Source organism: Rhincodon typus, chromosome 45 (assembly GCF_021869965.1).
Source record: "Rhincodon typus isolate 14 chromosome 45, sRhiTyp1.1, whole genome shotgun sequence".
Taxonomy (NCBI): Eukaryota; Metazoa; Chordata; class Chondrichthyes; order Orectolobiformes; family Rhincodontidae; genus Rhincodon; species Rhincodon typus.
In genome coordinates this window covers 4,463,946-4,536,034 of record NC_063376.1, presented here as the reverse complement: position 1 = coordinate 4,536,034, position 72,089 = coordinate 4,463,946, and the positions used below count along the sequence as shown (strand labels likewise).

Sequence of the window (72,089 nt, the reverse complement as noted above, 5' to 3'; positions counted from 1 at the left end):
TTTATAAACCTCTATGAGGTCACTACTCAGCCTCTGATCCTCCAGGGAAAATAGCCGCAGCCCATTCGGACTCTCCTATTGGATCAAATTCTCCAACCCTAGCAATATCCTCGAAAATCTTTTCTGCACCCTTTCCAATTTTATAATAGGTCAATATAGTGTGGAGCTAGAGGAACACAGCAGGTCAGGCAGCATCAGAGGAGCAGTAAAGTCGATGTGTCGGGTTTACACCCTTCATCAGGACTCAATTTTATAACATCCTTCCAAAGCATGGTGACCAGAACTGTAGACAGTATTCCAAAAGTGGCCTCACCAATGTCCTGCAAAGCTGCAACATGACCTCCCAACTTCTACACTCAGGGCTCTGACCAATGAAGGCAAGCGTACCAAGCACTTCACAACGTTGTCTACCTGTGATGCCAATTTCAAGGAAATATGTACCTATACCCCGAGGTATCTGCTCAGCAACACTCCCCAGGACCTTGCCGTTAAGTGTATAAGTCCTGCCCTGGTTTGTCTTAACAAAATGCAACATGTCACATTTATCTAAATTAAACTCCATCTGCCACTCCTCTGCCCATTGGCCCAGCTGATCAAGATTCCATTGTACTCTTAGATAATCTTCTTCACTGTCTACTATACCACATATTTTGGTGTCATCCACAAACTTACCAACCATGCTTCCTATATTCTCATCCAAATCGAGAAACAGACCAGGAGCAGGTCATTCAACCCTACTAGTCCCTGCTGGTCTTTATATTCCGCTTGAACCTCTTTTCCCATCTAAATCCTTTGATGATAATTCTCATTTCCCTTGCCCCGTAAAATGACAATTTAACTACCACCCACACCACCCCCGAAAACTTCCTGAATGCTTCGATAATGCTTGTCTCAACTTGGCAGACCTCCATCAAATTTCCTCCCAAACTTAACCCGAGCTTTTCCGATCGTTCAGTGAGCTTGAAATCCTTCAGCCCACTTCCCTAAGTCTCCCTTGAGTGTAACCCCTGGAACGGGACACGATTTCCTGAAGTATCCGAAGAGGAAATTGCCAGGAAGGATAGAAGTGCCAAGCTAGGCGCAGAGTGAGTTAGCCGACTACTCAACGGCAGTGAAAAGATAATCATTAAAAGAAAAAAAACCGCATGATTTCCGAGCTCGGCCGAACGGGGAGGCAAACTATGCCTATCTCTGTGCAACAGCACCAGTGAGTCATCGGCTCGGCAGTTGCAAGCTTAGCTGCAGAAATATAACAGTAAACACTTGTCTAAAAAGGATTGATGTTAGTCAGCCGTGACTGTCGTTGCTTTCAAGGTGATGTGGGGGATTCAGCTGGCTATGTTTCAGAACACCAGCTTTTTTCACGCTTGAGCCAGTTTTGATAGAGTCATCGAATAGACCAAAAGAGGGGGTGGGGTTTGCCATTCGGTCCATTATGTTCGATCTGGCTGTTTTCAAAAAGCAATCTACTGGATTCCACTGCTGCCCAATTCTCTCATCCTAAGATAAAAGTAGAGAGGATGTTTCCACTGGCAGGTGAAGCTTGAACAAGAGGGCATAGCCTCAAGATTAGAGGGAGCAGATTTAGGACTGAATTGAAAAGGAACTTCTTCACCCAGAGGGTTGTTAATCTATGGAATTCCTTGCCCAGTGAAGTAGTTGACGCTACTTCAGTAAACGTTTTTAAAGAAAAGGTAGATTTTTTTTGAACAATAAAGGAATTAAGGGATACGGTGAGAACGCGGGTAAGTGGATCTGAGTCCACGAAAAGATCAGCCATGATCTTATTGAATGGCAGAACAGGCTCGAAGGGCCGGACGGCCTACTCCTGCTCCTAGCTCTTATGTTCTTATGTTCTTTCAGAGACTTTGAGGAGGACGTGTGAGGTGATGCATTTTGAGAAATCAAATGCAAGAGGGAACTATGCAGTACATGGCCAGACCCTTGCAAACATTGATATAGAACATAGAACAGTACGGCACAGAAGCGGGCCCTTCGGCCCACGATGTTGTGCGAAACATGACGCCAAATTAAACTAACCCGTTCTGCCCATCCTTAGTCCATATCCCTCCATTCCTTGCATATTCATGTGCTTATCTAAAAAACCCTTAAACTCCCCTATCGTATCTGCCTCCACCACCATCCCCGGCCGAGCTTTCCAGACTCCAATCACTCTCTGTGTGAAAAAGACTCGGCCTCACATCTCTTTTGAATTTACCCCCTCTTACCTTAAATGCACGCCCCCTGGAATACTGTACAGAGGGATCTTGGGGTGCAAGTCCATAGCTCCCTGAAAAGGGCAATACAAGTAGATAAGGTGGTAAAGAAGGCTTGCCTTCATTGGTCGGGGTATTGAGTATAAAAGTTGGCAAGTTATGCTGCAGTGTGTAAGACTTTGGTCAAGCCACATTTGGCGTACTGTGTGCAGTTCTGGTCACCACACTATGGGAAGGATGTGGAGGCTTTGGAGAGGGTGCAAAAGAGATCTACCAGGATGTTGCCTGGATTGGATTGTACTAACCATAAGGAGAGGTTGGACAAACTTGGACTGTTTTCGCCAGAGCGTTGGAGGCTGAGGGACAACCTTATAGAAATACATAATATTATGGTGGGCATGGATAGGGTGAATAGTCAGAGTGTCTTATCCGAGGGTGAAAATATCAAATACTAGGGGGCACAGATTGAAGGTGACAGGGGGAAAGTTTAAAGGAGATGTGCGAGGCAACTTTTTTTACACAGAAGGTGGTAGGTGCTTAGAACATGCTGCCAGGGGAGATGGTAGAAGCAGATATGAAAGCAATGTTTAAGAGGCATTTAAACAGACACATGAACAGGCAGGGAATATGGGGATTAGGACCATGTGCAGGCAGAGATATGATGGGCCAAAGGGCCTATTCCTGTGCTCTACTGTTCTACATTCTATGACAAAGATGCTTGGTTTCCCTCCTTCATGATCTGATGCAATTTTGCCCGCAGGCCCTTGGATACTACCACAGTTGGTCATGTTCAATGCATTCTTTAGGTTAATCCTTCCAGAACCAAAAATGACAAATCCCTTTTGTTTCCTATTTAGATCTCACTTTGAGTAACTTGTGGCCTGTTCTGGATTGGAAAGATTTCCTCTACCTATGAGTGACTAAAGTCTAACTCCAAAAGTTCAAAACTCTTCAGGTGCATTGTAGTTCTTCAAATGGTGAGGAGTAGGAGAGACCAAGACCCAGGGGCGACAGCCTCAAAGTGAATGGATGAACTTCAGCCAGAGGGTGGTGAGTCTGTGGAACACATTGACACAGAGGGCTGTGGAGGCCAAGTCATTCTCTTTAAGACAGAGATAGATTCTTGAATAGTAAGGGGGATCATGGATTACTGGGAGAAGGCAAGAGAATGGGGTTGAGAAACATGTCAGCCATGATCAAATGAGAATTGATGGGCCGAATGGCCTAATTTTGCTCCTATATCTTATGGTCTAGGGACAGCCCTCTCCTGTACAGACTATTCCAATTCATCATCTCTTAAATGAGACTCCTAATGTCTCTGTTAGTTAATGTTACCACCTCAACATCAAAACCATTAACCTATTGGTCCACACTCCCTGAATTCTTTCACTCACTGTCACCCTCAGCTGCGTCTTAATTTGAAAGCTTCAGTGGTTACTGGCTGTCACTCTCACCCCCTGACGCAGAGCACGTGTGTATTTAACCACCCCCTTACAAAATAAGGAGTCCATTCAGCCTTGTGCTCGCCCTGGCTCTTCAAATAGGCATCATGAATTAGTGCAGAGGGAGCTCAAATAGCAACCTATACATTCAGTGTTGAGGGCGTGCTGCTCTATCACCTCCCACATCTTATGGAACAGGGTATTTCAGGGTTTGACAGGGTGGATGATAAGGGGTCAGGGGTTGGGGGGAGGGTGTGGACTTTAGAACTAGCGAACACAACTTGAAAGTGACAAAATAAATCAGACGTAAGGAGAAATCCTTTATCTCACAGGGTCATTTCTGCTTAGAATTCTCCTGTCCCTGTGAGGGAAGGCTGAAATAACATTCACGCCACACAAATGCCACGCTCTGACCATCACCAGTAAGAGACAATCTAACCACCGCCCCTTGACATTCAATGTGTTGCCACCACTGAATCCCCACACTATCAGCATCCTGGCTGTTACCATTGACTAGAAACTCAACTGGACTCGCTACATAAACGGAGTGGCTACAAGAGCAGGTCAGAGGCTGGGAATTCTGGGGTGAGTAACTCACCTCCTGACTCCCTGTCCACCACTGACAAGGCACAAGCCAGGAGTGTGAGGGAATACTCCCCACTTGCCCTGGATGGGGGCAGCTCCAACAACACCCAAGAAGCTCAATACCATCCAGGACAAAGCAGCCCCTGCTTGATTGGCACCACATCCACAAACATCCACTCCCTCTACCAACGATGCTCAGTCGCAGCAATGTGTGCTATCTGCAAGATGCACTGCAGAAAATCGCCTAAGATTCTTAGACAGCACCTTCCAAACCTACAACCACTTCCAAGAAGAAGGACAAGGGCAGCAGAGACATGGGAACAACACCATCTTCAAGTTCCCCTCTGAGCCACTCACCATCCTGACTTGGAAATATATCACCATTTCTTCAAAATCCTGGAATACCCTCCCTAAATATCAATGCACAGGAGGTGGACTGCAGTAGTTCAAGAACGCAGCTTCTCAAGGGCAACTAGGGACGGGCAATAAATGATGGGGCCAGCGAGCAACACTGACATCTCACCAATGAATGAAATAAAAATGTATTCAAAGCTGAGGTAGATAGAATTTAGACCAACGAGGGAATCAGAGGTTTAGAGTTGAGACCAGACGAGGGGGAGGCCATGGCCTAGTGGTATTATCACTGGACTGTTAATCCAGAGACCCAGGTGATGTTCTGGGGATCCAGGTTCAAATCCCACCATGGAATTTGAATTTAATAATTATCTGGAATTAAGAATCTAATGATGACCATGAATCCATTGTCAATTTTCAGAATGAACCATCTGGTTCACTAATACCTTTTAGGGAAGATAACTGTCATCCTTTCTTGGTCTGGCCTACATGTGACCCCAGACACACAGCAATGTAGTTGACTCCTAACTGTGCTCTGGGCAATTAGGGATGGGCAATAATTGCTGCCTGGTCAGCGACGCCTTCATCCCGTGAAGGAATAAAATAAACAAACAGAAAGCAGGTAGAGGCCAAAGTCAGATCAGCCCCAATCTTACTGAATTACAGAGCACCATTGGAGAAGCTGAATGACCTACCCCTGTTTCTATGTGATGTGATTTAGTGTCAATCAATGTCCCCACTGGGGTGGCACAGTGAATCACAGCACCAGGGACCTGGGTTCGATTCCAGCCTTGAGCAACTGCCTGTGTGGAGTTTGCACGTTCTCCTCGTATCTGTGTGGGTTTCCTCCTGGTGCTCTGGTTTCCTCCCACAGTCCAAAGATGTGCAGGTTAGGTCGATTGACCATGCTAAATTATCCATAGTGTGCAGGCCAGGTAGATTAGCCATGGGAAATTCAGATTTACAGGGATAGGATGTGGGTCTGTGTGGAATGCTCTTCAGAGGGTCGGTGTGGACTTGATGGACGGAGTGGCCTGCTTCCACATTGTAGGGATACTATGTATCTGCTTCTTACGAAGGTCATGAAAAACCCCATAAAGAACTTGCTGAAGAATGGGAGAGTTTGTGTAGGTGAGACATATTGCAGCCTTGGTGATGAGGAAGTGAAGGTTTAAAATGTTGCCTGTAGCCACAGGCAATCTAATCATTTAAAACTAATTTCCTTGAAAAAATTGTTCATCTTAAATCCATAATTGGAATGTGTCAGCCATTGCTTGAATCACACAGTGACCTTTATGGAGAATATCATAAACAGTATGTTCATGCACAGACTTGTATTAACCTTTGCACAGAACGAGAGTTCAAGAGAGAGGGGGGTAGAGAGAGAGAGAGAGAGAGACAGAGAATGAGAGAGTGTGTGAGAGAGAGAGAGAAAGAGAGAGATCACTGTTTTCCTGGAATATAAACAGCACAAGGCTGGAGTGAAACAAATGGACACATGCACTCTCAAACACATGTTCACACAATTATTCACACACTCACTCTTGCACACACACAGTCTCACACACTCACTCACACACACGTGCACACTCAGACACAGATTCTCTCACATGCTCTCTCTCAACACACACACTCAGACAAACACTCTCTCACACACACCATCATACACACAGACATACACACTCTCACACAGGCACTCTAGCGCATACAATCTTTCACACTCACACATGTATACACATACTTTCTCAGACTCTCTCATGCATACATTCATGCACACACTCTCACACATGCACATTCTCTCACACACTCATTCTCACAGGTACACATGCTCCCTCACACACATTCACTCACTCTCTCTTACACACAAACTCACACAATCTCACACATGTGCACTCACACACGTTCTCATAAATACACACACACACACACTCTCATATGCACATTCTCTCTCACACACACATGCTCATACTCTCACGCACACACACTCTCACACTCATAGACACACATTCTCACACTCACAGACAGACATACACATGCAGACACATTCTCACACTCACAGACACACAGACACACTCTCATACGCACAGACAGACACACACACTGACAGACACACACATAGATATACTCTTACACACTCACTCTCCAACACAAATATACACACCCTCAGACTCACACACACTCTCACGCACAGACACACACCCTCACACACACTCATACTCACGCGCTTTCACATACAGCGTTATGAGTGAATTAGACTGATTTCAGATACAGGGTCTTGGGACTGGAGCAGACAGTAGACACAGGGTCTAAGGACAACAGATAAACAAGAGCTGCAACTGTTTAACAGAGCACAGGCAGACTCTGCTGGCACTGGGAAGAGAGACCCTCTCTCTTCAGGCCAGGGGAGTCAGACAGACATGAGGCATCAGGGTGAAGGCTTTGATGGGGGGCAGGGCCAATGGTGTGGACTGGTGGGGAATGCTGGTTAGGCAGAGCCCAGAGCTAGCTCACATATACCTAAAGTGAGACAAGCCCAGACATAAATGATGCAGCAGAGATCTGATAAGGGAGAACACAAGCTTGACTGTATTTTAATTTGAAAGGTCTCCATGCATGGGTCCATGACTCATTGTTTGCAGCTCTGATAAATAGGATAAAGGAACACAGGGAAGAAAAACACCTAACCCTATCTCAGAGATAGTAGGACCTGCCGATGCTGGAGAATCTGAGATAACAAGGTGTAGAGCTGGAAGAGCACAGCAGGCCAAGCAGCATCAGAGGAGCAGGAAAGCTGACATTTTGGGTCCAGACCCGAAACATCAGCTTTCCTGCTCCTCTTCATGCTTGGCCTGCTGTGTTCATCCAGCTCTACACCTTGTTATCTTAGAACAAAAACAGAAGTTGCTGGAAAAGTTCTGGGGAAGGGTCACCGGACCCAAAACGTTAACTCCGATTTTTTTTTTCTTCACAGATGCTGCCAGACCTGTAGAGCTTTTCCAGCAATTCCTGTTTTTGTTCCTGATTTACAGCATCCACAGTTCTTTCGGTTTTTAAAGGAACAGAGGGAACAGGTACTCTGACAGTGAGACCCAACCCTTTTTCCTGTACCTGGTGTGTCAGTCAATTTATTTATTCATTTCAGCACCATATCTCATGTTTCACAGCACCAGGGACCTGGGTTTGATTCTACCCTCGGGTGGCTGTCTGCGTGGAGTTTGTATGTTCTCCTCATGTCTGTATGGGTGTGCTCTGGTTTCCTCCCGCAGTCCAAAGATATGCAGGTGAGGTAGATTGGCTGTGCTAAATTGCCCATAGTGTCCAGGGATGTGTAGGCTAGGTGGATTAACTATGGGAAAGGCAGGGTTACATGGATTGGGTGGGATGGTCTTTGGAGGGTCAGCATAGTCTTGAATGGCCTGTTTCCACATTGTAGGGATTCTATATTATTATTGTTGCATGTACCGTGATACAGTGAAAAATATAGTTTTGCGTGCTATCCAGGCAGATCATCCCTTACATAAGTACATTAGGATAATCGAGCTGAATCCAGAATATAGTGTTACAGCTACAGGGAAGGTGCAGACCTTTTAAACAGGTTCCAGTATTCACAATGGGTCTCCAGGAAAGTGTTATCATGTTCCCACAGAAGTCATGGTGCAGCTACTTCAAGCAAGTCTTGCGACAGCTTGATGGGATATTGGTAAGCCTGTGTTTGGAGGGCTCTGTACAGTTTAGTCCTCACTACCAAAGGAGGATGCACTGCATTGGAGGCATATCAGACCAAGCATGCTAGCCTGATCCCTGGGATGAAGGGGTGTGCCGCTCGCCTGATGAGGCGAGGTTGAGCAGTCTGGGCCCATATTCATCGGAGTTTTGAAGAACGAGAGGTGATCTTATTGAAGCATAGAGTCATACAGCACAGAAACAGACCCAACATATCCGTGCCGACCAGAAATCCTAAACTAAACTTGTCCCATTTGCCAGCATTTGGCCCATATCCCTCTAAATCCTTCCTATTTGTGTACCCATCCAGATGCCTTTTAAATGTTGTAATTGTACCAGCCTAAACCACTTCCTCTGGCAGCTCATTCCCTACACGCACCACCCTCTGTGTGAAAAAGTTGCCCCTTTGCTCCCTTTTAAATCTTTCCCCTCTCAACTTAAACTATGCCCTCTAGTTTTGAACTCCCTTTCCCTTGGAAAAAGACCTTGGCGATTCACCCTATCTATACCCCTCATGACTTTACAAACCTCTTTAAGGTCAGCCCTCAGCCTCCAATGCTCCAGGAAAAAACAAACTCCCAGCTGGATTCAGCATGCCCTTTTAACTCAAACCTTCCAGTCTCAGCAACATCATTGTAATTTTCTTTTCTCTCTGTCCCTTTCTGGTTGAACAACATCCTACCTATGGCAAGGAGACCAGAATTGTATGCATTATTCCAAATGTGGTCTTACCAATGTCCTTTACAGCCATAACATGACATCCCAACTCCTGGACTCAGTGCTCTGACCAATGAAGGCAAGCTTGCCAAATGCCTTCTTCACCAGTGTCTACCTGCAATGCCACGTTCAACCAACTAACCTTCTGGGCGATATTTTCAGGGTAGACACTAAGAGGTGGTGGACATTGGTGGTGATGTTGGTGGTGGGGTAGTAAGGGGGATGGGGTTTGGATATAGAATGAGGAGAGGCAGATCACCAGCAGTATTGGCTCAGGGTTGGCATGGTTTGTGGATGTGGGGACCTATAGATCTCTCCCTCATTGAAAAATCTTAGACCTCCACCCCGACTGGGGTGGGGACAGGGTAGCAAAGTAAATGAGAAAGCTATCGCGCAGCTAAAGTGATCTCCCAGTCAATGTCAACTTTGGCTCTGCGATTGTGGTTGGCTCTTGACGTTTTGAACGATTTTGTTTTTTAGCAGAGATGAAATCTACGACTTGTGCCCTGTCAGTTTCAAGGTAATTGAAGAAAAAAAACAAACAAAAGATTGCTCCTCGTGTGACGTGAAGGAGTGTCAGTTTATTTTGTAAAGGCTGGATACATTGAGAGGTGACCGAAAGAGCTTGTGCATTGAGGTGTGTTAGAAATTCTCCTCCTCCTTTTCTCTCTCGTTCTTTATTTCGATTGATATTGTGAAGACTTTTCAATATCCCCCCACGTAGAAACACTGACGCACAACCAGACTTGCAGTGGGTGACTCACCAGCCTCAGGAGAATGTGTCTTTCCCAAATATAACCTGCGCTGATAGCTCTTGAATATAGATGAGGTCTGTAACATTTCTCCCCAACAACCCCCACCCCCACCATCAAATCCCCAGCTCAATTCCACTTCGTTCTCTTTCCACCCCAGCCCCCAGAAAATGAAAATCTACTCAAATGTCATGACTTCTTCATAGCTGACGACCCCTTGTCCTGGACGATCAGGTGTAATTGTCTATCTCACTCTGGCACTCAGCCACACCAGTACAGATTATGCAGTCCCTTGCTATGTGTTGTTTGTGATCAGCACCAAGTTTCCTCTGCGTAATGTTTTACCTCTCAGTTCTCTTCCCCCGTTCTCTTTATCAATCTCTCTCTCTTCAAACTTCTCTCTCATTCTTTCAAGTTCTGTTCTTTTCAATTTTTCCCTCTTTTTCTCTTCCCCGTTTCTCTCTATCAATCTCTCTCTCTAAACTCACTCTTTCGTTCTCTGTTCATCTGAATTTCTCTCTTTCTTCCCTCTTTCTCCTTATAAATTCGCTTGTTTTCTTTCTGTTCTGCATTTCTCTTTCTTTTTTCTCTTCCCCACTCACTTCATCAATCACTCTCTAAATTCACTGTTTCTTTCTCTTTCTGTTCATCTGAATTTCTCTCTCTTTTTCTCTTCCCCATTCTTTCTCAATCTCTCGCTAAATTCCTCCTCCCTCATTATCTCGCATTCTGTTCATCTGAAATTTTCTCTTTTTTTCTGTTCCCCACTCCTCTTTATTAATCTCTCTCTGTCCAACCGAATTTATCTCTCTGCTCTCTCCCCTCTCACTCGTTATCAACCTCTCTCTCTCTTTTTCAGTTCTTTCTCTCGTAAATTCATCTGAATTTCCATTCCTCTGTTCTCTCCCCTTCACCCGTTGTCAACTCCTCCCTCTCTCTTTCAACTCTTCCTGTTTCAATTCAATTCAATTCAATTCTTTCCTTTTGTATGTGTCGGTATGTTTTTTTTCTCTAACTCGTCTCTCTCCCTTTATCAATCCATCTCTCTTCGAGATCTTCCACTTTATGCACATCTAAATTTCTCACTCTCTCTCTCCTATCTCCTCTTTTTTTAAATCAGACACTCTTTCGCAGGTCTCCCTGAATGACATTTTCTGTCTCTGCATCGTTAAGGTCTTTAGAGCAAAGGGTATACCTGATTGATCTGTATCAGTTGCCAAGGAGCCTGAATAGATTGAATGGAAGGATAATAGAATCATACAGGACAGAAGGGGCCCTTCAGCCCATCAAGTCTGCACCAAACCAAACATAGCTTCCTGAGCGGGGATGCCAATAATTGGCAGGAGGAGCAGAGATTGAAATTAGATGAATTTGGCAGAAATTGTTTCACCCAGAGAGTGGCGAGGTTCTGGAACTCACTGTCAAAAAGATTGGTCAAGAAGAAACCCATTTTGCATCGTAAAAGTATTTGGATATGCACTTACGGGCTAAGAGCTGGGAAATGGGATCAGGCAGCAGAGGTCTAAATAGGTTGAATGGCTTCCTTCTGTCAATTTTCCATGATTCTACACCTGAAGCCCCATACCAGAGGCTCGAGCACACAATCCAGGATGACACTCCAGATATTGCGCTGAGGGAGTTCAGTTCTCCGTTTTGTAAAGAAGATGTCAAAAGGACATCATCGGAGTTTGCACATTCTCCCGGTGTCTGCATGGGTTTTCTCCGGGTGCTCTGGTTTCCTCCCACGGTCCCAAGATATGCAACTTGGTGAATTAGCCATGCTAAATTGCCCATAATGTCCAGGGATGTGTAGGCTAGGTGGATTAGCCATGGGAAATACAGGGTTACAGGGATAGGGTTGGGGGTGGGGGCGGGAATGGGTGGGATGCTCTTCAGAAGATCGGTGTGGACTCGATGGGCTGAGTGTTTCCCCACTGTACGGATTCTATGATTCTTTGATCTGGGAGGATGTATCTATCAGGGTGAAGCTGAAATAGATGACACACTGTCAAATTTTCTCCTTGTGGCAGTGCCTCAACCAATCAGAACAGGTTTGAATTCAAACAAAATTCGGGCAGTTAAACATTCCCTGGTGCAATCTTCATGGCAACACCTACACCAATCAGAGTCCACTTGCCAACCAATCGGCACCTTCTACCCATGCAGTAGGAATTGCTATTCCCGTTCTGTTTTGGCATTCTTGCCATTCAGTCCTGATGAGAGCAAAATGATACGTTTCAATGGATGTGCCCTCTTTCAGCGATACTTGGGTACATTCTACCGTGTGACAATCTATTCGGAAACATTAAACCGATTGGCAATTTTTTTCTCTAGAAGGCAGCCTGATAGGGGTCTTCAAAATTACATCAGAGCTTGCTAGTGTAGATGTAGGGGAGTTGTTTCTACAGAAAGACAGGGATCAGGAGATCATAACTATCCTTTCATGGGATGTGGGCAAAGACTGGCAAAGCCTATATTTGTTGCCTGTTCCTAATTGCCCCTCAAATTGAGTGTCTAGCATATCAGAGGGCAGTTAAGAGGGCCCACATTACTGCGGTCTGGAGTCACGGGTAGGGTAAAGCTGGCAGATTTCCTTCCAACAGTGAACCTGATGGGTTTTTATGGCAACCAGTAATGGCGGCCATGGCCACCATTGCCGAGCCAAGTGTCATATTCCAGATTTTATTCATTGAATTTAACTTTTACCAGTTGTGGTAGGATTTGAACTCGTGACCCCTGAGCACTAGCCTGGAGTTGAGAGCCCAATGACATTACCATTACACCAACATCTTCCCCATCAATATTTCCAGTAAGGAATTTGTCATCAGTAAGGGTGAAGGGGGAAAGGCACAAAAGCGGAACTGGGGATTATCAGATCAGCCATTGAACAGTAGAATAGATTTGATGGGCTGAATGGCCTTACTTATGCTCTTGTGTCTTCTGGCTTTCCCCAGAGAGAGACGACAACTTGGGTTTTGCTTCAGCAGGTAGTGGCAGAGGTGAATGACATGGATTTGTTTAAGAGGAAGCTGGATAAAAGTCCACAGGGGTTGGGTGGTGAGAGCAGTGGGGCAAAAGGGAATGTTGATGGGGTGCGGGTGGGAGATGAAGCGTGGGATTGCATGGTCAGGCTGCACAGAATGGCCTGTTGGTGTATAATGTTTTGTAGCTCCTCTGTAAACAAGTATGGCTCCATCTCATCCCAGTGGACATCTACTTCCCTAGAAGCAGAACTGGTGACGATTGATGGGGGTGGATGTGGCTCACAGCTGACTCTGGAGCTTGCTCAGCTCTCAATGCCAACATTGAGGTGCCCATGCTAGGAGTGGGTACAAACTGGGGTGGGATCCCGGCTGATGTTACCTCTGAGGTTGGGAGGGAGGCAGGGGTGTCTAACTGTTGAATGTAGAGCAGACACAGACTAGAATTGGTGCTCCAACCTGAACAGAAGAAACTCTTTATTGGATGCAAGTTAATGATGTATCCCTGTATGTGAATTGCTTTGAGATGTTACTGAAGATCATGGTATTGTGAGAGATGATCTTCACTGTCTCATAGGCTCTGTGCAAACTCTGATGATGTCCTTTTGATGTCTTCTTTACATTGAAAATTTGTATTGAAAATTCCTGTCAAATGCTGTCAGGATTTTATGTATCCCCTTGTGGGAAGAACTAAGGGACATAGTTTAAAAATAAAGGCATTTTCCATTGAAGACAGAGATGAGGAGATCTTTCTGTTTCTCTGAGCCGGTCTGGGGCCTGTGGAACTCTCTTGTTTAGAGGGCCACTGTGCTGTTGAACAATTTTAATGCAGATTCAGAACTGACAAGAGAATCCAAAAGGGTAAGCAGGGAAGTGGAATTGAAGCCAGAATCAGATCAATGTTGAGCCTATTGAGAGGCCTAGGCTCGAGAGCCCGAATGGCCTGTCCTCGCTCCTATTTCATGTGCGTCTCAAAGTGTGGAATGCTCAGGAATCATCAGCCACCCAAAAGTTTAGCTTAGCTTCCGTCTTAGGTGGGAAAGGCACATTGATGAGGAGAGTCGTGATACAGACCGTTAGACCTGGAGTCCGAACAACACAAAGAAAGATGGAGTTACATTAATGAAGTGCCTCTAACATCCCAAAGGTGCTTCCCAAGAGTGTCAGCAGGCCAAATAAACGCGGCACCCAACAACATAAGGAGATCATTTGAACAGATGAAGGCTGACTCACTCAAAGTAGGGACGTTTAACAGTGTGTCTTAATTGACGAGTGGGGTGGACAGTTTGAGGGAGGGAATTTCAGAGCGTGGGGCCCAGGCAGCTGAAGGCACGGCCACCAATGTTGGAGAAAGTTAAATATGAAACGTGCAGGAAACCGGGGCTGGAGGAGCATAGAAAACTCATTGGGACACAGGGCTAGAGGATAAGGTCGGTCATGAAAGGATTTGTTATGAAAGATGCGACTTTGGAATTCAAAGTATCATTCAACCGTGAGCCAAGGTAAGACAGCTAAGACAGGGATGTGACGGAGGAAGAGGACTGTTGAGAGAAATTGGGATTGTTCTGCTCAGAGAGAAGGCAGCTGAGAGGAGATTCGATAGATGTGGTCAACATCAGGAGTGGGCTGAATAAAGTAGATAGGGAGAAGATCATAAAATTAAAAAAAAGAACATAGATTTAAAGTCTTTTTTTTATTCATTTATGGGATTTGGAAGTCATTGGCCAGACCAGCATTTATTGCCCATCCTTAATTGCCCAGAGGGCAGTTAAGAGTCAACCACATTGCTGTGGAAGTGGAGTCACATGTAGGCCAGACCAAGTAAAGATGGCAGTTTCCTTCCCTAAAGGACAACAGCGAACCAGATGGGTTTTTCCGACATTTGCAATGGATTCATGGTCATCATTAGCCCCTCCGTTCCAGATTTTTTAAGAAATTGAATTCAAATTCCACCTATCTCCCACGTCAAGAGACGAAGCTTGGTCCCCAGAATAGTCACAGGGTCTGTGAGTTAACAGTCTAGTGATAATATCAGCTCTTCAAGTGGTAGGTGTCCCTGTCTCTGAGTCAGGAGGTTTTGGGTTCAAGTCCCACCTGCTCCAGGGGTGTGTAATAACATCTCTAATCAGGTTGATCAGAAAATAATCTACAACGTCATGAGAAATGGTGATAACGTCACTGGTTCATTGGTTGCTGTAAAAGCCCACCTGTCTCCCTAATACTTTCTAGAGAAGCGAATCTTGTCCTCGTCCATCCAGACCTGCAGCCAATGGGATTGACTCAGAAACATTGGGCAACTCATTCAGTTCAAGGGCAACGAGGGATGGGCAACAAATTTTGCCAGCGATGCCTGCGCAACATTTTGTTTTTAAACTAACAGTACAACCATGGTGTTAAAGTTTTGCTTGAATTTAATTCCTGCCTCTTCCATTTCTGAAGCCATCCAACCAACCTCTTGCAGAGTCATTGAGTCATACAGCACGGAGACAGACCCTTCGGTCCAACCAGTCCCTGCCGACCATAATCCCAAACTAACCTAGTCCCATCTGCCTGTTCCTGGCCCATATCCCTCTAAACCTTTCCTATTCATGTACTCATCCAAATGTCTTTAAACATGGTAAGTGTACCTGCATCCACCACTTCCTCTGGCAGTTCATTCCACACATGATCCACCATCTGTGCAAAAAACGTTGCTCATTGTGTCTGTTTTAAGTCTTTCTCCTCTCACCTTAAAATAATGCCCCCCACCCAGTCTTGAAATCCCCCACCCTAGGTAAAAGGCACCTACCATTCACCTGATATATACACCTCACGATCTTATAAACCTCTATAAGGTCACCCCTCGACACTCCAGTGAGAAAAATTTCCAGCCTCTCCTCCTTAAAATCAAACCCTCCATTCCTGGCAAATGTCATCTGAACCCTCTCCAGCTTAATAATATCCTTTCTGTAACAGGGTGACCGGAGCTGGACATCTATAAGTGCATGCAAATCCATATGGGAATGGGGGGAGCCAACATTTTTTAGCTATTCTGCCACGGAATGTAATAGTCAGCGTAAGAATGAGAGTCACTTTACTGTGTCCTTGGCGCTGAGATGAATTAAACAGCCTGAAATGTATTCCCCGTAGTCAAATAATTGAATACTGCATTAAATATAGGTATCTGATGGTCACTAATGCTCAAAAAATATTAGTGCAGGGACCAACAATTTGTTACAATTTGAAAGGCGCTGGGACACTGTGGTACAGTTGCCGTGAATTTATTTTCAAAGCTATTTTCTCTCTAGAGCACTCAACAGAGATGAATAATGAAGGAGAACAAAGACCGAGGCGAATTTCAAGGGAGTTTCATCTCCAGTTTCAATGAGAATGAGAAAAACTCCTTCAACTGCAAAGCGACATTGAATTATCATACATTAATTATAATTTTATCATTTGATGTTGCCCAGTCGCCTCAGGGAGCTAGAGGGTAGAGCTCTTTCTCACTGAAACTCAGGAAATGGAAGGAGGAGTAGGCCATTCAGCCTTCGAGCCTGCCCTGCTGTTCAATAAGATCATGGCTGATCATCCCCTGTTCCAGCTTTCTCCCCATATCCTTGAGCCCTAAGAACTTTACCCAACTCTTTCCTGAAAACATTCAATGTTTGGTCTCAACTACTCTCTGGCAGAGAATTCCACAGGCTCCGCACTCTCTGAGCCAAGACATTTCTCCACATCCAAGTCCTTCCCTGTCTCCTTAGACTGTGACCCCCTAATTCAGGACGTCCCAGTCATCAGGAACATTTACACTGCATTTACACTGTCTAGTCCTGTTAAAATCTTATAGATTTCTATGAGATTCCTCCCCAACCCCCCACCCATTCTTCTAACCTCCAGTGAATATAATCCTTACTGATCCAGTCTCTCTTCATACGTCAGTCCTGCCATCCCAGGATTCAGTCTGGTAATACACCACTGCACTCCCTCTGTAGCTAGAACATCATTCCTCAGCTAAGGAGAACATAAATGCACATAATACTCCCGGTGCAGTCTCCCAAGGCCCTGTAGAATTGCAACATGATATTCCTGCTCCTGTACTCCAATCCTCTCGCTATGAAGACCGATGTAGCATTTACCTTCTTCACTGCCTGCTGCACCTGCAATGCTTACTTTCAGCTTTACTTTCTCTAACTGATCTCAACTCCCCACTGAGCCATTTCCTCACAGGAATTGTCACTAAACTGGAACCATCTCCACATTAGGCCCATCTCTGAGCTGGGGCCATCTCCACACTGGGACCGTCAGCTCACTGGGGCTGCCACTGCACTGGGGCCGTCTCTGCACTGGGCCTCTTTCCGCACCAGGACTGTCTCCACACTGGGGCCATCTCTGCACTGGGGCCATTTCCGCACCAGGACTGTCTCTACACTGGGGCTGTCTCTGCACTGGGCCTCTTTCCGCACCAGGACTGTCTCCACACTGGGGTCGTCTCTACACTGGGGCCATTTCTGTACTAGGACCATCTCCACACTGGGGCTGTCTCCTTACGAGGCGTGTTTCCTCACAGGGAGTTTCCCTGAACTAGCGTTGTCTCCACATTAGGGCCATCATCGCACTGGGGCTGAGTCCGACTTGGGGCCATCTCCACACTGGAGCTGACTCTGTGCTGGGGGTGTCTCCTCACAGGGTGTGTCTCTACACTGTAGGCAACTCTGTGTTGGGACCATCTCTGTGCAGGGGCTGCCTGCTCAGAGGGAGTGTCTCAACACTGGAGCCATCTCTTCAGCAGGACTGTGCTGAGGCTGTCTCTGTGCGGGGGCTGTCTCCGAGCTGGCACCATCTCCATGCTGAGACCACCCTCTCAGTGAAGCTGCCTCCTCACAGATTCCGACTTATTGCTGCTATTCCCTGTTTGTTCAGTGTGATCATGCCCCGTCACAGAGCAAGATCCATCTGCACCTTGAGAGTCACTGCAAACACATGTAACCTGCAATACCGAAAGCCAGTTAGCCACTATTCCCATTGAAATTGACTCCCCGACCCCTCTCTATAACCTCCTTTGAGTGTCCCAGTCTCTGTTGGGCTGTGATGTAGAACGTTCATTCCCCAACCCATTGATCTACCACCGATGCTCAGTAGCAGCAGTATGTACCATCCATAAGATGCACTGCAGAAACTCACCCAAGATCCTCAGACAGCACCTTCCAAACCCATAACCTCTTCCATATAGAAGGACAAGGGCAGCAGATACATGGTAACATCACCACCTGCAGATTCCCCTTCGAGCCACTTACCATCCTGACATGGAAATATATTGGCTGTTCTTTCACTCTCACTGTGTCAAAATCCTGGAATTCCCTCCCTAACAATGTGGGTCAACCCACAGCGGGTGGGCTGCAGTGGTTCAAGAAGGCAGCTCACCCCCACCTTCTCAAGGGACAACTAGGGACGGGCAATAAATGTTAGCAGAGCCAGAGATGCCCACATCCCACAAAAGTGAATTTGAAGATAACACCACTGGTGGCGTGATTGCTTAGTGGTTAGCACCGCTGCCTCGCAGTGCCAGGGATGCCAGGTCGATTCCACCCTCGGGCGACTGTCTGTGTGAAGTTTGCACATTGTCCCCGTGTCTGTGTGGGTTCCCACTGGGTGCTCCAGTTTCCTCCCACAATCCAAAGGTGTGCATGTTAGGTGGATTGGCCATGCTAAATTGTCCATAGTGTCCAGGGATGTATAGATTAGACGGGTTATAGGGGGATGGGTCTGGGTGGGATGCTCTGAGGGTCGGTGTGGACTTGTTGGGCTGAAGGGCCTGTTTCCACACTGTAGGGATTCTATGATCTATGTGCAGGTTTGGGTGGATTAGCCATGCTAAATTTCTCACAGTGTGTAGGCTGGGTGGGTTAGCCATGTGAAATGGGACAAGGTTAGGTGGGTGGCTGGGATGCTTTTCAGAGAGTCCAGTGTGGACATGTAGAACTGAATGGCCTGTTTCCACACTTGTAGGGATTCTATGATGATGACCAATCAATTTACATTTGCTCCAACCCAGGCTAGCTCTTCCAGTTCATTTGAGTTGAGAAAAATTAACCCAAGCCAGCCATCCAACTTCTTAAATGAGATGGCAGTCAGCCAGTAAAACTCCAAGCTGCCTTTCCTTGAGGCAATCACATCCGTGTCTATTTACAAATGAGTTTTAGAGACAATATACTTCGCTGGCATTCAATTTATTACTGCAAGGTTGCAGTACCAATAAAGGAATGTCAGACACCATCACTGGGAGGACAACGGATGGATTAGACCCACAAGGCAGCACCAAATACTCATTAACATGGGAGAGAGAAAACAAGTTTGTGATTTTCTCTTATGTCACCAAGTGCAGCTAAGTGTAGTGTTAAATACAGAGTCTCACTGTCTCTCTACACTGTCCCCCCATCAAACATTCCCAGGACAGGGATGACATGGGGTTAGATACAGAGTAAAGCTCCCTCTACATTGTCCCCCCATCAAACATTCCCAGGACAGGGATGGCATGAGGTTAGATACAGAGTAAAGCTCCCTCTACACTGTCCCCCCATCAAACATTCCCAGGACAGGGATGGCATGGGGTTAGATACAGAGTAAAGCTCTCTCTACACTGTCCCCCCATCAAACATTCCCAGGACAGGGACAGCATGGGGTTAGGGACAGAGTAAAGCTCCCTCTACAATGTCCCCCCACCCCCATCAACCACACCCAGGACAGGGACAGCACGGGGTTAGGGACAGAATCTCCACTCTCCAATCTCATTACATGGTCCCAACTCGCCTCAGAGCTGGTTTGTGAAATCTTCAGCTAGATCTTTGCCACATGTTGGACCACCCATTCAGTGAATGGCCACATTCTCTTCTGTTTCACTCTTCAGCAGCAGAATGGAACTGGTGGGCTAGCCCTTTCAAAGACCTTGATGGGCTCAATGGCTTCTGCGTGATCCAGTGGGATGCTTGGTGGCTGAAAATTGAGGGGGAGCCTGCAGGCTTTGCTCCAACACACGTCCCGACAAGGTGATGGACTGGAGAAAGCAAAGATCCATCTAGTTCCTTCACGTCCTCTCTCTCAAGACAAATCAACTGTCCAACACCAATCTGACTGACAAGTGACTCCAGACTCACAGCAATGTGCCTGACTCTTAACTGCCCTCTGAAATGGGCCAGGAGGCCACTCAATTCATGGGGCAATTAGGGATGAACAATAACTGTGGACCCAGCCTCCATACAATGAATGAATAAGCATTGGAACCAGCTTCTTCTTTGTTGTTTTGGAGATACTTTGAAGGAGAAGCCTGCTCTGCTGTAGTCCTCTCCTTCCCGACATTCAGTCCTCTGTTTCTTCCAGTTGAGATTATGTAATCAAGTTCTCCAATTCATACCATGCTATTTTTTGCTACACACCTTCAGAGTTTGCCAACAAATTTGCTCATCTATCTCTTTCTCACTGTTTGGAGTTCTCTAAAAGTGTCACTGCCTTGCAACTGCTCCCCTTCTGTTGCCTAACTCAAGCCAAGCAGAATCTGTCCACAGCCAGTTAGTGGATCTTTTGTTATTTTTGCTCGGATTTTTTTTAGAGCATTTCTTCTCCGAAAATGTTTGCACTTTCACCTCTGCATCAGAAAAGACTGTGCTCCAGGACCTGAGCACCAATGACAGGTCTGGTTTTAGTAGCGCATCCAGTAGCATTGCCAAGTGTTAAGCACTGACAAAGAGAGTATGGAGGCATGGGCAGAATGGATGACATGTTTAGGAGTCTGCTCCCAGGCCTGATGAAGGTGGCTGTAAATAGGTCCAGGTTTTTTGGGGTGTGGGTGGGGAGGGTCAGTGGGAAGGGTACAGTCAACAAACTCCAAATGCTTGCCTCTGCTTCCATGCTTATACCTATGTTCATAGAATCATAGAATCCCTACAGTGTGGAAACAGGCCCTTTGGCCCAACAAGTCCACACCAACCTTTGGAGCATCCCACCCAGACCCATCCCCCTATAACCCACACACCCCTGAACACTGCAGGCAATTCAGCACAGCCAATCCACCTAGCCTGCACATCTTTAGACTGTGGGAGGTAACCAGAGCACCTGGAGGAAACCCACGTAGACACGGGGAGAACGTGCAAACTCCACACAGACAGTTGCCTGAGACTGGAATTGAACCCAGGTCCCTGGCGCTGTGAGGCTGAAAACCTGCATTTCCCATGGCTAACCCACATAGCCTGCACACTATGGGCAATTTAGCACAGCCAACCCACCTAACCTGCACATCTTTGGACTGTGGGAGGAAACCAGAGCACCCAGAGGAAATCCACAGAGACATGGGGGGAAAACATGCAAATTCCACACAGACAGTCATTTGAGGATGGAATTGAACCCAAGTCCCTGATGCTGTGAGGCAGCAGTGCTAACATTATGCCAATAAAGTGAATGGCAGTTTTTGTCCCTCGGGTGGGGGAATTCAAACCTAGGGGACATATTTTTAAGGTGAGAGGAGAAAGATTTAAAAAGAACATAAAGGGCAACCTTTTTACACAGAGAGTGATTCATGTGCGGAATGAACTGCCAGAGGAAGCGGTGAAAGTAGGTACATCTGCAACATTTTACAACTGTGCTCCATGACTCTATAATACTGTCAAGTTATTGCTGCCGTAATATTCCTATCTATCTACCCTGAAATAATTTATTTTCAACCGAAGACTCCATTTAATATGCGGGACCCAGTCTGTTGAAAGTAATGGAATATTTCTTTAATGATCTGAAATTTATCGTAGTTGAGTTTATAGGCTGGCAGTAAGTTTTTACTTGGCAGGTTTTTTTTATTCATTCACAGAATGTGAGCATTGCTGGCTAGGACAGCTTTTATCGCCCATCCCTAATTACCCAGAGGACAGTTAAGAGGCAACCACATTGTTATGGGTCTCGAGTCACATGTAGGGCAGACCAGATAAAGATGGCAATTTCCTTCCCTAAAGGGCATTAGTGAACCAGGTGGGTTTTTCCAACAAACGACAATAGTTTCATGGTCATTATTAGATGCTTAATTCCAGATTTTTTTATTATTGAATTCAGATTCCACCATCTTCCAGGTTCCCAGAACATTACCTGGGGTCTCAGAATTAACAGTCCAGCGATAATACCACTAAGCCATTGCCTTCCCTAACTGAGGGCGAGTGATAGTAGGAGTTTTAACAGTTTCTGCTGCATTCCCCAACCACTTTCTCTCCCATATTATTTCCAAAAAAGTCTACAGAAGTCAGTGGCCTCCTGCCCAAAAGACATGGGCATGGACATGCTGCATGTCTATTTATATCAATGGCTCACAAAGCCCAATATTCAACGAGTCAATGTATGAATCACCCAGCTTTTATGGATACAGATGGTAATTAGTACACAGAAATGTACCTACTTGTAAATCCATTCTTAATTCATGTTCACACAGTGAACCTATGTATTCCTCATAAAAACCGAAAGAACTGCGGATGCTATAAACGAACAGTTCTGAGGAAGGGTCACCAGACCCGAAACTTTAACTCTGATTTTTTCTTCACAGATGCTGCCAGACCTGCTGAGCTTTCCCAGCAACTTCTGTTTTTGTTCCTATGTATTCCTCACAAAGGGAATATTGTATGCTCATATCATTGTTGCACAATTGCTTTCAAACTTAAACCACGCCCAAGCCCAAACACCGACCCTCTGCCTTCTGTTACGAAATAAGGTGAATAGACAAGGTCTTTTCCTTAGGGTAGGGGATTCCAAAACCAGAGGGTTTAAGGTGAGAGTAGAAAGATTTAAAAGGGACCTGAGGGGCAACTTTCTCATGCAGAGGGTAGTACATGTATGGGATGAACTGTTAGAGGAAGTGTTGGAGACTGGTACAACTGCAACATTTAAAAGACATTTGGACAGGTACATGAATAAGAATGGTTTAGAGGGATATGGGCCAAATGCAGGCAAATGGGACTCATTAGGTTTAGGATACTTGGCTGGTCCAGACGAGTTGGACTGAAGGGTGTGTCTGTTGCCATGCTGTATGACTCAAAGAATCTTTCAGTGTCTGCCTGATATTTGTATCCCCAAGTTCCAGCCTCCCTCAAAGAGCAGAGACATTGTTTGCTTGTTGACCTTATCATAATCAAGAGACCTCTGTCAGGTCACAGAGACATAGAGTCATAGAGATGTAGAGTCACGGTGTCACAGGGCCATAAAGTCATAGAGTCGTAGAATCATGAGACCTTCAGTCATAGAGACATGGAGTCATAGGGACACAGAGTCATTGAGACATAGAGACAGAGTCACAGTGTTATAGGGTCATAGAGTCATAGAGGTGTAGAGACACAGAGACCTAGATTTGTAGAGACATCGAGTCATAGGGACACAGAGTCATTGAGACATAGAGACAGTCACAGTGTTATAGGGTCATAGAGTCATAGAGATGTAGAGACACAGAGACCTAGATTTGTAGAGACATCGAGTCATAGGGACACAGAGTCATAGAGACATAGAGACAGAGTCACAGTGCCATAGGGTCATAGAATCACAGAGTCATAGAGTTATAGAGTCATTGAGACATGGATACATACAGACACAGAGACATAGAGACATAGAGTCACAGGGTCATAAAGTTATAGTCATAGAGTCATAGAGCTATAGAGACACGGATACATAGAGACACAGGGACATAGAGTCATAGAGACATAGTTAGGAGAATGCCCGGCTTAAGGATTTGGAAGGGGAGCCTTGGTTGTTTGCAGGACCATGTTGTGTCAAGGGGAATAACATCCTGGAGGTCACTTCCAAATTTGTCTTTGTCCGTGGGATTGCGAGAAGGCCGGAAGTGTCGGAGCATAAGTGAACCTCATGCTGATCAGGGCGAGGAAGGCCACTATGTGCACGGAATGGCTAGGATGTAGAATGAGACCATTCGGCCCCAGCCCTATTATCTGGTCCCAATCACCTGCCTTTTCCCCATATCTCTGTACACGATTTCTATCCAGGTAACCATCCAATTCCCCTCAACTGAACCTACCTCCACCACATTACCTAGCAGTGTATTCCACACCCAAGTACTTGCTGAGTGAAAAAGTCTTTCCTCAAATCACCCTTGTTTTGTTTGTACCCCTCTCACTAATTTTTCTTTTACGAGTGGAGACTGCTTCGCCCTCCCTACATACCATAAGAAATAGGAACAGGAGTGGGCCATTTGGCCCCTCAAGCCTACTCTGCCATCAAAAATGATCATGGCTGATCATCCAACTCAGCACAGTTTCCTGTGGTAGCGAATTCCGCAGGCTCTGGGTGCATAAATCCCTCCTCCTCTCTGTCGATGCTAATTGATGTGGAGGGTTGAAGTTTTATTTCAAATCTATGGTTTGCTTTGTAAAACCAGGAGATGAAAACTGACTTCTTTCGAGTCTCTAACAGTGCCCAAGGCTTGTGATATTATGTCTGAAATGTGACATCTGTAATACGAGAGTGTTATCTGGGATGTGAGATTTGACTGTGCTGTGTCTGTGGTTTGACATATAGAGTATGATGGTCATATTGATTAATCATTCCTTTATCGTTTTAAATAACAGATATGGAAAGCTGGAGATAGTAGTGTGCCTAACAACACCGACTTATATTAAAATGGCATTGATCATATCAGAGGCAAGACAGGAGAGGTAGTTCCAATGGTGGAACAGACCTGGAGGTGGATTGAATGGGATTTCTAGAAGGCAGCCCACACACTAAGCGATGTTGGGCATTGCAGGAGGAGACTAGACCATCCTCAAATAATCCTGAGGATGTCAGAGGGAGACGAGTGAGGAAGAGGCCTGGAGAGAAGGAGCCTGAGAGGAAAGCTGATAGATTGTTTTGAAAATATGAGCAGGCTGGACAGATTTGCTGGAAAGAGAACAGAAGAACAGAGTTTTATTTAAATAGAGAAAGACTGCAGAAAGCTGCAACACAAAGGGACTTATACACAGGTCACAGAAAGCTAGCAAGCAGGGGCAGCAGGGAATCAGGAAGGCTGATGGAATGTTGAGCTTTATTTCAAGGGGTTCCAAGTATAAACGTAGGGAAGGCTTACTGCAACTGTACAAGGAGCTGGTGAGACCACATCTGGAGCACTGTGAGCAGTCTTCATCCCCTTATTTAAGGAAAGCTATCATTTCATTGGAGGCAGTTCTGAGAAGGTTCACTAGGATGATCCCCGGGAGGGAGGGATTGTCTTATGAGCAAAGGTTAAGCAGGTTGGGACTGTACTCACTGGAGTTTAGAAGAATGAGAGGTCATCTCATTGAAGAAAGATCTGAAAAAGACTTGAAAGGCAACTTTTCACACATGGAGTGGTTCATATGTGGAATGGACTAATAGAGGAAGTGGTGGATGTGAGTATAGTTACAATATTTAAAAGACATTTGAATAAGTATATGAATAAGAAACATTTGGAGGGTTATGGGCCAAGCGCAGGCAGGTGGGGCTAGTTTAGTTTGGGATTATGGTCGGCATGGACTGGTTGGACCGAAGGGTCTGTTTCTGTGCTGGATGACTCTATGACTCTATGAAAGATATCGGATTCTTAATGGGCTTCAGAGGGGCAGCACTATAATCCCAACCAAGCTAATCTCCAAACTCCGAGACCTAGGTCTCTACTTTGCCCCCTGCAACTTGATCCTTACTTCCTGACTGCAATCAGTGAAGATAGGCAGCACCTACTCCACAACAATCCTCAACATTGGCACCCCACAAGGAGGTGTTCTCAGGCCCCTACTGTACTCCCTGTACACTCATGACTGTGTGGCCAAGTTTCATCTCAATGCCGGCTACAAGCTCGCTGATGACACCACCATTGCAAGCTTGATCTCAAACAATGATGAATCAGACTACAGGAAGGAGATGAAGTTCTCAGTGTCATGGTGCAATGATAACAACCTCTCTCTCTCAATATGAGCGAACCAAAACAACTGGTCATTGACTTCAGGAAGAAAGGAGGAGGACATGCCCTCATCTACACCAATGGTGCTGAGGTGGAGATGGTCAACAGCATCAAGTTCCTAGGAGTGATGATCACCAACAATCTGTCCTGGACCTCCCTTGGAGATGCAACAGTCAAGAAGGCACAACACGCCTCTTCTTCCTCAAGTGGCTTAGGAAATTCGGCATGTCCTTAAGGACCCTCACTGACTTTTACAGAGGCACCATAGAAAACCTTCTATCTGGGTGCATCACGGCCTGGTACAGCAACTGCTCTGCCCAGGACTGTAAGGAACTACAGAAAGTTGTGTGCACAGCCCAGACTATCCACTGGCTCCATCTATCCATTGCCTCGTGAAGGCAGCCAACTTCATCAAAGATGCCTCCCACTCCAGTTTTAATCTCTTCCAACCTCTTCCATCAGGCAGAAGACACAGAAGCTTAAACACATGTACCAATAGGTTCAAGAACAGTTCCTTCCCTGCTGTTCTTAGAATTCTGAATGGACCTCTTAAATTTCAAATCTATTGTTGATCCTGCTTTTGTGCACCTCCTGTGCAGTGTAACCTGTATGCCTTGCTCTGACTGAGCGCCCTATGATCTGTATGTTCTTGTATGTTAATGATCTGCCTGTACTGCTCGTAAAACAAAACTTTTCACTGTCCTCAGTACATGTGACACCAATAAATCAAACAATGCTGAGAGGATGTTTCTCCTCTTGGGAGAGTCTAGTACCAGAGGGCATTGTCTCAGAATAAAAGGGGCACCAATTTAAGACTGAGATGAGGAAGAATTTCTTCTCTCAGAGTCTTTGGAACTCCTTGCCACAGAGACCTGTGGGGGCAGATTCCTCGTGTATATTGAAGGCTGAGATAGATTCTTGATCAGCCAAGGAATCAAGGGTTACAGGGAAAATGGGGAGGAGAGTGGATGTGAGGAATTCCAGATCAGCCATGATCCTATTGAATGACGGAGCAGGCTCGAGGGGCTGAATGGCCCACTCCTGTTCCTATTTCTTATGCTCATATGGTCTAGGGTGAATAATACATTACCCCCCATCCCGTGAAGCAACATTCCTGTCCTTGGGATCTTAGTGGTCACCAATGGCATTGGGGGGATATGCGACAATATCTTTTGGATTTCCGCATTGGGAAAACCATGGTCCTACTGTGCCACCATCTGACCATTGGCCTTGCCAAAACCCCACGTCAGGTGCAGTTTTTCACTCACCACTTGTAAAGGTGATATCTAGCAAAAGGTATCGTGGAGTCGTAGAGTCCTACGCTCCAGTGAAAAAAGTCCCAGCCTCTCCTTTTAACTCAGTCCCTCCATTCCCAGCAACGTCCTGGTAAATCTCTTCTGAACCCTCTCCAGCAACATATGCGATCCCCAAATTTAAGAATTCCAGGATATCGTTCGCTGTTTGCGGGTTCTTGGTGAATCCATGGACCATCAAAGATGTCTATAACAGTACAGTTCCACCTTAAGTTAACACAGTCTTTACATGCATATAAAAAAGTATTGGACACGTGAACAAATATGTCGATAAGATTATACTCACAGTCTGGTGAATGAGTTGTCAACCTTCCCTTAAAATACAGAATGGCTTTTCTCTGGTTCCAATTCAATGTGCAGTTAAAACTTGGCCATTCTGCTCTGCCTGTTCTGACCCACAAACTCTATGTTTTTAAGAAATTTCTTCCCGTTGTCTGTGAGTTTAGAATCACTCTTGTTCATTGTTGCTGGCTGTGAAAGGTAGATTTCGTGATGGATCGTGATAATCCCTTTAACAAAAAAATCTGCTCTCCAGCAAACAATCTAATGGCCCAACGCCACTCGCTCCCCACTAACTGTCTCTGATGCTATGTAAGAGCTCACCCTTGCAGAATTCTCATCCTGTTTAAAATTTAATATCATAAGTGCTGTATTAATCTGGTGATTGTCCTTTCAAGACCTTTTTGCCAGAAACAGAAAACAGAAGTTGCTGGAAAAGCTCAGCAGGTCTGGCAGTATCAGTGGAGAGAAATCAGAGTTAACGTTCCGGGTCTGATGACCCTTCCTCAGAATTCCAGAGGCTGGTAAAACTGCAGGGCTCTGAATCACGTTACTTTTAACTTGTTTTTTTTTTAATTTTATGGAGGTGTTGCTGGCAAGCCAAACATCTGTTGTCCATCCCCAATTGCCCCTTGAACTGAGAGGCTTGTTCGGCTATTTCAGAGGGCAGTTAAGAGTTGCCCATGTTGCAGTGGGTCTAGAGTCACATGTAGGCCAGATTGGGTAAGGATGGCAGATTTCCATCCCTAAAAAAGAAATTACTGATCTAGAAAGATTTTTACGATAACAGTTGAATTGCAGTGAACTTTATATACCCCATTTTTAATTAACGCAGTGGTAGAATGGGATCTTGATCGGATGCGTTACTGGGCTGAGGAGTGGCAGATGAAGTTTAATTTAGATAAATGCGAGGTGTTGCATTTTGGTAAGACAAATCAGGGCAGGACTCATACACTTAATGATAGGACCCTGGGGAGTGTTGCCAGAGAGACCTAGGGGTTCAGGTACATAGTTCCTTGAAAATGGTGTCACAGGTAGACGGAGGGGGCGGGTGAATGAAGTGTTTGGTATGTTTGCCTTCATTGGCCAGAACGTTGAGTATATGAGTTGGGATATCATGTTACAACTGCACAGTACGTTGGTTTCACTTTTGGAATACTGCATAGAATTCTGGTCCTTCTTTGGGAAGAATTATTAAATTGGAAAGGGGCGCAGAAAAGATTTACAAGGATTTTACTGAGTCTGGAGGGTTTGACTTATAAGACGAGGCTGGGATAGGCTGGGACTTTCTTTCCTGGAGCGTAGGTTTATAAAATCATGAAGGGCGTAGGTTTAAGGTGAGAGGGGAAAGATTTAAAAGGGACCTAAAGGGCAACTTTACCATACAGAGGGTGGTGCATGTGTGGAATGAGTTGCCAGAGGAAGTGGTAGATGCAGGTGCAGTTACAATGTTTAAAAGACATTTGGACACGTACACAAATAGGAAATGTTTAGAGGAATAGAGGCCAAACGCAGGCAAACGAGACTAATTTAGTTTGGGAAACCAGGTTGGCATAAACAAATTGGACCAAAGGATCTGTTACTGTGCTGTATGACTCTGTGACTCTATAAATTCCATCTACTATTAGGGTCGGATTTGAACCTGTGCCTATAAAACATTAGCCTGGGCTTTGAGGTTACAGCTCCATTATCCTACACTACTCCATCCTTCCTTTTCTGATGAAGGGTCTAGGCCCGAAACGTCAGCCTCTCTGCTCCTATGATGCTGCTTGGCCTGCTGTGTTCATCCAGCCCTGCACCTTGTTGTCTCGGATTCTCCAGCATCTGCAGTTCCTACTATCTCCATCCTTCCTGTTGAGTTTAATTTTCAAATTAACCTGTTCCGAGATGTTATTACACACTTTTATTCTGAGTAAAATCGCCACAAGCTACAGTTAATTTGGTTACTTATTAAGAAAACCCACAGATAATCAAGCACACTTGCATTCATTGCTCAGACCTTTGAGTATAGGAGTTGGGACGTCATGTTGAGGTTGGAGAGGACGTTTGTGAGGCTTCTTTTGGAGTACTGTGTCTAGTTCTGGTCGCTCAGTTATAAGAAGGATATTATGAACCTGGAGACGGTTCAGAAGTGATTTACCAGAATTTTGTGAGGAATGGAGTGTTTGAGATATAGGGTGAGGCTGGATAGAATGGGACTTTTTTCACTGGAGTGGAGAGGTTGAGGTTTATAGAGGTTATAGAGATTTATAAAATCATGAGGGGCATAGATAAGAAGAATAGCAGGTATCTATTCCGTGGGGTGGGGCGTTTGAAGACTAGGGGGCATATTTTTAGGTGAGAGGAAAAATATTTTAAAAAGGCAAGAGGGGCCATTTTTTTACACAGAGAGTGGTTTGTGTGTGGAATGAACTTTCTGAGGAAGTGGTGGATGTGGGTACAGTTACAACATTTAAAAGACATTTGGATAAGTACATGAATAAGAAATGTTTGGTAGGATATAGACTAAGTACAGGCAGGTGGGAGTAGTTTAGTTTGGGATTATGGTCAGCATAGACTGGTTGGACTGAAAGGTCTGTTTCCGTGCTCTACGACTCTATAACTCTGCCCAATCAATGACTTAAACTTTATTGCATGTAACAACCAAAATAAAACTCCTCAAGTAACCAAGTTAATCCTCAAAATCCAACTTGGCTATTGCCCAATTCATGGTGGCATCTGGCCAGGATTTCAACCAACAGTGTTAACATTTCGGATCCAGTCACTCTTTTTCAGAACTGATGGGTTTATCATCACAGACACCACCGCCATCAATTCTGAGGAAGGGTCACTGGACCCAAAATGTTAACTCTGCTTTCTCTCTACAGATGCTGCCAGACCTGCTGAGCCTTTCCAGCAATTTTTGTTTTTGTTTCTAATTTACAGCATCGACAGTTCTATCAGAGATAGTAGGAACTGCCGATGCTGGAGAATCTGAGATAACAAGGTGTGGAGCTGGATGAACACAGCAGGCCAGGCAGCATCAGAGGAGCGGGAAAGATCACGTTTCGGGTCTGGACGCTTCTTCAGAAATCTTTCAGTTCTTTCAGGTTTTTTTTTCAACTGAATATGTTCGCCTCTGGAAGTGTCCAGGGTTTGGTCCTTGTGCAATATTGTCCTCTGAAATTCTCCTGCTGATTTGTTCTGCCGTTGGATTGCTGTCCAACTTCCTCTCTATCAAGTCTGTGGTGTGACATTATTGATGATTCTTTCATTGATGCCACTCCTGGAGGCTGCAAGTGTGTAGCTTGCTGTTTTATCAGAAGCAGCTCCTCTGTTCCTTGTAACATTTGGGGATAGCTGTCAGTTTAAAACACAGCTTTGTCCCAATTAACCCCCTTTACTTCAGGACATTTCATTAGATGGACAGTCCTTAGGGCCCACTTGTCTTGAGGTAGCAACTTATCGAGCAGTTGTTATCTCCTGTCTCCTAGAAAACAACCTATTTATGTTGCTTCTTCCCAGAGATGGTTAATTCGCATGTTGCCGTTAGTTCCTTTATATCTCAAGTAAAAATCTATCCCAGAAAGAACTGCTGCTGATTCTTTCAATCCATGAAATCATTAAAGTTCTGAAGTTAACATTGCCACATTTTGATGCCCTGGATCAGAGATAGGGAAGCTATCACTGAGCCACAATTTATGTTGCAGGGGAAGCTTGATAAACAAATGAAGGAATAAAAGAGCAGATGGATATATATAGAGTGAGATAGAGGGAGGTGGAAGGTGGTACTTGCACAATGTAAATATTGGCATCGACCAATTACACTGAACTTGTTTTCCTGTTGCAAATTCTCTCTTGCAGTGCCAAAGACTCTCATTTGCGCTTTGGCTCTGTAAGTAGCAGGCGGGTCATAGGTGAAAACAACAAATGCTGGAGATCACAGCAGGTCAGACAGCATCCATGGAGAGAGAGCAAGCTGATATTTCGAGTCCAGATGACTCTTCGTCAGAGCTCTGATGAGAAGTCATCTCGATGCAAAACATTAGCTTGCCCTCTCTCCATGGATGCTGGCTGACCCGCTGTGATCTCCACCATTTGTTGTTTTCGGTGCAGGTTCCAGCATCTGCAGTAATTTGCTCCCACAGGGAGACCATATGTGCCTAAAGGAGTCTTACACTGTCAGGGGTGCTCAGTCGTGGGTTAGATGTCTGAGGAAGAGTCATGCTGATCTTGAACTGTGTTTCTTTCTCTCTCCCTCTAAAAATGCTACCGGACCCTGCTGAGTTTCTCCAGTATCCTCCACGTTTGTTTCAGATTTCCAGCATCCACTGTATTTTTGCTTTTATGTCAAATCGTCCGCCCTATCAGGGAGATGTAAGAGAGACGTTGATATTCTGGAGATTATCCCTAGAACTTATCCCTTCATCTCGTGCCCATTATATTTATCCCTTAGCAGACATGGCTAAAAGATCACCATTGGTTTGTTCTCGTGTGTTAAAAGTGGCTGCATCACAACAGTGACAATGTTCAGCACCATTCATGACTCCTCAGATACTGAACCAGTACATGTTCACATGCAACAAGATCTGGGCAATATCCAGGCTTGGGCTGATGAGTGACAAGTGACATTCACGCCACAAAAATGCCAAGCTATGACCATCACCAATAAGAGACAATCTAATCACCATCCCTTGACATTCAATGGTGTTACCATCACTGAATCCCCCACTATCAACATCCTGGGGGTCACCATTGACCAGAAACACAGCTAGACTCACCACATTAACAGAGTGGCTACAAGAGCAGGCCAGAGGCTAGGAATACTGTGGCGAATAACTCACCTCCTGACTCCTCAAAGCCTGTCCACCATCTACAAGGCACAAGTCAGGAGTGTGATGGAATACTCCCCACTTGCCTGGATGAGTGCAGCCCCAACAACATTCAAGAAGCTTGGCACCTTCCAGGAAAAAGCAGCCCACTTGATTGGCACTACATCCCCAAGCATCCACTCCCTCCACCACCGACGCTCAGTAGCAGCAGCGTGTACTATCTACAAGATGCACTGCAGAAGTTCACCAAAGATCATCAGACAGTACCTTCCAAACCCACGACCACTTCCATCTAGAAGGACAAGGGCATTATACATATGGGAATGCCACCACCTCCGAGTTCCCCTCCAAGCCACTCACCATCCTGACTTGGAAATATATCGCCGTCCCTTCACTGTCGCTGGGTCAAAATCCTGGAATTCTCCTCCCTGATAGCATTGTGGGTCAATCCACAGCAGGAGGACTGCAGCGGTTCAAGAAGGCAGCTCACCACCATCTTCTCAAGGGCAACCAGGGATGAGCAAGAAATGCTGGCCAGCCAGCAATGCCCACATCCTACAAATGAATAGAAAAATAAAAACTGAGATTGTTGTGAGACAGCAAAAAGCATTACATAAATGAAAGTCCTTGCGTTTGGTCCCTTAAACCTACCCCAAGAGATGGCCCCTTTAAAAGGAGGCAGTTGCTGAAGTATTGGTGCCTTTGAGTCTGCAATAAATGACAAAGGCCGAGGGTTACACTGTGCTGAAGACAAATCAGTCTGTGAAATTATATATTAGGCTCTGGTTTGCAGCACAATTCAGGGACGCCCACTCAAACCAACTTCGTGACAAATGGTTTTTTTAAAAGTGTGACATTAGATGGTGCAGAGGGAGGTTATAAATATTGCTAGTGTCTATCTCCATTCTCATCTTCCTATCGCATTTATTTCAGCATCAAACATCAAAGATATACACAGATCAAAGCTATCCTATTTTGCAACAGATTTTGCATGTCGGCTTTGATGTGGCCTTGCTCCTTTTCAATATCTATCTGGCCCTTTCCTCCCCTGTTTCCTTCCTTCCATTTCTTCCCCCTGCTAATGGAAAAATTAGCACCTCACTGATTGAGGTGATTCAGCCCAGTTGAGTCCATGTTGGCTCTAAGGAAGAGCTAGCCAAATAGTCCCCACTCCTTCATTCTTCATTGCCACAAACTGATTCAGTTGTATTTATGTGCTTATCCTATTCTCCTGTTGAAAGATACCAGTCAATCTTCCAAGACAATTCATCTCAAATTGTAATTTATTTTTGAGAATCATAGAATCCCCACAGTGTGGAAACAGGCCATTTGGCCTGTTGAGTTCACACCGAAACTCCAAAGAGCATCCCACCCAAACCCATTCCATCCCTATGGCCAATCCACCTAGCCTACAAATCTCTAGATGCTAAGGGCAATTTAGCATGGCCAGTCCACCCTAACCTGCAGATCTTTGGACTGTGGGAGGAAACCAGAGCACCTAGAGGAAACCCATGAAGACACAGACAGAATGTGTCCACACCAACAGTCACCCAAAGGTGGAATTGAACCTAGGTCCCTTGTGCCATGAGGCAGCAGTGCCAACCACTGAGCCACCGTGGCTCCCTTATAGGGAAGAATACAAGGAAGGCTTACAATGTCTAACAGAACATGCACATGTTGCATTCAATGTGCAAGTCCTGGCATTGCTATCAGATAAGTGACTTTCCTCAACTACCTCCTTGAAAGTGGCATCAAAGGCACACAGGGTGGTGAAGAAGGCATTTACTACACTTGCCTTCATTGGTCAGAACATCGAAAATAGGAGTTGGGACGTCATGGTGCGACTGTACAGGACATTGGTAATGCCACGTTTGGAGTACTGTGTACAATTCTGGTTGCCCTGCTATAGGAAGGATATTATTCAGATGAAAATGGTGCAGAAAGGATTTACAAGGATGTTACTGAAACTGGAGGGTGTGAGTTATAAGGAGAGGCTGGATAGGTTAGGACTTATTTTACTGGAGCATAGGAGGTCGAGGATGACCTTAATAGAGGGCTATAAAATCATGAGATGCAAAGATGAATAGCCAAGATCTTTTCCCCTGAGTATGGGAGACCAGATCCAGAGGGAATAGGATTAACATGAGTGGGGAAAGACGTAAAGGGGACCTGAGGGTGCACTGTTTTCACACAGAGTGTGGTGAGCGTATGGAATTAGCTACCAGAGGAAGTGGTGGAGGCTGTTACAATTACAGCATTTAAAAGGCATCTGGATGGGAATCTGAATAGGAAGTGTTTAGAGGGATATGGGCCAATGCTGGCAAATGGGACTAGATTAATTTGGGATATCTGGTCAGCATGGACAAGTTGCACAAAAAGGTCTGTGTGTCTGTGCTGTAAATCTCTATGACTCTAAGTGCTAGAAAGTGGAAATAATGTAGATAGGTGATAAAGATACGTTGGCCTCGGAGGGAGTACAAAGTACATTTGTTGGAATGATATATGGACTTCAGTCGTTTGGATATGAAGACAGATTATGCAAATTAGGCCTACTTTCTCTAGAACCTAGGGAACACCAAGGAATTAACAGGAAAGATTGCAAAATAAAACTTTTTCCACTATTCTGGAACTAGAAGGTGTAGTCTGAGAATTAGGGCTAGACTGTTCAGGACAGATGTTAGGAAGCACTTTCACACACAAAGGGTGGGAGAGGTTTGGAACTCTTTTCCACAATGGTAGGCAAATGGGACTAGTTTAGATTTAGAAACCTGGTCAGCATGGACAAGTTGGCCCGAAGAGCTTGATTCTGTGCTGTATGATTCTATGACTCTATTGACATTACATGTAATGAGTCAAATGCATCTTGAAGCTCCCATGCTTAGAATGATACAGTGGAGAAGGAGGCCTGATTCAGCCTGAAGTACCTGTGCTACCTCTTTAATACAGCTTATGCAACTAACTCACCTCCCCACTTAACTAATTACTGTGGACCGAACTCACCCCAAAATATGACCGTTCAAATCTAATCTAAGTATGTTTTTGACAGCGTGCTAAACTTCAATCACTGTCAAACTGTCCCTCTGGCTCTGAAAATTATTTTGTTTTACAAATGTGGACGCACACATCTCTAACGACTTTAAAAATTATTCTATTGTTCCTTTAATCCTTTATTCCCACTCTTATATTTTACTTTTATTATCTGATTCATCATCGAGTTTATTATTCTAACTGACATGTCATAGAACCTGTGACTCAGCGATGATTCTCCGTTCTCACAGCTTAATGACATCCACAGTAATTGGTTGTAGACACACTGCTGGTGATTACCCTAAGGCACAAAGAAGAAATTCTCTATAGTCTATTGGGTTTTGTTTTTGTATCTTTAGTTTACTGAAAGGAGAAATATATTATCTCTTCTTTTTGTCTTGCATTCATCATACCTGTGCAAGAAAGCCAAATTTCAAACAATTTCTAATGCAGAAGAAATGATTGGTCGTCAAGTTGACCCTAATTGGCTGAGGTGTCTCCATGGCGAAAGTGATGGGTGACACCTTAGCCAATCAGAGTAAACTTTGTAACCACAGAGACCCCATTTTCTACTTCAGTATAGATTGTTGTGAGCCAATCAGAGTAAAACTTGCAAACAAATAGCACCTCTTTCTGCTGTGGGAAGGATTGTTCTCATCATTTGAAATTTGGCAATCTTACATTTCATCCTCATAAGTGCAAAATGAAAAGCTTGCATCTCTTGGCAGTTGAAAAGGTGTTTGGCATGCTTGCCTTCATTATTCAGTCCTTTGAGTATAGGAGTTGGGATGTTATGTTGAGGTTGTAGAAGATATTGGTGAGGCCTCTTCTGGAGTACCGTGTCCAGCTCTGGTCACCCTGTTATAGGAAGGATATTATTAAGCTGGAGAAGGTTCAGAAGAGATGTTGCTGGGTATAGGAGGTTTGAGGTATAAAGAAAGGTGGGATAGGCTGGAACATTTTTCACTGGAGCATAGGAGGTTGTGAGGTGACCTTATAGAAGATTATAAAATCATGAGGGGTATAGATAGAGTTAGTGGTAGTTGTCTTTTCCCTAGGCTGGGGGATTTCAAGACTAGGAGGCACATTTTTAAGGTGAAAGGAGAGAGATTTAAAAAAGACATGAGGGGCAATTTTTTTACACAGAAGGTAGTTTGTGTGCAGAATGAACTTCCAGAGGAAGTGGTGGATGTGGGTACAATTACAATGTTTAAAAGACATTTCGACATGTACATGGACAGGAGAGGTTTCGAGGGATGTGGGCCAGGAGCAGGCAGGTGAGACTAGCTTAGTTTGGAATTATGTTCAGCATGGACTGGTTGGACCAAAGGGTCTGTTTCCGTGCTGTATAAGTCTATGGCTCTACTGCATGGCCAAGAAATCATCTCTATCATATCATTGCCAGGAAACCTAAGGAAAATGTTAAACCCTCAAAGAGTGTGCAGAGGAGCTTTACTAGAGATGAAATAGGCCAGTTTACATAAGGGAGACAGTCAAGGGGCTGGTAGTATTCTCCTTAGAGGAAGACTGTTAAAGGTGATCTAATTGAGGTGCTCACAAAAAGGAGGGGGATTTGATTGATTAGATAGTGGGAAGCACCCTCCCCTGAGTCAGCAAAAGTAGGGAGTAGGCCCAGAGTTTGGTCTGTTTCAAAGGCAGACTTGAACTGACTGACATTGGAAAGCATCAAAGCACAGGATGAGAGCCTATCTGCCTGCAGCCGAACCAGAAGCACAACTTAAACCAAAGTGGGGGAAAGAAAAAGGAACAGATATGCTGAATCATTGTTTCATATCTAAACACTTTTCTCCCTGGAGACCATTGTGAAGTGTTGGAAGAACTCTCAGGCTGATTAAAAGTCCGACAGTACGCAGCATGAACTCCTTAACCATCTCAGTAGCAGATGAAAGGATGGTGGGATGCTGGAGTCTTCATCCTAACCACCAGAAGGAGTCATCCGTGCTAAATCAGAACTCAGCAAGAGTGAGTTCCTTCAAAGCACAAGTTGAACCAGCTTGGAACAAGGTTGAATCTGTGCACATTGCAACCAGGTATACCGCTGAGGCAAAGACTCGACACTAAAACTGAGACTGATTGTAGCAGGCACCTGTTCTCAAAGTCCAAAACAAAATGCGTGTTTGTTAGATGTGATTCTGCGAATGGGCAGCATTTCTGAACAATCCCTAGTGCACTAATAGCAATGCTAACAACCACTTGAAGATGAGCAGTTTAACATGCAAGGTGGCTCATTTGTGCTCTCTAGGCATTTAATACGCTTGCCTTCATTGCTCAGTCCTTTGAGTATAGGAGTTGGGACATCATGTTTGGACAGAACATTGGTGAAGTCTCTTCTGGAGTACTAAGTCCAGTTCTGGTCGCCCTGTTGTAGGACAGGCATTATTAAGCTAGAGAAGGTTCAGAAAAGGTTTACCAGGATGTTGCCCAGTGTGGAAGGTTTGAGTTATAAAGAAAGGCTGGACAGGCTGGGACTTTTCTCACTGGAGCATAGGAGATCGAGAGGTGATCTTATAGAGATGTATAAAATCACGAGGTGTATAGGTAGTGTTAGTGTGTGGCTCATGTGTGGAATGAACTTCCTGAGGAAGAGGTGGATGTGGGTACAGTTCCAACATCTAAAATACATTTAGATAAGTCCATGAATAAGAAATGTTTGGAGGGATATGGGCCAGGAGCAGGCAGGTGGGGCTAGTTTAGTTTGGGATTATTGTTGGCATTGACTTGTTGGACTAAAGGGTCTGTTTCTTTCCTGTATGATTCTGTGACTCTAGAAGTGCCATGCATGCATACACATTTATATGCATTTTTTTTGCAAACAGAAGGAATATGATCAAGTTTTGAGCCTTTTTGGAATTTTCAATTAGTTTATGGTGTACTGTTGCTTTGCCCATGGCTATGGCAAATGTGCATTGTCAATTACTGTACAATTCAGCAGTCTGATGGAGTATTCTCCGCATACCAATAACACTCAAGAACTCATTGATGCCCCATCGACTACCTTCAAATTTAACTTGCCCCACTTTGGACACATATTAGCGGTAGTGTGCACCATCTACAAGATGCATAGCATTCCTACCATGTGGAAGCAGGACTCGAGGCCCATTGAGTCCACACTGACCCTCCAAAGATCATCCCACCCAGACCTTCCCCACTACCCTGCATTTCCCATAGCTTATCCAATTCTCCTGTTGAAAGAACCAGTCAATCTTCCAAGCCAATTCATCTCAAATTGTAATTTACTTTTGAGAATCATAGAATCCCCACAGTGTGAAAACAGGCCATTTGGCCTGTTGAGTTCACACCGAAACTCCAAAGAGCATCCCACCCAAACCCACTCCATCCCTATGGCCAATCCACCTAGCCTACAAATCTCTAGATGCTAAGGGCAATTTAGCATGGCCAGTCCACCCTAACCTCCAGATCTTTGGATTGTGGGAGGAAACCGAAACACCCGAAGGAAACTCGCATAGACACAGGGAGAACGTGCAAACTCCACACAGTCACCTGAGGCTGGAATCAATCCCAGGTCTTTGGTGTTGTGAGGCAGCAGAGCTAACCACTGAGCCACCATAGGTTGATGCTTAAGCTTTGGATGTTTAGGATCAGGCAATAAATGCTGGTCTTGCAAAACAGTAATAATACAAGCTGGTCTTACCCCTTATCATCTACATCCCATGAACAAAAAGAAAAGACAAGGACCTTTTTTGCAAAACAACCCATTTGCCACCTGCTTTTCCAATTAATCTTCTGCTTAATGGTAGAGTCGTGGGGAGTGTTGCCGAACAAAGAGACCTTGAGGTATGGGTTCATAGTTCATTGAAAGTAGAGTCGCTGGCAGACAGGGCAGTGAAGAACACATTTGGCATGTTTGCCTTTATTAGTCAATGCATGGAGTATAGGAGTTGGGAGGTTATGTTGCAGCTGTACAGGACATTGATTAGTCCACTTTTGGAATATTGCATTCAATTCTGATCTCCCAGCTATAGGAAGGAAATTGTGAAACTTGAAAAGGTCCAGAAAAGATTTACCAGGATGTTGCCAGGGTTGGTGGGTTTGAGCTACAGGGAGAGGCTGACTAGGCTAGCACTATTTTCCCTGGAGTGTCAGAGGCTGAGGGGTGACCTCATAGAGGTTTATAAAATCATGAGGGGCATGGATAGGGTGAATAGCCAAGGGCTTTTTTCCCAGGGTAGGGGGAGTCCAAAACTAAAGGCATAGGTTTAAGGTGAGAGGGGAAAGATTTAAAAGGGACCCTATAGAAACATATAAAATCCTGATGGGACTGGGCAGGCTAAATGCAGGCAGAACATCCCCCGATGTTGGGAAAGTCCCGAACTAGGGGGTTCACAGTCTGAGAATAAGGAGTGAGCCATTCAGGCCTGAGATAAGGAAGAATTTCTTCACTCAGAGAGTTGGGAACCAGTGGAATTCTTTACAACAGGAAGCTGTTGGGGTCAGTTTGTTAGGTATATTCAAGAGGGAGCTGGACATGACCCTTGCGGGTCGAGGGATCAAGGGGTATGGAGAGAGGGCAGGAATGGGATACTAGGGATTGCATGATCATTTTGAATGGTGCTGATCGAAGGGCCGAACGGCGTAGTCCTGCACCTATTTTCTGTGTTTCTGCATTTCTATAGTTGTGCATCTACAATGCCCACACAGAAACAACGACAAGTGTCTATAAGTTAGCAATTTGATGATCAAAATGTAAAGGGTCTAGGCAGCACCAAGCTGCCGCTGATGTAGAACGCCTGTAGTCTGCGGTGGAATCAAAGCAATCCAGTTTTTAGAGATTGCAAATGTTGTAATTTTCCTGAACTGTTTTGAAAGGACATGAAGCTATGATCGATTAGATGTGCGTAGTTGTTGACGTCAGCGCCATTGCAATTTCAGCCTTCCTGAAATGACAAAAGATGGTTCTAGTTGTGTTTTTTTTGTGAATGAAACACGGGCGATTCATAACATCACAGGGGCGGCCAGGGGTGTAACCTCCTCCCTTCAACTCAGACCAGGGGCACCCAGAGGGACTGGGACCCTACAGGCCATACACAGCAGCAGGTGTGTTCCTGACCCACGAACAGAGCCAGGTGAAAGAGGAAGGAGACAGAGAGAGAGAGAGAGAGAAATTGAGTGAAAAATGATAGGAACTCTGATGGAAGAAGAGGGATCCGGAGAGGGGAAGCAAATAAAAAACATCAAGGGGAAAAATGACGATGAGCAAAGCGGGTCAGCTCACATCCGGAAGGTAGCGGGGAAAGAGAGTGAAGGAATGAGAGAGGAGAAAGAGTGGGAGAGGAGTGAGAGAGAGGAAAGAAAGAGAGAGTGGGAGCTGAGAGAGTGAGAGGGAGAGAGAGTGAAAGACGACACAGAGAGAGAGAGACAGTGTAAAGAGTGAGAGAGTAGGAGAGAGAGAAGAGAGTGGTAGAGAGAACAGGAGAAGAGAGCATGAGTGAGGAGATAGTGGGAGAAAGAGTGAGAGAGGAGAGTAGAGGAGAGAGTGAGAGAGGAGAGAGAGAAGGGAGAGAGTAAGTGAGAGAGGAGAATGTGAGTGAGAGGAGAAAGAGGGAGAGGAGAGAATGGGAGAGGAAAACAAGAGTGGGAGGGAGAGTGAGAGAGTGGAGGAGAGATGAGAGAGAGTGGGAGAGAGAGAGACAGAGAGGAGAGAATGAGTGAGGAAACAATGAGAGAGAGAGAGACAGAGAGAGACAGAGAGAGAGGGAAAATCTTTTATAGAACCAAGTGAGAGAGGAGAAAGTGAGAAAGCAGAAGGTAAGAGAGATTGGATGCCATGAGAGGAAGGACAATGAGAGAGAGCAGACAGTGAAAAGGTAAAAGGCAGACAGGATAGAAACAAAGGATGAAATGAAAGGGAAACATAAGAAATTAGTACCAAATACAGAAGACGCAAAGAGAGAAACAGAGAGAAAAGATTACAGAAGGGAAAATCGAGAGAAAAATCATGAAAAACATAACAAGCTTTTTGGCAAACGCGGTGATTAATAGTTAGTCATATCCCGCACCACCTGCTATAACTGAATGTTAGGAGCAAGCACCAATGGAATTATCTTCCAAACAAAAGAGAGATGTGAGACTGGATGAATAATGGTTTAGAAGAGGGCAGAACAGAGAGAACAATCAGCAGGAGGAAGGGGTTTGGGACCAAAAAGCAGAGGGTGATTATACAGTCACCACTGAATCAAACAGACATTAAAAACACAATAGCAAATATGATATCAGAGGAACAGTGAAAAAGGTTTACTGTTGGCTTAATTCTTACTGTATTGAATTGGGAAAATTATGTGAGTGTTGAATCTAATGTGGCAAGTTTATATATTTACTCCCATTTATTGATCATTTGCATGGACGATACAGATCAATCCTGGGAAAGAGCAGAAAGGATGAAAGAGTGTGTGTGTGAGAGAGAAAGAGCAGAAATAGAATAGGGGAGAGAAGAGAGAGGGAGACAGAAAGAGTAGGTCAGAGGAGAGAAACAGTAAAGGTAGAGAGGAGGGTCGCAGAGAGGAGGGGGAGAGAAAAGGGGTTGAGGAGAATAGAAAAAGAAGACAGAAAATTAAGGGAAGGCAAAGCAGCAGAGATTAAAAACAAAAAGTGCGAGAGAAACTTAGCAAGTTTGGCAATGTCACTAGGGAGAGAAATAGAGCTGATATTTCGAGTCCAATATGAGTCGTTCTTTTGGAAAATAGCAGAGAGTGTGATATAGAACAGTATGATTTAATGTTGAGCAATGTATACAAAACAGAAACCCCAGCGGGAGTTCGAAATTCCATTTCATTCTCTCACTCACAGCCCACAACAAATAAATTAAACTTTAAAAGCACTCCAGTTGTGGTCTCCTTTCCATTTCGAATTATCTAATGCTCTTGATCCCAGGAAATAAACAGGTCACATAATGACCAGCTGCTCCTAATTCCATCAAACACAGGCAACTGAAAATATACCATTTTTTAATACCAAGCTTTCACTGCCAAAGGTACTGAGGAAAGGCCAGTTAGGATGGATGTCTGGTCTTAGTACCTACTTGTCAATCAAATAAGTCTGCCTGGAACTCATAGGGAGATGAGGAAAGTATCTGTCCATTGTGCTAAAAGGTAGCCTCTGGCATTTGTCCACCTTTGGGAAATGACTGACTGTGGCTGGAGTGTTTATATCTCTTCGGAATTGAACATAGTCAGCAGTGAAGATTTCCCATACATTAAATCCAGCCTGACGTCTAACTTGAAGGTGTCTTTATATTGCAAACATTTTGGAGCTCTGTGTACAGTTCTGGTCACCCTGCTACAAGAAAGATATTATTAAATTATGGAAGGTTCAGAGAAAATTTACCAGGATGTTGCTGGGACTGGAAAGTTTGAGTTATAAGGACAGGCTGGATTGACTGGGACTTTTTTAACTGGAACATAGGAGGTTGAGGGGTGACCTTATTGAGGTTTGTAAAATAATGATGGGTATAAATAAGGTGAATAGCCAGGGCCTTCTCCCAAGGGTGGGGGAGTACAAAACTTTTCAGAGGAGAAAGATTTAAAAGGGACCTGAGGGGCCAACTTTTTCTACACAATGGGTGGTTCATATGTGGAATGAACTGCCAGGGGACTGGTAGATGTAGGTACAGTTACAGCATATAAAAGACATTTGGACAGGTACATGGAAAGGAAAGGTTTAGAGGGATGTGGGCCAAATACAAGCAAATAGGACTAGCTCAGTTTAAGAAACATGGATGAGTTGGGCCGAATGGTTTGTTTCTGTGCTGTATGACTCTGTGACTCTAAGAGGCTGGAGCATGGACGTCGAGAAGAGCAGAGATCTGAAGGCTGAGGCAAGTACATGGCAACATTTAGTAGACTTTGGACAAGTACATGAATAGAAAAGGTTTAGAGGGATAGAGGCCAAATGCAGGCAAATGGGACTAGTTCAGTTTAGGAAACTTGGTCAGCACGGACTGGTTGGATTGAAGGGTCTGTTTCCATGCTTTATGACTCCATAACCTGTTGGCCTTGCATCAATAGCTATCTTGTCATGGAGCTTGACAGTTGTGACCAGCATCCATTAAGCTCGCATGATGTAGCCAATGGAGTTGCCACACCCTCAGGAAGGTGAAAATGCTGGGAATCCTTGCACACTCATGTACCTCCATATCCTGCACTCTCACAGCAGGAGATGGTCAATATTCATTTACAGCAATGGAGATAGTCTCTGTTTGACCTTTGCTCTTGGCCTGCATATGTTGCCCAGGCTCTGCTATTAATGGAAGACGGTGCTAAGGACACAAGCCTGGTACATGTGAAGCTGTACATTGTTGGCTCATTTCTTGTTGGTCCACTTGATCTCTTGTGGTTTGCAAGACAACTGCAGCCTTGGTAAACCCGGTGCTGAGTTTTGTATCAAAAGATGGGTGACTGGTAATTGTTGATGTCAATTGTCATTAAGTAGCAGAGTGAGATTGTTGATGCTGGTGGAAGATGTCCTGACCCATAATTTTGGTCTTTCTGAGGCTGACTGTCAGTCCAAACTATTTGCAGTTCCATAAGAGCCAATCTACAATTTATTGCAGGTGAAATACAATACAATGTTGGCTTATCAGCAAACAACAGCGCACAGATTAGGGCATTATCAGTTTGGTCTTAGTGTGCGGTCTTGCCAAGTTGAACAGGCTGCCATCAAGAAGCTGAGAGTTATCAGCAGGATCCCTTGGTAGGACCTGATGGGTATTGGTGAGAAGACAGCTGGAGTACTTAAGTACTTAAGTAAGTATTCTTACTTAAGGAAAGGCATAATTGCATCAGAAACAATGTAGACCAAGTGATTCCTGAAACTAAGGGGCTACCTTATGAGGAATGGGTGCACACATTGGGCTTGCATCCAGTGAAGTTGAGAGAGACAGAGAAAATATCAGCCTCCAATAGAAAGAACAATTCAAAGAACTTCTAAACCACAATGCAATCACTGATGAGGACATGTTTGAGGGAATTTCCCAGTTCCCAATTAAAGATGCCATTAGACACATAAATAATGGAAAAGCCATAGGAGTAGATGATGAGTAGTGGAGGAACCCCAAAAATGTGAAGCTATGGAAATATTTCATGTTTGGCAACTCCAAGAGAAATGCCAGGAACAATACCAACCATTCTACATGACCTTCATCAATGTGACCACGGCTTTTGACTCAGTGAATCTGGAAGTGTGATGGTACTATAGCTTTAAAAGGTGTATTTTGTCCTGTTTTTTGTTTGGAAGAGAGGTTTTTAGACAGAGGTACCGAAATGCCTATTGAAAATTTATAAATTAAACAGCTTGTGAGGCCTTTTTTTTTAAAAGTTAGAACAATAGAAGCAGCCTGACTGGATGTGGTCAAGCTCCCTTAGAACTAGGACTTCCAATTTTTGGCTTTCAGCAGTTGTTGCTGGAGTCTCAGCAGGGTTTGGAAACTGTAGTACATCTCTCCCTGCTGCACTCTCTCTCAGAGTTTTCTCTTGGTGTTTTCATGAATTTGCCTTTGTCGAGGGCGTGTTTATGGATGCTGCCATATTGGAACAGTTAATTAGTAATTGTTACTGTATCTATCATTTTGTTAAACATTTAGATAGAGTTATAGCTGAGCCAATTCTTTTCTTTATTTTTTCTTTAATGTATGAATAAAGTATGTTTTGCTTAACATTGAGTAGTTTGGCCTACTGAATTGCATCTAGAAGATAACAGCTTACACTTACCTTTAAAATGAAAAATTTTATAGTCCAGGTTATCTTCTTAATTTATTTTGAGGGGGTTTGGTCTGGTCCATAACAGAAGACCCTGTCAAAGACCAACTCTCCCAAGAAATTCATCAACATCTTCCATCTCTTCAACATTGGTAGGAGTTCTCACTAAAGATATTATGATAGAATCCTTTGAGGTCAAGGCAGAGGTCAAGCAAGAACATGCCACTTCCCCTACCCTGTTCTCTATCTTCATTGCCACCATTCTTCATCTTATCAAGAACAAGCTTCCCTGAGTCATAGCCATAGAGACATACAGCACAGAAGCAGGCCCTGTGGTCCAACTCATCCGTGCTGACCAGATATCCTAAATTAATCCAGTCCCATTTGCCAGCATTTGGCCCATATCCCTCTAAATTCTTCCTATTCTTATACCCATCCAGATTTTAAATGCTGTAATTGTACCCACCTCCACCACTTCTTCTGGCAATTCATTCCATACATGCACCACTCTCTGCATAAAAAAAATTGCCCCTTAGGTACCTTTTAAATATTTCCCCTCTCACGATAAACCTCTGCTTTCTAGTTTTGAACTCCCCTAACCTGAGGAAAAGGCTTTGACTACTCACCCCATCATGCCCCTCATAATTTTATAAACCTGAATAAAGTAACTTCTCAGCCTCCGATGCTTCAGAGAAATTAGCTCCATCTTAGTCAACCTCTTCATATAGCTCAAACACTCCAAACCTGGCAAATCCTTGTAAACCTTTTCTGAACCCTTTCAATTTTTACGACATCCTTCCTTTAGCAGGGAGATCAGAACTGAGTGCAGTATTTCAAACGTGACTTCACCAACGTTCTGTACAGCTGCAATATGACCTCCCAATTCCTCTACTCAACCAGTAAAGGCAAGCGTAGCAAATGCCTTCTTCACTACCCTTCTACCTGTGACTGCACTTTTAAGGAACTATGAACCTGCACTGCAAGGTCCCAGGTGTGGACATTATCTACAGGATGGACAGAAAGATTTTACAACCTCAACTGGTTGAAACCCAAGAAGAAGATGATACCAGCCTCTTTTGTGGAACTTCCATATGAAGGTGACAATGTCACCTCTGCTCTCTCAGAAGGGAATCTTCAAGCCTCACATAATTCCTTCATGAAAGCATACAGAAGAATTGGTCTCAGCCTCAACCTCAAGAAGACTCAAATCCTTTACCAACCTCTCCAAGGTCGAGTTGCACTTCATCCTTCCATTAAGAGAGAAATCCTTTCAACTGTGGAACATTTCTCTTACCTGGAAAGCTTCCTCTCATCTAAGATTAACATCAATACGGAGATTCAACATCACATCCAATCTGCGAGTGTTGCCTCTGGATGGCTAAGGATGAGAGTCTTCAATAATTTTGGCATCCATACTGATACCAAGATCTTTGTGGATAAGGCAGTCATCTTTTTGAATCTTCTATATGACTCCAAAACATATAGATGCCACAGGAAGGTCCTTGAGAATAATGATCAACTGCCAATACCACCAGCATCAAGACCATGATCGTCCAAAACCAACTTTGCTGGGTCTGCCACCATCTTGGAATGCCTGAGTTCTAATTGCCATATCTTCACCTAGCTCCAGGAAGGCACTTGAATGAAGGAAGGACAAAGGAAACATTTCAAAGTCTCATTGAAAGCTACCCTCAAGAAATGCAATGTAGACATCAATGACTCTGATTCAGAAAAAGCTAATTTGAAGGAAGTCCCTGGATGAAGGGACAGAACTCTTCGAGAACACCGTTAGCAAGAAGAAGTACAGAAAAGGAACCAGAAAAAGTAATGCCAGTGTTCCCAAGGCCAAGGATCTTTTTCAGATCCCAGAATCATCTGCCAATTGCATGGTTGGAAATGTGGCTCTAGGATTGGGTTCATCAGCCCAAAAGGACCCACCGAACCCATGACCAGTGACATGGAATTTCCTAGGTAGACAATCATACTCAGTAGCAAGTGACTGCTGATGACAATGATGACAAATATCAGTTAACCACATCAGAGTTGACTCTCATACCCCTCCCTTCCCTCCATCGTCAAGTTTAGACATATGATTTTCAGCACCATTCCTGACTTCTCAGTTTGGGAAATAGTCTTGGTTCATATGCATCAAGACATATGTAAACCACACACTTGGACTGATATACGATAAGTAAAATTTGCACTACAAATGTCCGCAAAGACCATCTCCAAAAAGAGGGAATCTAGCCATTAGCCCTTGATATTCAATAGTGTTACCATTTCTGAAACTCCACTATCAACATCCTGGGTGTTATCATTGACCAGAAACTGAACTGGTCCAGCGATACCAATACTGTGGATGAGCCATATAAATACTTGGAATTCTGATTAAGTATCTCACCTCTTGCCTTCCCAAAGCCTATCCACCATCTACCAAGCGTATATCAGGATGAATGCAGCTCCAGCAATACCTAGGAAGTTCAAAACCATACAGGAAAAAGAAGCCCAATTGATTGACACCCACAAACATTCAAAATCTGCTCTCTCCACCATTGATACTCATTAGCAGCTGAAGAAGGCATGCTTGCATTCAGTGCTCAGGCCATTGAATATAGGCAACAAAAAATGCTGGAAATCTCAGGGGGTCAGGCAGCATCCATGGAGAGAGAAAGCTAACATTTCGAGTCTAGATTGCTCTCAGAGATCTGATGACTGGACTCAAAATGTTATCTTTCTCTCTCTCCCCACATGCTGCCTGGCCTGCTGTGATTTCTAGCAAATTTTGTTTTCAGTGCAGATTCCAATATCTGCAGCAATTTGCTTCTCCTTTGAGTATTGGAGTTGGGACATCATGTTGTGGTTGTACTGGATGTTGGTGAGGCCACTTTTGGAGTTGGAGTATAGGAGTTGGGACATCATTTTGCAGTTGTGCAGGATGTTGGTGAGGCCACTTTCGGAGTACCGTGTACAGTTCTTGTCACCTTGCAATAGGAAGATGTACAAAAGGAAGTACAAGGATGTTACCAGGACTAGAGTGTTAACTTATAAGGAGAGGCTGTATAGGCTGGGGCTTTTTTTACTGGAGCATAGGAGGTTGAGGGGTGACCTTATAGAGGTTTATAAAATAATGAGGGATATAGATAAGGTGAATAGCCAAGGCCTTTTCCCTTGGTTAGGGGAGGTCACAACTGAAGGTCATATTTTAAGGTGAGAGGGAAAACATTTAAAAGGGACCTGAGGGGTAACTTTTTCACAGCGAGTGGTTCATGGGAAGTGGTACAGATACTGTAACAACATTTAAAAGACATTTGGACAGGTACATGAATAGGAAAAGTTTACAGGGATATGGGCCAAATGCAGGAAAATGGGACTAATTTAGATTAGGAAACTTTGTCAGCATGGATTAGTTGGGTCTGTTTTCATGCTGTATGTCTCCTTAGTCAGCGCCTACTGATCTCTACCACCTAGAAGAGCAAAGGCAACAGATAAACGGGAACACCACCACCTTCGAGCTCCCCTTCAATCCACTCTCCATCCTGACTTGGAAGTGAGTCGGCCATTTCTTCAATGTCACTGTGTCAAAATCCTGGAATTCTCTCCCTAACAGCATTGTGGGTGTAGTTACACCATGAGAGGTTCAAGAAGGCAGCTCACCATCACCGTCTCAAGGGGCAATTAGAGATGGGCAATAGATGCTGACCCACTCAGAGACACTGACATCATGTAAAAGAATAAACAAAAATCCCACCTCTAAAATAAGAAAAATAAACCTATCCAGCACCCAATACTGAACACCCAGAGCTTAGCAACAGCTTTCAATTCTGAAGAAGTTGTATCAGATTCAGAATTCTATATCTCTTTAACAGCACTGTGTGTGGCCCTACCCCAAATGGTGTCTAACTCTTCATGATAGCAGCTCACCAGCACCTTCTCCAAGGTAGTTAGGGAGAGGCAATAAATCTTTGTTCAGCTAGCAACGCCCACATCCTGTGAATGGAATAGAAACAAAACCAAATTAGAGTCAGGTGTGCTTTAAAAACAGCACCTATGTGAGAGGAGATGGAGAAAGTGATTGTGCTTACGGTGCTAATCTCTTGCAATGAAAGACTACATTCCCCGGGGGAGGGCAAAACAGAGTCATCAACAAAGACATTGACGCCCCTCACAATGCGGCAGAACAGCCTTGACTGAGTCAGAATGAAACAATCCATGCCCTGGTTAAAGTGGGGGCAGGCCAGCACTAATAGGAAAAGGGATATGTTAAAAAGATTTTAAAAAAAACAAAATAAGATTAAACCAGGGTAACAGAGTGTAATGTTCTGCATTTCCTCAAATGGAGTGGCAGATTACACCATTCTCACAGATTATTACGAAAATGGTTGCATATAATGTTCAATTTATAACTTCAACATATGTCCAGGCAGATAGATACCTGTAGAAACATTGTATTTTACACATAGAGGGTATATAAAGGGTTTATTCTATATATAGGTAGTATTGCATATAAATGAGCTCATCATTTATACATGTAATGTTACTACTATAGCTAAATATATTATCTATAAATAAATGACACATTTGAATATCCAGACTTCACAAATGCTAAATTGCACTGCAATTATGCACTTCGGAGCAGCTTAGTTTTGGTGCTCGGTATTTGATATACTTTCATTTTATTTTGATTCAATTTTCTTCCCTGGCGTAACCATCTGGAAACCCCACTCATATTAACTGGAGTGTTCTAGAAACGTCCTCTGCTTCTCTCGGTAAACAGCTTTTAATCAGATTCAGACTCACAGAACTGAAAGTCTTTCTGTAGTGTCAACGTGTACACATCAGTATTTGTTCCCTCATCATTCCTTTGTCTGGAATATGATTCTTTTTCTCTCTCTCTGTCTCAGATTTTATTTTAGTTTTCGGCGGAGGTTGCATCTGCATGAGGACCAGACTGAATTGCAATGTCCATGGCTGTCTAGGTGACTTCTTTCAGCTGTGCCCTCCCTCTATTGTGAATGGGGCCGAGGTTTCATTCATGAATTCCGGGACTGCGGGTGATTTCCACACGAGAGGCTGGGGATGAATGAACCGATGACGTCAATGCAAGGTGACGTCAGGGAAAGGCGGGGTCTCAAAGTGGGGGGTGTTCCCAGAAAGAGCATAAAACGTACGGGCGCTGTCCGCGGTGCTGAAACCCACGGAGCCAGAGCTAGGGCGCTGTCCACGGTGCTGAAACGCCGCTTGAACCAAGAAACTACAGGCGCTGCTGTCCGCGGAGCTAAAACCTACAGTGTCCAGTCCGCGGTCCTGAATCTCTTACAGCCGGAGACCCCAGCCGCATAGCCGTGTACAGCAAGCATCCCGGCCGCCGTCTCCCCCACCCTTAGACACCGCATCTCCCAGGTAAGAGCTACTGGACCCCAAACTCTACCCAAGAGAGCAAATCTCAAACGCCCACATTCGGTGCGAAACCTACAAATTAAATGTGATCAGTTAAACGGTGAGCAAAAAAATTTCACGGCCGTGCAGACAGTCATAAATCTGCCAAAACAACGACAAACAGAAAGAATTCACCTTATTCTGGGGCACTTAGTTGCAAAATCATTTACTTTAAAGGATAGAATTATATTAAGGTATTTCATTGCATGTTGGAATTTGTGAAATGTAACTGAATAATGCAATGCATTAAGTCATCTGGTTATAAAGATTTGCACATTTGGTTTCTTAATTAGGAAATCAAGAAATATATACAATTGTATATTTCTGATGCTCAATGCTGATATTTTGTTTATATATATTCTCTATATAAAAACATTTGATATATGTTTTGTGCATTCTCGTTATATGTTAATGCATATATTATAATGTATATTTATTGATTTTATATAGTTATGTTTACAGATGGGGAACCCGCCAGTAACAGATACAGGCGCAGTCGGCATTAGCTTGCTTGTTTCTCAATGTAGACTGCAGTTTCAGGAAATCACCAAATACCTCAATCATTCTTGAAGTGCATCCATTTCAAGAGGTTTGCTGGCAGTGAACGGGAATGAACAGGCTCCGGCTGCACGCATCAGGAGGGGATGAACGACACTCCTGGACAGCCACGTTCTGGCTGAATTGCATGCTATCAGCAGCCCCAGTCTCTGGCAGCAGCACAGATGGGATTCCCCTGTTCAGGGCTGGCCTTTAGGCTGAATTCTGATCCGAGTCATATATCTCTGCCTTGCTTCTTTCAACAATTAAATGGCTAGAAACTTACTGCATAGATAGATGGAAAGAAAGAGATAGAGATGAGGTGGATGATTATCTTGACAGGTAGATAGATAGACAGACAGACAGATAAAAAGAAGAGATAGATAGACAGGTAGATGTATTGCGGTAAATATTCAAGCATCGCTATCCTGTTGTTAGACCAGTTGCATTGACGCACTAACTATTACTGATGTGCGTTGCTCATTCCAGTGCAGGCAGAAAGCTTTCTCCCTGTCTGCAGTTACCAGATTAAAATGAATGGACAACTGAAACAGAACCCTAGGTGGGGAGAGTATTCAAGGTAGAGTGATGTCTATGACATACACACACATCAACCCTTGCACCCTTGCCTCCTCAGTGTGAGATAGGTGGTCACCTGGATTTTGCAAAGAGCTGACTGCCCCTCCCAAGGGAGAAGGCTCCCCCTAATCCTAATCCCTGCACCATTCAGGTTCTTGGAGCTGTCATGGCCCAACAGAAATGCCCAGAGTTGCCGTGGTAACCAGGAAGCTGCAGACGTGGACATGGTTTTAGGAGACTGCAGATCAATCGGTTGTCATGGTAGCAGCTACTGATGTCCTGCAGCTTGGCCGCTGTGTGCAAACCCTTTCACTTCAGAACACATTTACTTTGCAAATCAAACAAGGAGAACATGGGCCTCCTGTGATTCTTGGCCTTATCCTTGGCAAGTTCTTCATTCCTTACCGCTGTGAAAAGGTTTCATTGTCAGCTTTCACATTCATATTGAACAGCAACTGGCAAGCTTGTCTATGCAATACAAACCTGCTTATTCTGATAGTCTCCTTGAGTTACAGCTGTACAAGTGGAACTAGGCTGTGCCTCAGTGGAGACAGACACAAAAGCACATACAAATATGAGACACGTAGAGAGATATACACTCAGTCACACATATAGACAGATGTACACACAATTATGCATATATAATGATATATTCACGGACACAAGTGTAGTGAGGTATTTATACACAAACACATTTAGAATGATATACATGTAGCTATATCTGTCAGAGATATGTACACAGATATATACACTGAAATATATGTACACAGGCACAGAAAAAATACACATGGATAAGCACACATATAGAGAAACATACCGATATAGATATAGAGAAATATACAAACCAACACATATGCAGAGAGAGCTACAAACAGACGTACAGAAAGATATCCAGACACAGAGAAATATACACACAGACACATATACAAAGATAGCTACAAACAGACATAGAGAGACATAAATACAGACATCTCCAAAATCAAAATAATATATATATAGACACAAATTAACTCATATAGGGAGAGATATACGTGCAAGTACGCATTATGCACAGGTAAACACATACATACACATAGAAGGATATACATACAAACACGTACAGGTATATAAGTACATAAAAAGGAAGACAGAATGTGACATTTGCAGGATAGAGTAAGGCATAGAGATACAGGGATAAACTGAGAGATACTGAAATAAGGTTTCTAACACATACAGACGCAGCAAGTCAGAATGAAAGAATGGGGACCGACTAACAGAAAGAGAAGATGGCAACGCAGAGGGAGAGACATTTCTATGTTCATGAATGTGTGGAGAGGAAAAATAAAGAATATTAGGGAGAGAATGTACATATATAACAATGCCCTGAGTTAGTTTACCTATCCAGTTCCTCTTATCTGATTCTGGCATTATCCTCTCTCTCTCTCTCTGTGAATCCTAGTGTCTCTGTCTCTTTCCGTTTATTCTTAATAGTTTATTACCAATACCTTATGGTCCTCTCACTTGCTTTCAATATCTATCTTTGTGTTTCAGTCCCTCATTCTTTCTCTCAGTCTTGGTGGTATGCCCCTGTTTCTGAATATGTATTCCTGCCTATGTGAAATTATCCCCCACCCCACCCTCTCTATCTATGTCTCCGCTAATCTAATGTCACGTTATCTATGCATCGGATATGTCTCCCTCTCTCCTTCTGCTTGCTTATACTTGTGTACAACCCTGTTCCTTTGTGTGTCTCTCTCTGCTTTCATTGTCTCTCTGCCAATCTACATGATTATTCTCCTTTCTGCTTGCTTCTCTTTTTTGCCACCTTCCTTTCTTCCTGTCTCTTTCCCCCTCTTTATCTTGTTTTCTGTCTCTCCTCTCTCTCTCTTCTTTCTTTCTCTTTTATCTCTCCATCCCACATTCTTCCTTTCTTTCTTTTTTGTTTCTATCACATTCTTTCTTTCTCTTTTATCTCTCTCATTTTATTTTTCCCTCTATTTTTCTTTCTTTCCTTTTCTTTCTCTCTTTCTCATTTTACTTCTTTGCTTTATTTAAAAATTTCTTTCTTTTTGCTGTATTTCTCTTTCATTCATTCTCTCCCCCTTTGTCTTTCACTCTCTCCTCGTTCTTTCATTCTTCTCCCTTTTTCTCTTTCTCTTTTTTCTGTCTAGCTGATTTTCATTTTCTCCTTTCTATCTCTTTCCTATTTTTCACTTTCTCATGTTATCTCATGAGTTTTTTCTCTTTTTTTAAATTTTTTCTGTATTTCTCTTTCGTATCCTTCTCTTCTCTCTGTGTCCTTAATGTTTATGCCTGTGTTTTCTTCTTTGTCTTTGTCTGTCTCCATCTTGCTGGCTTTCTCTCCATCTGTTCCTATATTTCAGTTTCTTTGTCCAGCTCCTTCAGGCCAAACAAAATGTAAGTATCCTCGGCACATTCTGGTGCCAAAGAGAATGCCCAGAATGAAACCAGTGGTCAAATATACTGCCTGCCATTCATTAGATTTAATTATTATTTAAAGACTGGATTATCACAAAAGCAGAACTCACTGAAATTCACAGCACAGAATTGGTTTTTTGTTTATTCAATGACAGGATGTGTGGGTTCGCTGGCTAGGTCACTATTTATTGTGCTCCATTACCTTGGAGATAGAGGCCATTTGGCCCATCCAACTCATCCCATTCTGCACTCCAAGGTCAAAAGCCTTTTTATTGTAATGATGGGTTCTGCCTCTACTATTCTAATATGTTCCAGTTCTCTACCTCCTCCCTGCCATTCCAAATGTCCGAATGATGCTAAATTGAATCCCTACCCCTGCACAACCTCCCACCTCCCATATGGACAACTACAGCATAGGGTCTCCCTACCCATTCTCTGTAGGCTCCTTATAATTTTATACCTGTCACTAATGTCCCACCAGATACTCCAAAGAACACAAAACTCCTACACCGTCCATACTTTGCTCATATCAAACATCAATCAATCCTGTTTGATCTGGATCTGTGTTTAATTTGCAACAAACAAACCCTGGCTCCTTAAAAGGCAATGGAAGTAGAATTTGTGTGTCACTTGGCAAAATGCTCTTGTTGTCACAAAATACTGATGATAAGCAATGCCACGAGACATCCCCGTGTGAAGATATCTCAATATAAGCTGTTATATCCCATGGGTGGGGGTTTAAGAAAACACAGTACTTCATATAACATGGCGTATGGGTACAGAAGCAAATCTTTCTTCTGTAAGTCACCTGAAAATCTCAGAGTAAGTATGGCAGGAGTTACCCATTTGTAGACATGTGCTATAGGTCATAGAGTCATAGAGATATACAGTGCTGAAACAGACCCTTTGGTCCAATTCATTCATGCTGACCTGAAAACCTAAATTAATCCAGTCCCATTTGCCAGCATTTGGCCCAAATCCCTCTAAACTCTTCCTATTCATATAATCATCCAGATGACTTTAAATGCTATAATTATACCAGTGGTGTTTGACTTCAAAGCATTGGTTGGTGTGGTAAATCTATCTCATCTTCTTTTTATGTTTTTGCATCCATAGCCTTCTCTCCCCTCCCCAGTGACCCTGCAAGGATGGCCTGGCCTCCCCATTCATCGGCCGTTGTCGTCTTCGCCCTGACCCTCACGTTGCTTGGCGCCGTCAGAGCTGGCATCCTGACAGAGGATAGTCACAGGGAACACCAGCGTCCAGACAACCTGAAGGAGAACAGACAGATCCCTCACCACCAAGGCCAGGGGTTGTTCCCAGAGGATGGGAAGATGCCTGAGGGTGAGACAGAAAAGTTCAAGAGTCACCAGGACAGATCCGCTCCTTCCCAGCCCAACATGGAATCCAGTTTCGATGATGAGCTATTCAAGGACATGGATGCCAAGACCCTGACAGCCATTCTTCTGCAAGCTTTGAAGGTAGATGAAGAACAGCCCAGTGCCAGGGAGGAGCCAAGGCAGCGCGATGGAGGGGCAAACCCCTCCACCAACCTCGCGTCACCAGAGGTGGAACCCAACAACTTGACGGAGAACGTGAAGAGTAAGACCAGAGTGGGGAAGACCCAGAGGAGCCCCGTCTCCCGAGAGAGTGAAGAGTCAGACTGGAGGATTGGGGAGGATGAAGAAGACTCCCTGACGCCACAGAACATTGACAGGCTGGAGACCATGCTGCAGGACATGGAGAGATACAGTGCAGCCACTAAAAGGGAGAGGTCCAACACTGCCCAACGCTCATTAGCCAAGGGCGACGAGTCAATGGAAAATGATGTGCTGAGAGACCTGGATGTACTTGAAGACCTAGTGGGCAGGAAGGAGAAATACTCTGACTATGAGGAGAGCCAGGAGGACACCCGGAGTAGAGTGAAGTACAGCCCCAAAGCCCAAGAGGGCAACACGTGGAAGGGCAGCAAGCAAAGGGCAACAGATAGAGCATCCGACCTGTTGCTGCAGTACTTATTGAGGGGAGAGGCCAGCCAGGAGGAAGAGGAGGAGGAGAAGGTGAGAGACAACAGGAGGAAGGTTGGAGGGGACTCGGAGGACAGTGCCTCCCAGGAGAAGAGGTCAGACGAAGACGAAGATGAAGATGAAGATGAGGATATAGACCCCCAGACAATTGACAGGCTCATTGAGATATCGAGCAAGCTTCATCTGCCTGCCGATGATGTAATCGACATCATCAATGATGTGGAAAAGAAGAGGAAAGATCCAACAGAGAGGCTAGAGAGCAGATACGGGACATCGTCCCGGGATAGGTACAAGACCCTGGACAGCAACTACCTTCCCCATCACTGGCCAGAGAAGACCAGACACCGTGCCAATGATGAGATGAGCCTTCAGGATCTGCTGGGTGACAATAATGCTCTAGACTACGACAGCATGGCTTATCCTGTCCCTAGGAGGTACCGACCCAGGCCAAACAGTTATCCCAATTACATCCACCCCAGGCTCTCCCAGCCTCGCCACCGCCCCTATTACTACCAGCCACCACCCCCAGTCTACCGAAACAAGGAGTATTATGAGGATGAAGACAACGAGGAAGAGCTGGAGAACTACATCGAGAAGATCTTGCTCAAGCATCCAGAGGTCTTCCAGTAGAATGAAAGCAACAACGAAATGGTCCAATCATTGGTTTGTTTTCCTTTTGCTCCCCACCCTCCTACCCCTCTCCCACACCCACTTTCGCTTTTGTCTAGATTATTGGTTCAGTAAGGTTTTTCTGCATGAGCCAGGCAAAAGTGTGGATACATTGCCCCCACCCTGTCTCACTCTGAACACGGCTGTGCACCCCACCCGCCCAGACCTTTCTCACATCCTTCCTTTCTCCCCCACCCCCAGCCACACTCCTCCCCGTACTGGGCCAGAAGGAGAGCAAGGTCTGATATTTTTGTACAACATCCTGGATTCAAGGAGATTATCCCCAGTCGCTGCCTGCAACTCTTCAGAACAGTGATGGTGATCATGTTTCTTGTGTAGGTGTGTGTGTGTGTGTGTGTGTGTGTGTGGGGCGGAGGAATCGTCTTTTACAGCAAAGAATGCAGACATTTGGACCGCCACATCTGTGCTAGCCCTCCTCAGGGGCAAATCACGTGCTGTCCTCCCATCCCCACCTCCAGCCATGCGTGCTCTCCCTCTTTCAGAACAGGTGCAGCACAGAAGGGGACAGCTCTGCCCATTTGCATCCATACTGTCCTAATTCTACTTTTCGATACTGGATCCGTATCCCTTGGGTGCACACCCAGGTACCTCTGCAAGGAATTGAGGGCTGCATCCTCACTGCACAAAGAGCGAGTTTTGGACTCGGGTCAGCCTCTGAGTGAGAAATGCCTTCCCCATTGCCCACCTTCTACCCACCACCCACTTTAAATCGATGCCTCCCCCAGTCACTGACCCCTTTGTTGAGCAAAACAAGAAGATCCTTCCTTTTCTCTTTATCCGACCTTACATATCGCAAGCAATTACATTCTCTTCCACCGCTACCCATTTTTAAAAAAAAGAGGCATGTACAGGGTCACCCATGGCTTAATCAGTGTTGTGCGTGTGCACACGTGTGTGCGTGTCTGCATGTGTGTGTGTGTGCGTGTATGTGTGAGTGTGCATGTGTGTGCATATATGTGAGTGCGTGTGTGTGAGAGTGCGTGTGCATGAGTGCGTGTGTGTGTGTGTATGTGTGTGCATATATGTGAGTGCGTGTGTGCATGTGTGTGTGAGAGTGCGTGTGCATGAGTGCGTGTGTGTGTATGTGTGTGTGTGCATGTGAATGTGCGCACAAGTGTATCCTCATCATCAGTATCAGGGCTCCCAGATTCCCCCCACCACTCTCTTGAACACTCTTGCCCAGCAAGTGTCCCTTTTGTCTTCAAAAGGTTGTTGGCCAGTGCTTGCTGGTGTTTAGACCACACTGAGGTTAATGACATCAGTTCCACCAGCCCCGATAGCAGGGAATGTGGGGGACTGCATTTGAATGATTCCCCTCAATCCCCTGGAGGAAGTTTCTTCGACGCTCGTAACTACAAAATATTTGTAATTTCTGTCAAGATGGACTCGACAGCAATCTAACATATCGAGACCAGAGCAGGCTCCAGAAGCGAAGAGCTTCCTGTAGAATGGTAGCCAAAGTGGGGACACCTTCGCATCACGAGCCTTGCTTGACTGTGCCTGCATGCGCTCTTACAGCAGAGAGGGGTCTGCCTTCAACCCTAGCTTCCCTGTCAACCACATATCACCGCCCCCACCCACCTGGCTAATCCACACCCTTGTCCCCCTCTCTCCACAAACACCTTCCAATTTCTGTTATCCACTCAAATGCCCTTGCTTTTTACATATCTCGAAGCATTGAGCTAAGAACCAGCCTCTCTTGATGCCTGAGATAGTAGGAACTGCAGATGCTGGAGAATCTGAGATAACAAGGTGTAGAGCTGGATGAACACAGCAGGCCAAGCAGCATCAGAGGAGCAGGAAGGCTGACGTTTCGGGCCTAGACCCTTCTTCAGAAAGGTCCAGAAGGGTCTGAAGAAGGGTCTGAAGAAGGGTCTAGGCCTGAAACGTCAGCCTTCCTGCTCCTCTGATGCTGCTTGGCCTGCTGTGTTCATCCAGCTCTACACCTTGTTATCTCTCTTGATGCCTGTTGTGAAAGGACGCATTCGCCAGAGGAAGAGACAACACACAGTGTGGAGCTGGAGGATCACAGCAGGCCAGGTAGCATCAGAAATTCTGAAGAAGGGTCCCAACCCAAAACGTCAACTTTCCTGCTCTTCTGATGCTACCTGGCTGTGCTGTGTTCCTGCAGCTCCACAATGTGTTGCCTCTGGCTCCAGCATCTCCTATTCACCAGAGGAAGCAGGCTTCCAATAGCTCACTCTTTGTTTAAACGGTTAATTTCTCCGAGATGAGAGCGCCGATGACATTTAGACAAAAAAAGAAAAGAGACGGGTTTATTTTTCGGAGCGGCGATAGGATCTGATCTTGCCTCCTGCGTCTTTACGCTCATCGCTCGCCCCAGGATGTTATGGAGATTTTCAGCATCGGAGTGAAGAGTGAATGGAGATGGGGGAGGCGGGGTCGTGGGGGAGGAAAGAGAAACTTTCTGTTGTGCTCCTTTGTAAATTTCCTCGAGTCTGTGAAAATAGCTTCTTGGAGTGTACCAAGTCTTGTTCCCTATCTGAAGAAAATACAGAGTCATTTGATGTTGCAGCATTTGATGTCTTTTTGCATTTAATAAAAGTGACTGTTGTAAATAGAATGGCAGGGGATGGGGGGGGAGGGTGTTGGGGGTGGGAGTTGGGGGGGAAGTGGTTGAGTACTAGTTTTGCAATGAATAAAAAGCACATATTTTATTCAACAGTGGTCTTCTTGTCTTAACGGTTGCATTGAGATCAGAGCAGCAGCCTCCTGGGGCTGAATATCAAAAAGATTAGGTCTTCCACCCGCTGCCCCTGGTGGGTTTGTGTATGGCTGTAGCACGGGATGTCAAATATGCATGAGCATCCAGCGTAGGCCATTCGTTCCATCCAGACTACCCTGTCCTTCAATTAAGGTCGCAGGTTATCTGACTGTGGTCTCAACTCCACCTCCTCGTTTGCCCTGCCTACTGTAGCCACTGACTCCCCATTTTCTTTCTTGACTATCTACCTCTGCCTTAAAAATATTCATTGATCTAGCCTGCGCTGTTCTCTTGCGATGAGTATTTCACATTTTTACCACGCTCTGGGAAAATGATGTCCTTGTCTATCAGCTTGTCTTAAATAGGAGACCCCTTTAGTTTTAAGCTGTGCATTCGCTGTCCCCCCACTGCTTCCTGGCTTTCCAATGACCAGGGAAACAACCAACCTGTCAAATCTCCTCGGGATCTTACATACTGCCTGCATTCCTCCGAACTCCAATGGGCACAGACCCCAAACTCTCCAACAGTCCCTCATAAGATGGTCACCCCAAGAGTTTCAGAGGGAAAGAATTGGTAACAGACAAAACACACAGTAGGATTCAGCAAAAACGCAGCCTGCATTGAAATAGCACCTTTTGGATTACCCCCTTACCCAACGAAGCCTGAGGAAACCTGGCGCATAACTTGCACACAGCAAGCTCCCGCAAACACCACTGACCCAGAAAACTGCTTTTTGCGACCTTCGAGGAGGTGGGAAACCATCGGGCTGGAGGTGGAAGCTTTAGAGCAAGGTGCTGCAAGAGCGTTTGCATTCTCCACAAAGCTTGGCAAAAAGAAAAACACCCAAAAGGAGCAGCATTGTACCTGCCACAGGTTCTGCAGTTGGGCGAAGTACAATTTGGAGTTGCAAACAGACAGTGAAGGAAGAGTGCATCTCATCGAGCTACACCGCACAGGTATTGGAGGAGTCAAAATGCGCGAAAGGAAATGTATTCTAAGAGACAGAAGCCCACAGCATAAAATTGGTCAAGTTGTACGTCACAATGGTTCTGAAGGGGTTAATGTTTATATTACTTTGGCTTCACCCATTCTACTCATGTCTCCCACACACAGTCTGTGGGTGGAGACTCCAGCTTTTGGAAGGAGCAGATATATCTAGCCACCTCCCAAAAGTCAAAGTGATTATACATGCCCAAATGTTGCTGTAATTACTGCTATCATTGAGAGTCGTATAGCATGGAAACAGACCCTTTGGTCCAATCAGCCCATACTGACAATAATCCCAAACTAAACTAGTCCCATCTGCCTGCTCCTGTCCCATATCCCTCCATTCCTTTCCTGTTTGTGTACTTATCCAAATGTCTTTTAAACGTTGTAATTGTGCCCACATCCACCACTTTCTCAGGAAGTTCATTCCACACACGAACCACCCTCTGTGCAAAAAATTTGCCCCCCTGCCTTTTTTTAAATGTTTCCTCGCAACTTAAAAATGTGCCCCTAGTCTTGAAATCCCCCTACCTAGGGAAAAGACGCCAATCATTAACCCTATCTATTCCCCTCATGATTGCATAAACTTTTGTAAGGTCACCCCTCAACCTTCGACACTTCAGTGAAAAAAGTCCCAGCCTATCCAATCTCTGCTTATATCTCAAACCTTCCATACCCAGCAACATCCTGGTAAATCTCTTCTGAAACCTCTTCAGCTTAATAATATCCTTCCTATAACTGGGTGACCAGAACAGTACTCCAGAAGAGGCCTCTCCAATGTCTTGTACAACCTCAACATGACATCCTAACTCCTATGCAAGATATCATCTTGTTATCTAAGAGCTGGGGAGGTGATGGCCTAGTGGCACTATTGCTGGACTGTTAATCTAGAGACCCAGGAATGTTCCAGGAGCCTGGGTTTGAAGCCTAGGATAACAAGGCGGAATATGCCTGGGTACCCTGCAGCCCAATGGTCTCAATTTACAAGCTTCAAAATCTCCCCACCCCCAAACTGATCCCAAGACCAGCCCCTCTCGTCCCCGCCTCCTTGACCTGTCCGTCTTTTCTCCCACCAGTCTGCTCCTCCCACCTCACTGACCAAGCCCCACCCGCACTTCCTACACACTAGCCTCATCCCGCCTCCTTGACCTGTCCGTCTTCCCTCCCACCTACCTGCCCCTCCCTCCACACTGACCAAACCCCATCCCAACTCTCTACCTAGACTCACCTTTACTGGCTTCATCCCCACCTCCTTGACCTGTCCGTCTTCTCTCCACCTATCTGCTCCTCTATCCACCTTCTATCACCGCCTCCCCCTCTCTCTATTTATTTCAGAGCCCCCTTCTCCTCCCCCATTTCTGAAAAAGAGTCCAGACCCAAAACGTCAGCTTTCCTGCTCCTCTGATGCTGCCTGGCCTGCTGTGTTCATCCAGCTCCACACCTTGTTATCTCAGACTCCAGCATTGGCAGTTCCTACTATCTCTGGATTTGAAGCCTAGCATGGCAGATGGTAGAATTTGAATTCAATAACAAACAAATTAATGGTGACCATGAATCAATTGTCAGGAAAAACCCACCTGGTTCACTAATCTCCTTTAGGGAAGGAAACTGCTATTCTTACCTGGTCTGGCCTACACGTGACTCCAGATCCACAGCAATGAGTATTCTTTCCACTAATTACTCGAATGGCCCAAGACAAAGGCTAGTTGGTGGCAGTGAATTACCTCAACAATGCTTACTTGGTGTCACCTACTGGTAAAAGGTGGCAAATACCACAAGATGCTGGAGCAGAGTCAAAGGGCGACATGGCTCATTTCTGCTCCCATGTCATATGGTCTTATGCCAAGTGTGATCATCTGGGAAAAGACCATATGGTTGCAGTGGTGCTGATCCGACTCCCTACTGTAAGAAGCAAATATCCACAAGATTCAGAAGAAAAAAAATCAACCATTTTAAGAGCATTACTAATTTAAGAAGATACAATGAGTCAGCAGCTGAAATGTGATTACCCGGGGGACAGGGCAAGCGAGAGAGTGAGAGTGAGAGAGAGAGAGCTGCAGTGCGCAGGCAAGCAACGGAAAGGCACGCAAACCATTCCGAAAGCAAAACTTCACTCAGAAGCTGGTAAGAAGCACTAAGGCAAGAGAAAAAAAAGGCAGTCACACAAATAATTTAGCAAAGGAGGCTCTGTAACAAGCAACTGAAGCCCCATAAGGTAAAGGTAGAGGGAAAACTAAGGAAAGAAAGGGAATACCTTTATGGATAAAAAGACTGTAAAATTAGAGAATCATTGAAATGTTACGGTAAAGAAGGTCATTCAGCCCATTGTATGTACACCTGTTCTGTACCTAGTGCAACTCTCTTGCCTTTCTCCCACATCCCTACATGCTACTTCTATCCAAATTATCAGCAATGCCCTCTTGAATGTCTCAACTGAACCTGCCTCCACTATACTTCCAAGCAGTGCATTCCATACCCTAACTACTTTCTGTATGAAAAGTATTTTGTTCTTCATATCAGCTTTGCTTTGTATGCGCATCGCTCTTAAATCCAAGCCCTTCGCATTGTTTTTTTTTTCTTTTGAGTGAGGAACAGCTTCTCCCTACCTATCCGTCTCACTCACAGTTTAGAATCATGAAGGATCATAATCATTTCAGTTCTGGACTCCCTGCTATAGGAAAGATATTGCTAACTTGAAAGGGTTCGGAAAGGTTTACAAGGATGTTGCCAGGTTTGGAGGGTTTGAGCAAAAGGGAGAGGCTGAATAGACTGTGGCTATTGTTATTGGAGTGTCAGAGGCTGAGAGGTGACCTGATAGAGGTTTATAGAATCATGAGGGGCATGGATAGGGTGAATAACCAAGATTTTTATTCTCCAAGGTAGGGGAGTCCAAAACTAGAGGGCACAGGTTTAAGGCGAGAGGAGAAAGATTTAAAAGGGACCTAATTTTTTCACACAGAGGGTGGTACGTGTGTGGAATGAGCTGCCAGAGAAATTGGTGGAGGCTGGTACAATTACAATATTTAAAAGGCATGTGGATGGGTTCATGTATAGGAAGGGTTTAGAGGGATATGGGGAAAATGTTGGCAAATGTGATTAGATTAAATTAGGATATCTGGTCAGCACGGACGAGTTGGACTGAAAGGTCTGTTTCTATGCTATACAGGTCTATAATGGTGCCAATGAGAGTTCTTAACTTTCACAATGAACATTGCAGCCACTGACACTTGGCTCGATGAGGGTCTGACTGCAAGGAAAGGATCAGAGAATAAATACAGACTGGGGCTATAAGTTGGGAAGGCCTCAGAATTTAAAATTGAAAATGAGAAAACTTAATACATTTTGGGAAAGAATCTAGTAGCAGTAGCAAAGTCAGAAGAGAATAAAAAGTTTGAAGAGGACCAGGACTCGGTATTTAAAGTCATTATTTTGATGGGAACATTTATAATGGGTGAAGTTATGACAAATACATTTTGAAAAAAAAATGTGTAGGAGGAAGTGCTTGATGTTTCAGACCATGAAAGGTCAAACAAAAGTCCATATTACTTGAAATGAAATATATAAACTGCATTGGGCTGTGAAACCCTAGAAGAAGAAATTAGCCACAATTTTGATCACTAAAGGGCACAAAATCCCGAAAGAATTTTGGAAAGTCCAGCAAGCAGCAGAGAGATACATTATTCCAAAAGAACAGATTTTAGAAAACTTGAAAGTAGTAAACACAACAGAATTGACAGTAATACAATTTAAAGCTTCAGTAAAGCATTTAAAGAGTCATAGAGTTGTACAGCACAGAAACAGACCCGTTGGTTCAACTCATGCATGCCGACCAGATATCCTAAATTAATCTAATAATGACCATGAATCAATTGTCGGGAAAAACCCATCTGGCTCACTAATGTCCTTTAGGGGAAGGAAATTGCCATCCTTACCTGGTCTGGCCTACATGTGACTCCATACCCACTGACATCATGGTTGACTCTTAAACCCCCTCTGAAATGGCCCTACAAGCCGTTCAGCTCAAGGGCCAATGAGGGATGGTCAACAAATTCTTGCCCTGCGGTGTCCACCTCCGATTGCTGTCCTTGGCATACTGAGGCCCTTCAATGAATTGGCCTTTCACTTGCCTTTTATCAGTCCGAGCTTCAGATAATTTGATGGTGTCATTGGCCATCCAAGCGTGTGGGTACTCGGCAGCTTCCTGTCAGAGGCTCCAGCCAAGGCAAGATGTGAGCTGTTTCAAAAGTGCATGGCAAGACCCCACCAATGGTGATACGAAACAATGAGCAGACAACGGTCTTTGTTTTGTGAGGTATTAGTTGAGAGATAAACATTGTCGAATTCATGTACTGGTATTGTTCATTCACCCAAGAGGGCAGATAAGGTCTTGGATTTAACGTCTCATTCCAATACTGGGCACTCCTGATCATGTCACACATCCTCCATCCTGCACTGGGTGTGTCTACCTGGATTATGTGCTTGAGACACTGGGAATCCTGCAGCAAGTAACTCGCCTTCTATCTCTCCAAAGCCAGTCTACCATCGACAAGACACGAGTCAGGAGTGTGATGGAATACTCCCCACTTGCCTAGATGGGTGCAGCTCCAACAGCATTCAAAAAGCTCAATACCATGCAGGACAAGGCAACCCCCGCTTGATTGGCATTGCATCCACAAACATCCACTACTGACCCTCAGTAGCAACAGTGTGTACAGTCTACAAGATGCACTGCAGCAACTCACCCAAGGCTCCGTAGACAGCACCTTCCAAACTCATGACCGTTAATGATTTGGAAGGTCAAGGGCAGAAGATACATGGGAACATCACCCCATGAAAGTTGCCCTCCAAGTTCCATCCTGCATTCAAAATATATTGCTGTTCCTTCAGTGTGGCTGGGTCAAAATCCTGAAACCTCCCCCAAAGCAGTACTGTCTGGGTGTCTCTACACCAGTTCAAGAAGGCAGTTCACTAGCATCCTCTAAAGGGCAACAAGGGATGGGCAATAAATGCTGGTCCAGCCAGCAATGCCCACGTCCCCGTGATTAATGCAATAAAAATCTCTCGAGTGGGATTTGAATCCAATGAAGAGGCAAGAGAGACATGGTTGGTAGGAATGTGTGAATTAACTGTGGGGACAAATCCCAGAGCTGAGTCATTCCCTCCCACCCTTCGAAACCGAACCAGAGAGACCAAGGTGTTAAGATGTTGGTAATACCACACTGATGAAACTCAATTAGCTGCACACTGTTCTTAATTGGAAAGCTGTGGGTTTGGATGGTTGAAGGCAGCAATGTCACGGTTCATTACAGTTTGATTGGGCCCAGTTGCATCTTGATGGCAAGTGAGTCACAGTTGACGTATTTGATATAATTAGTTGGTACTTGGCACAGGCCCCATTTTGCTATATTTAGACATCATCAGAGGGTTGTGCAGCTCCAAAAAGCTGGACTGGATTTTAAAATTAATGGATTGTTCCCTTATGATATAGAGTGAGCTGTGCTGGCGGTGGAGGAGCCAGTGAATTTCACAGAATCCCTGTAGTATGGAAGCAGGCCATTTGGTCCATCAGGTCCACACTGACCCTCTGAAGAGCATCCCACCCAGGCACACACACAACCCCCCGCCCCCCAACAAACCTTTCCCTGTAACTCTGCCTTTCCCATGGCTAATCCACCCAGCCTGCACATCCCTGGACACCATGGGGCAATTTAGCATGGCCAATCCACCTTAACCTCCACATCTTTGGACTGTGGGAGGAAACCGGAGCACACGCAGGAAGCTCACACAGACATGCGGAGAACATGCAAACTCCACACAGTCACCCAAGAGTGGAATCGAACCCATGTCCCTGGCAGTGGGACAGCAGTGCCAATCACTGAGTCACCGTGCCACCCAGGGATCTCAGGAATTTCCTGGTGGACAAGTGTGTCAGGGATTCTTGGACTGTTCAGAAATGAAGCATGCAATTAGTATCTGGGTTGATTTATGGAAGACAATGGAAGTGATGAGGTTTAGAGAGGATATACCAGGATTTCTGTCAGCTAAAGGCATGGCCACCAATGGTGGAGTGACGGGTATCTGGGAATCGGAAAACTAAATGGCCTGGTTCAAGGGAAGGATTTGAAAATGAGGATGAGAGTTTTAAAATTGAGGCTTTGCTGGACCTGGATTTGGCTTAAGCCAGTGTGCACAGGAATGATGAGATTGATGATTCTATCTCATTCATTCTTTCAGGGGATGTGGGCACTGCTGGCTGGGCCCAGCATTTATTGCCCCTTCTTAAATTGCCCCTTGAGAAGTTGGAAGTGAACTGCCTTCTTGAACCGCTGCAGTCCGTGTGGTGTAGGGGCACCCACGCAGTGCCATTAAGGAGGGTGTTCCAGGATTTTGACCCCATGACTCTGAAGGAACAACATATTTCCCAAGTCAGGATGGTGAGTGGCTCACAGGAGAAATTACAAGGGGTTGTGTTTGCATGTATCTGTTGCCCTTCTAGGTGGCAGTGATCTGGGTTTGGAAGGTGGGGTCAGAGGAGGACAGGTCTAGAGGTGATGCCATAGTATGTAGAACACATAGTTCATAGTTATTTCATTGCTCCCAAATGACATGGGTAATTTGATTTTGCATAAAAAGGCACAATTTCCTCTTACCTTTTCCAGGCAAGTGATGGTCTCCATTCTGTGATTTTTGTGCCTTGACATCCATTTATCACCATCAGTCCCCAGAGGGGATCATGAAAGGCCATCAAAACATAAAATGGCTAGTGCATAAAAAGGCCAACACATTGAGTGTGTGCTGGCGAATGCAAATCAGCTAGTCCCACTCCTCATTCCCTTTCCCCAGGGCTCAGAACATTTCTTCTCTTTTCATGTGAATCCTTTCAGAAAACAATAGTTTAACCTCCTCCATCCTCTCAGGCGGTGACTTCCAGATCCTGACTGCTCGCTGCGTGAAATAAAGGTTTCTTCCGTCTGCTGCCTTTGGCTTTTCTTGCTGGACCAACGCCTTTTGATTCTTTGTCCTTCCACAGATGGGCACAATTTATTTCTTCCCAACTCTTGTGCAGAGCCCTTGTGATTTCAAATACGTGTCTCCGTTCCTCCCTGAACCTCCTCCTCTCAAAGCTGAACAATAGTTTTCTAATCTATCCCTTCAACTGGAGATGTCATACCTGGAAACGTTCTCATAACCAAGGTCTATCCCTCCCCAAAAGCCATCATACCTCTCCCTAAACTACAGGGCACAGAATCCAGTGCTACACACCCATTGAGACAGAACCTGTACATTATTCAAGCTCGTTGCAACTTCCTTCAGTAATCTTCCCTCAGTGTTTACAAAAGAGTTGGATTCCACACATCTAAACAACCATCTTCCCAACAGCTCCATCGACTTTCTGTTTTGGTAACAGCCAGACATTTGAAATAACCAGGGATGGTTAAATATGTTGTCTTGAGTTGGGACTCAAAGACAGACATCTTCCTAACGTGCATTGCAAATATAATCTTTCTGCCATTCTATCTGCATGGTAGCATGAAGCCATATTGGCAAGTTATCGCCGTGCAGTCATGTACAGATAGGACATGTATCATGCTCCGGGAGCACAAAAGCAGAGAGCGAGACACACACAGAGAGAGAGAGAGAGAGAGAGAAAAAAAGGACTCCAGTGCCCTCTTCCACTAGTGCTGCTATCTTTCACTGTTACTGTTAACAGTCACCTTTGACAGTGTCTGCACTGAAGTGGGACTTAAGACCCACCTCCTTCTGAGGTAAGGGGGAGAAACTCAAACAGATCTAATGTGACACCAGCCCTGAGTAGACACAGTATATGACTCGACAGAGTAGAGAGAACTTTACTCTATGTTGTACCCTTGTACTCCCAGGGTAGGGGCAGCACAAAGTGTAGAGCTGGATGAACACAGCAGGCCAAGCAGCATCAGAGGAGCAGGAAGGCTGACATTTCTGAAGAAGGGTCTAGGCCCGAAACGTCAGCCTTCCTGCTCCTCTGATGCTGCTTGGCCTGCCGTGTTCATCCAGCTCTACACCTTGTTATCTCAGATTCTCTAGCATCTGCAGTTCCTACTATCTCTACCCTGAGAGTGTTTGATGGGGGACAGCATGGAGGTAGCTTTACTCTGCATCTAACCTGTGCTGTCCCTGCCCTGGGAGTGTTTGATGGGGGACAGCATAGAGGTACCTTCACTCTGTAGCTAACCCCACACTATCCCTTTCCTGGCAGTGTTTGATGGGGCACAGTGTGGATGGAGCTTTAACCGCATGTAACTCTGTGCTGTCCCTGCCCTGACAGTGTTTGATGGGGACAGTGCAGAAGGACCTTTACTTAGTTTATAACAGTAGAGGATGATTTACTTTACATGTAATTCTGTACTGTATCTGTTTGATGGGGACAGTGCAGTTTGTGACCTTCTATTTAAAACAGCAGAGGAATCTTTGCTTTCAGTTTAAAAGAGCAGAGGTAGCTTTACCTTATATCCATCCTTGTACTGCCCCCTGTCCTGGGAGTGTTCAATGGGGACAGTGCAGAGGATGCTTTACTCTGTATCTAACCCCATGCCATCCCTATCCGGGAATGTCTTATGGGGACACAGTGTGTGACATAACAATATAAATCTCACATTCTCACATCACTCAGCTGCCTGGTCCTACCAAACCCACTAAATTAAAATGCAAATGACAATTACTAATTGCAATAAAACCTTTTGATATGTGTAGTGCAGCTGTTTAATGTTCAATAAATAGAAACACAAATTTCACAGATTTACATGATCTTTTCACTCACAAAAATAAACATTCAAAATTCTGTTCAGACAGGGACAGGGTGTGAATTCAGATGAAGTCCCACATCATTCTGGCTGTGATAGAGAGCAATAGTTAAACACACACACACACACACAAATTGTCAGCTGCCTGTGGCCTGCCCTGCTTTCTCGATGTGTATCATTTGTAGAATTATCCAGCCTAGAGGCCTTTTGCTAAATGCCCTTGGTACCCACTCCAAGGCTTTGAAACTGTTCCAAAAGTGCTGTGGCCAAATTTGGATGCAAAATTCCAGCTGGGGACTCTAATTAATAAAGACTTAGCGACATCTCTCATTAGTGCCCTTTACACTCGCGTAACAAAGGTATCAACCTGAGGCAAGAACAATGACAACATTTAAAAGACATGTGTAAGGGTACATGGATAGGAAAGGTTTTGAGGGATGTGGGCCAAATGCAGGAAAACGGGATTAGTTTAGGAAACCTGGTCAGCGTAGACGAGTTGGATCAAAGGGTCCGTGACGTGTGACTCTATCCCTCCCCAACAGTCATTAAAACCCGTTCCTAAACTGCAGGGCCCAGAATCCATTGCCACATGCCCATCGAGGCTATGGACAGCCAGGATAACTGTGGGGAGACTGTGTGTGTTGAGAATACCAGCAATCCGTGGATAACCTCACATGGGAGACCTGTTCAAATCCTAGCATTGCAACTAGCAGAATTCTAAGTTGCTAACTTAAACAAAAATCTGGAATTCAAATGGAACAGGGAACAAAACTGACTGCCCTTATCTTAACCTTATCTGGCCTACATGTGACAACCAGGCCCCCAGCTAATGGGATTGACTTTTAACTTCCCTCAGTTCAACGGGCAATTAGGGATAGACATCAAATGTTGGTCTTGCCACCAGCACCTACTAAAGAATGAAACTACAGACACATACACAAGGGAAAAAAAAGTGATAAGACAGCAGCATAGAGGTATGGGTCCCCAAATGGGGGTCACAGAAACAAAATGGCATTAACCTCCCTTGTAATGGTCTCCCATCAGAAGATGAGCTCCGTATGCTGAACACATGGGTGGGTTGCAGTGACCAGGCTGCAAGGTAATAATCCATCTACAAATGTGTCCTGGCATTTGTTTGACAGAGGTAGACCGGGTTTTTGTGATCCGTGGCAGCCCTGGTACTGAGTGCCCAAGACTTTTAATCTTATACAATAAATTATATAACGGTCTTTTGAAAGCAAACTTTAATAATTATATGCTGAATGCTGCTGGTATGTTTTTGCTAGAATCACAGAATCCCCTACAGTGTGGAAGCAGGCCATTCAGCCCATTGACGACTCTTTGAAAAGCATCCCACCGAGACCCACCCGATTACCCTATCTCTGCATTTCTCATGGCTAATCCACCCAGCCTGCACATCCCTGAACACTACAGACATTTTACCATGTCTAACCCACCTAGCCTGCGCACCTTTGGGCCGTGGGAGGAAACCTGAGCACCCAGAGGAAACCCACGCAGACACGGGGAGAGTGTGCAAACTCCACACAGACAGTTGCCTGAGGGTGGAATCAGACATGGGGCCTTACGCTGTGAGACAACAGTGCTAACCACTGAGCCACCGTGCCACCCAAGGGTTTGAAGTCACCTGAAATTTCCCAGCAAAAAAAAAATCAAAAAAAGTTGGAAAATACCTTGGGAAATCTTGTCATAAGACATCCATTCTTTCCTAACATTTGGCCTAAAGTGGTATTTCTGGTTTTGTTAAAATCCTCTCCCTTCCAAAATGGATAAGATTGAACAATACCAGCATCTCAGAAACAGGAGAAATAACCAACCTTTACAAGAGAAAGAAACAAATAAGATCTAGTTGCTTGGTGCAAAATCTGGAGAGCTGGAAGTCACCATTTTGATAGGTGACATTTGACTCTGAGTAATATTTCACTAGTTGGGGTTACAACTGTTTCCCTACATCTGCAGTCAATTTCACATTAGCTTAAGCCCCAAGATCACTGTTTATGATATCACCACAAGGAGGCGATGCTGAGTGGTACTTTATCACAAGGACCAGTAAAACCACAAACCCAAGTGATGGTCAAATGGCAGATGCTGGGATTTGAATCCAATTAAAGTCTGGAATTAAGATGAGCATTGCCAGAAGAGCCCATCTGGTTCACTAATGTCCTTCAGGGTGTGAAATCTGCCATCCTTACCTGGTCTAGCCTTCACACCCAAAGCAAGGGGGTTCGGGCATTGAGTGCTGGCCAACATCCCGAGAATGAATATACTTAAGTTAAAAATTCAGGGTCTTGGGTGGACTGCGTTCAAGGCCCAGGGGGACCTGCACTGAGCTCTAACGAATGTATTGTGGAGATGGAATTTCTCACAGCAGGGGGCAGACATTACCCACGGGATGGACAAGTTGGAAACCAGATCACGCTGAGTGAGCAGGCACAGACTCACCTGGGTAACAGACAAATAGGCACCTTCACGCGGCTCCAGGACTGCAAGGTGGGGGGACCATGCGAAAGGACATCGACTGACCTATTCCACCCCTCTCCAAGCCTGATAACCACCCCCACACACTGCCCCAACCGAACAGTTGCATGCAAAAACAGTGGCCAACCCACATGTCGCCATGGGAAACACCATCACTATGTGGCAAAAGCAAAACATCGCCAATTAATCCAAATCCATCGCCCCCTAGTGGCCAGCTGGTGGGCATAAAGCAACATTGAAACCATCAGCTCCATTGAAATCCTAGTTGATGGTAAAACCCTGTGTTGCCTGTTAGAATGCACGTATGTTCAAATGGATGGGCTAGAGTCACCCTCATCTTTTCAAGGCAGCGAGACTGAACCCCCCTTAGAGAGTACAGGTGTAAAATCGTGATTGCAAGCAACTCAATAATCAGTGAGGGTCAGAGGATGGGGTGGAAATAATTCTATGGTGAAGACCAATTGGATGCCAGCATTGCGGCCCATTCACAACTCTTGAATGACAGTTCATTGCACTACAGCTTCCTTCCACATCAAGACGCAACATCCCACCAAAGATCTC

At 44.8% G+C, this 72,089-nt stretch overlaps 2 protein-coding genes across 3 annotated transcripts in view; one reads left to right on the top strand and one right to left on the bottom strand.

The window, feature by feature from the left end:
- Positions 1-50,053: 50,053 nt before the first annotated feature.
- Positions 50,054-57,514, top strand: LOC109922089 (HIV Tat-specific factor 1 homolog). Its single transcript, XM_020522112.2, has 2 exons — positions 50,054-50,253; positions 54,940-57,514. The coding sequence occupies exon 2, from the start codon at positions 54,972-54,974 to the stop codon at positions 56,478-56,480; it is 1,509 nt and encodes a 502-aa protein (XP_020377701.2). The 5' UTR covers positions 50,054-50,253; positions 54,940-54,971; the 3' UTR covers positions 56,481-57,514.
- An 11,459-nt stretch (positions 57,515-68,973) lies between these two features.
- Positions 68,974-72,089, bottom strand: part of LOC109922088 (AP-1 complex subunit sigma-1A) — a 47,902-nt gene continuing 44,786 nt past the window's right edge. For both annotated transcript variants that reach the window (XM_048620179.1, XM_048620178.1), the window contains exon 5: positions 68,974-72,089. This exon is cut by the window's right edge and continues 799 nt beyond it. The gene's annotated coding sequence lies outside the window, so the exon portion shown is untranslated.

What these genes read in the sequence shown, in the direction of transcription:
- LOC109922089 (XM_020522112.2), top strand. Translation starts at nt 54,972, where the DNA reads ATGGCCTGGCCTCCCCATTCATCGGCCGTTGTCGTCTTCGCCCTGACC.